At 49.0% G+C, this 71487-nt stretch overlaps 1 protein-coding gene across 2 annotated transcripts; it reads right to left on the bottom strand.

Moving 5' to 3' along the window:
* Positions 1-20605: 20605 nt before the first annotated feature.
* Positions 20606-38932, bottom strand: HTR1D (5-hydroxytryptamine receptor 1D). Of its 2 annotated transcripts, none has more exons than XM_041767055.1 (2): positions 38686-38932; positions 20606-22448 (listed from the first exon to the last, which is right to left on the bottom strand). In XM_041767055.1, the coding sequence occupies exon 2, from the start codon at positions 21856-21858 to the stop codon at positions 20725-20727; it is 1134 nt and encodes a 377-aa protein (XP_041622989.1). In that variant the 5' UTR covers positions 21859-22448; positions 38686-38932; the 3' UTR covers positions 20606-20724. The 2 variants fall into 2 exon arrangements, with proteins under 2 accessions (XP_041622989.1, XP_041622990.1); XM_041767056.1 differs by lacking the exon at positions 38686-38932 and adding an exon at positions 30992-31127.
* Positions 38933-71487: the final 32555 nt, after the last annotated feature.

Here is a 71487-nt window from a genome sequence, read left to right as displayed (position 1 = left end):
GCAAACCATTGGCAGAGAGAACCCAGGATGCACAGCGGAGGTTCTGAAGGCAGAGCATTCTCTCCAAGATCCATGAGCCCATCCATCACATCTTCGTTCATTCACAGCAAAAGGTTTGGCACAGAAAAGCTCAGAATGCAAATCTCAGCTCCATCACTTGCCACTTATGTGACCTTGGGCTTTCAAGTCTCTGCCCCTTAGCCTCTCATCTGAAAAAGTGAAAATAATAATAGTACCTATCTCACACAGTGGCTGTGAGGATTGAATGAAATAACATATGGAATAGCTTTGTTCAGAGCCTAACACTTTTTTCACGCCCTGATACAGTGGCTGCTGCTACTACTTCAACACATCCTCCCAATAAGGCCTGTCCTATGCTGGCCTCTGGGCCAGAAGTAGGGCAAACAGGGAGTCCTCACATCAAGAATCTCATCAGTAAAAGGAATGGGGTAGATTTTCGGTTCTTGGTACTTTCACTGCAAAGCATTTCTGTTGCAAATATTTTTGCCACATAACCCATTGGCCCTCAGGCAACTTTGCCATTAAAGATCAAAATAACTGGTTGACAGTTTGATAGTTTGATAGTTTGGTTTCATCCAACTGGTTTGGTTTCATTTCTCCACTTCTCCATTTCTCCACTTAGTACTCCTATTTTTGTATTATATAGATCATAGTCCTCATAATGGTCTATACAGTGGCACAGAGTTTTGAACCCACATTTCCCAGAGAACATTGGAACAGCTATCAAGGGACATGTGACAAAACCAGACAACAGAGTAGAAGGCTTCCACAGAGCAACAGAAAGCTCAGTTACAAACATGCATCCTAGTGTTTGGAGACTGACACCCCTTTTAAGGAAGGAAGAAATTTTAGTGAAAAAAGAAAAAGTCTGGGGGACCTGGCTGGCTCAGTAGGAGGAGCATGTGACTCTTGAGTTTAAGCCCCACATTGGAGGTAGAGATTACTTACATAAATAAACTTTAAAAAATGAAAAAGAGTAAGGTATGGAACTATAGGTATAGTGGGACCTCGTGGTTATAACTTATATGCTCAGTACAAGCATAAAAGTGGAGAATATAGAGAATGAAATAGGATGCTTTCCCCTTTTTTCTTTCTGATTTGCTTTTCTCTGTGGGTGTGTGCATATAGCAGGAACTTCCAAAAAGACTCTACTAGATTCTAATAGAGAAAAGAGGGGATGAAAACACAGGTCATGGTAATCAGCAGTGGGCATCTGAACCAGCTGTGCATACTGCCATAGAAAGTTCCACAGTTTCCATCTCATTCCAGGAAAAGCCCCTGCCCAGACAAGTCTCATCCTCTCCCCATTCTCCAGCCCTTAGCTACACTCAGACTTCAATGCTACAGCCAAAGGCAAGACTCCTAACAAAACTTCCAGAAGCCAAGGCAAGGACAGGAGGAAAGACTTTAAAGTAGGAAGAATTTTTTTTTTTTTTTTTTTTTTGCTGCCGGTTCTGTGCCCCTCCCAAAGAATAACAATATGTCAGCATCTTTTGTCTACTGTGCCTAAACTTGCACTTTTGTTTTTCCTCATATCTTTCTGCAATTTAAATTTTTTACAAGGAGCATACATTACATGGTCATCACAAAAAATGCAATAAAGATAGGCATAAAAGGAAAGCTAACCAAGCTGAGGTTGGTCCACTTTTGTTGGTCACAAACAATAAAGCAGACGAATGTGGTTGAGGCCAGTGCTAGGTTTCAGAGGAATCATAGAAAGTGAGAGTAGGAAGGGATAAAATCACCCTCAGTTTCTCCTGCCGTTCCCCGCAATGGCATGATTTCTAGTCCCTTCCCATCACAGGCCACCCACCAATCCGTGTATTTCATTCATTCATTCAACAAACATTTATGGATCCTTTACTGTAAACCAAGCATCATACTAGTCACTTTACAGATACTATCTCACGTGGATTAGAGAGGTCATTATTCCCACCTTGCAGATGAGGAAAACAAGGCTCAAGGGAGGTGAATGACTTGCCCAAAGTCTCACATCTAGTGGGATCTAAACCAAGACCTTCACAACTTCAAAGCCCATTTCCTAAAGGATGTGGGCTGAATTCCAAAGCAAATGACTTATGTCCTTGGGCAGCCATTATTGCATGGGTGGCCTTGGCCGAGTCACTGAACTCTTCTCAGCGGCAGTATCGCCATCGCTGAAAGATAAGGGTTTACCCAGATATTTATCTAAGTTACGTGCTTTGTAAGTTATAACACATACTACAAAGGGAAGTGGTTCTCCATCAACTCTTGAGGGACTGCTCACATCTTTAGATCTCTTGGTGCTCTCCCCATTAGCGTTTATCCCCCATTAGTGCGTTTAGGACAGTGATCCTTGCAGGAACTCCATCATTACCCCCACTAGCTTGGGACCTCCTCCAGGACAGAAATGACACTTAGTCATTTATGATCCCTTTCTGCCCCCAGTGCAGCATCTGGCATTGCAGCCCTCCATTCCCTCCCTCTTTTATTTATTTCACAACAAATGGCCAAGAGCCTAACATGTGCCAGACACGGCACAGACTGTAAGACAGCAAAGGGCTCTGCCTTCTTGGAGCATGGCTGATGGGGTAGAGAGACAAAATAACGTTAAACACAATTAGTTCCTTAAAAACAATCACATTAAGCACCACGGAGCATCAGGCTTGGGGAATGTGGAGTGGGAACCAACTAAATCCAGGACACAGGGAAGGCTTCCTAGAGGAGGTGGCCTTGAGGCTCAGAGAGGCTAAGAAATTTGCTCAAGACCACAAAGCTGCTAAGCACAAAAGCTGGGATTTTAACCTAGGAACACCTGACTCCAAAGCTCAAGCTGTGGCCTTCTAGAGAACACTGCCTTTCAATTCCTTCATCTTATTCTTCCCTGGTTCTTATTGGTGAGAAGGGAGTAAGGTCTGGTTAGCACTGGGTGCTCTAAAGCAATGCCCGTCCCCGCTTTGGGGATATGACTCTCCTTTGAGAATCTGGTGATATCTATGAAACCTCTCCCAGGAATTACATGGATATGACACGCCCACAATACCTTGCCTACAATTTCAAGGTATCCGGAAGCCCACGTTTTGAACTCACGCCACGATAGGACCATAGAGTGAATCTCAGAACCTCTGAAAAGAGACTCCAAGATTTCACAGGGACCTCAAACCCCAGACAGACCTCAGAAACTCTATGGGAAGATTCCCAAGATCCAGGAGAAAGATCCTGCAGAGATATTCTCAAGGTCCTACAGGCTGTTAAGGAATGTCAAATCCTCATAAGGCCGGAGTCTGCACTGAGGAACCCATCAGCCTTGGAAAGCTACGGTTCTTAACCCTTTTGGGGTCACTGACACCTTTAAACCTCTGAGCAAAAATGCAATACGGGGTACACGTAGAATCAAGAGGTGCACAGACTTCTGGGGGCCCCCGCATTCAGACCTCCTGTTCTTGAGCTGAACCTCCTGAACCCCTCAAGGACCCGGACCAGGTCCGCAGACTCAAGGTGCGCGCTGCGGAGGCAAAGGGACCCCGCAGGGTCGAATCCGGACCCCGCACTCACCTGCGACACCCTCCGACCTTTCCTCCCCAGCCCAGCCCCAGCGGCGGGGGCTCCTAGTGGGGCGGGGAGGCGGGACTCAGCGTCAGTGCAGCAGCGCCCAGGGGGGAAAGGGAGTCTGCGGGCTGCGGGGAGGGGTGCGGGGCGTGCGGGGTGCGGGGCGTGCAGGGTGCAGGGCGTGCGGGGTGCGGGCTGCGGGGAGGACTGCGGGGCGGGGAGCAGGGAGCAGGGAGCAGGGCAGGGAAGGCGGACTGCGGGGCGGGCTGCGGGGTGGGGCGTGAGGGCTGCGGGGCGGGGAGCGGGGCAGGGCATGCGGGGTGCGGGGCGGGGAGCGGGGCGGGCTGCAGGCTGCGGGGCGGGGCGTGCGGACTGCGGGGCGGGGCGGGGCGTGCGGGGTGCGGGGCGGGGAGCGGGGCGGGCTGCAGGCTGCGGGGCGGGCTGCGGGAGGACTGCGGGGCGGAATGCGGGGCGGGCTGCGGGCTGCGGGGAGAACTGCGGGAAGAACTGCGGGAGGACTGCGGGGCGGGCTGCGGGGAGGACTGCGGGAGGACTGCGGGGCTGCGGGGCAGGGCGTGCGGGGTGCGGGGCGGGCTGCGGGGGGGACTGCGGGAGGACTGCGGGGCGGGCTGCGGGGAGGACTGCGGGAGGACTGCGGGGCGGGCTGCGGGGAGGACTGCGGGAGGACTGCGGGGCTGCGGGGCAGGGCGTGCGGGGTGCGGGGCGGGCTGCGGGCTGCGGGGAGGACTGCGGGAGGACTGCGGTGCGGGCTGCGGTGCGGGCTGCGGGCTGCGGGGAGGACTGCGGGGCGGGCTGCGGGGTCGGGAGCGGGAGCGGGGAGGCGGCGCGCCCGGGAAGCCTGCGGGGGGCAGTGCGGGGCGCGCTCGCGCGGTCCCCCCCCCCCCCCCCGCCAGGGCGTGCCCGCCACCGGCTTCCTGCGGTGGGGCGGGGAGGAGGGAAGGCGCTGAGGGCGCGGGGCCTGGCAGGCGGGTTCCTGGCTTTCTCTCCGCGTTTCCTGAGCAGGAGCGCCGGGGGCTGGGACCCGGCACAGACCTCCTTCCCGGGGAGCGCAGCCAGGAAATCGCGTCCTTGTGAACTCGGTTCCTCCTCGGGCCGGAAGGTGCCGACTGCCGTCCACGGTCGTCCAGCCCTGCCCCACGGCGTGTGGGGTGACCCACTTACCGGGGGCGGAAGAAGCCCAGAGCCGAAACGGCAGACGTGGACCCCGCGGTGCGAGTGCGCTGGCTCCATCCCACGGACGAGAAAGCTGAGGCTTGCAAGGTCCCAATGGCCTGCCCAAGGTCATCGTTAACACATTACTAGGAATGAGAGCGCGGTCTACATTTCACTCTCCCGCAAATGCTCTAAGTATAATTGTGCCATCAGGTCCTCAGGAGTTAGGAAGATAACATGGGCCCTATTCTAGAAATGAGAAAACTGAGAATCAGAGAGGTCAAGTGGCTTCTCCAATGTCACACAGCCAAATGCAACCGAGTTAGAAATTAAACTCCAGTCTCCTGTTTCTGGAGCTCAGAATGGTCATTCCACTGTCCTGCTTCCCAGATGTCCTGCTTTAATGCATTACAGCCTAGTAACCTGAGGGCTAGAACCTTATTTGTTTTGGGTCCCCCCAAAACCCCACCTAGACTTGGCGCAAGGCAGATGCTCAGGGATGACTATGGAGCCCAGCACAGAAGCTCAAACTCAAAACGACTGGTAGGAGGCACCTACCTTGACTCCTAAGAAGAACAAACCTTCAACCAAGTGAAAATTCAGCCTCTGCTTGAATACTTCTATCATGGTGAATTCTCTCTCTCCCATAGTAGCCCATTCTCCTGTTGAACAAATATGTTTGGTCCAAATTATAAACACTGCATTTTGCTCCTGGCTCTCCCTATAAATAAAGGAAGACCGTTTCCTTTCTCGTGGCCACAATCTATGTGGCATGGTATTCTTAGCCATTTTATAAGGATTGATGGTTCAAAAATGTTCAGTTGCCTGTGAACTAGCACAATGTCAGCTGTTCACCAAAGATGTTCACCCTCCATGAATAGAGTTGTTTCAGAAAAAAGCAGCCCAGACTACATTTTCCACACCCCTTACGTAATTAAGTATGCAACTAGTTTTCACCAACGGGATGTGGGCAGAGACGATGCGGGCCATACCCAGGCCAAATCCGAGTCAAGAAATATGTATGCTTTCTCAGAGCTCTACTTTTCCTCTATCATCTGGATAGAGATATCCAGATATCATCTGGATGCCAACACTAGAGTGACCTTGGAAGACACACATACCAAATGTTGTCAGCCTGGGTCTCACTCAGCCTGGTCTCACTTGACTGAATGGAGCACACAGTGAACTAACCTCCAATGTGTTTAAGCACTGAAATTTCAGGATTTCTCTATTACAGCAGTTAACATAATTTAACACTGGGACTAACTTGGGTTCATTGGTCTATACATCACGGAGCACCGTGTTGGTCACACAGAAGATGCTCAAAACATAACCATCTAGCACTGACTGTGTCCAGTTGGCTCAGCTGGTCAGAAATTGTGTCTGTTCATATAATTGATGCATATGTCCTGCCTATTCCCCCAAAGGGTTTTGAGGTGGTTTCCATTGCAGCTTCAAGCCTACTTGATGAATAATTAAAGAGCAAGAATCAATGAGTCATGAAAGCCTGGACCAAAGGCCAGAGAGGAAGAAGGGAAAAAGATGAAAAATTGACTAACTAGAGCAGAAATACTAGGCTAAGATTCCTGAGGATAGCATTGTGGCAGAGCAAAAAAATGAAACAAAACAAAACACAAACCACTGCTCTGAGTTTCCTGGCAGTCCGAGCAAAGAGGGAAACAAGATGAGTTACAAATTGTATGGGAAGTAGCAAACATGTGATCAATGGGTGGCGCAGCGGTTTGGCGCCTGCCTTTACAAAACCTGGGGCCAGACTGTTATTTTGAAGTCCACGTCTACCATACCCTAGTCATGTGAACTTAGGCGTTATTTAACTTCTCATGCTTGTGACTCTTCATCTGAAAAATGGGGATGATATAATGAAACCTCTCTCTTTGGGGTCATTGGGAGAATTAAATTAGTTAAAGCATTTTCAGTTCTTATAACAGGTCTGTCGTGTACTAAATTCTATGTAGGAATCAGCTATTACTATAGTCTGATGGGAAGAATTAGTTTAGTGACTTGGGAGAGACGAATCTTTCTCGGGGAATGTATTAAACAAGGGACACCCTCCCCCCAGCTAATAAGGTGGGCTGTTTTTATGACATCCGCTGGGCCATGGGTCACATGGTTATTTCTCTTATTGGCTTTTGGACCAGACAAGCTTTGGCATCCTACTCACTGGGGAACTCGGGGGACAGGTTGCTTGGGGGTAACCTAGGGCCCTGGTCTCTTTCTGCTGACCTCTCCACAGGACAGGTAAGTGTCACAGCAAAAGCAAAGGGTTTGGTGTTAAACAGACCCAGGTAAGGTAAGTGTCACAGCAAAAGCAAAGGGTTTGGTGTTAAACAGACCCAGGTACATTTGTTAACCTCTCTAGGCCAGTTTCTTCATTCACACAGCAGACACAATAGAAACAGGACCTACCTCAGAGAGTTGCCATAAAGATTACATGAAAGAATTCTACAAAGCACTTTGCCCTAATATGTGTGTATATATATATACATATATATGTATATATATAATATATAATATATAATATATAATATATAAATATAATATATATTTAAATACAGTTTATTTGGCAGGTGAATTGTTACACACTCCTTAGCAGATTCCGACTTCCATGGGCACCATCCTGCTGCCATATTAACTGGTACTATAGGAAGACTGTAGTGCGTGAGCACTCACAAAATAAGGAAGACCCCAAGAAAATAAAACAAGGAATCTTGCCTGAGACCAAGAGAGTCAAGACAGTAACTTTTTTTTAAGGTAATTTCTTTTTATTTTTTAAGACTTTATTTATTTCAGAGAGAGTAAGAGAGAGCACAAGCAGGGGGAGGGGCAGATGGAGAAGGAGAAGCAGGCTCCCCGCTGAGCAGGGAACCCAATGCGGGACTCGATCCCAGAACCCCTGGGATCATGACCTGAGCCAACGCTTAACTGACTAAGCTACCCAGGCACCCCAGGAGAATAACTTTTAGTGCTTCAAAAATTAGAACAGAAATGGTACATTTCTCCCAGAATGTGGCCCCGGCTGATCAAATTATCATTTCTCTGCGTCTGGCTGGAATTCCCTTGGCTCAATGCAGTGTGGTGTGCAGCCCAGGCTGACCCATTTTTGGAGCCACGCTGGCCTGGAAAGGTGCCACAGCACCAGAATGACCACCGTGTCACAGCAACAGACCCTGTTTTTGAGGGGAATTGAGGACTTGAACTTCCCCCTAGGCTTCCCCGTGACGGGTGGCGAGCACTGCGCTGAGCTTCACACACATTACCTTGTCCAGCCCCCATGACAGCTTGATGGGGGGAGCCCTATTCAGAATCACACTTGACATATAAGAAACCTGAGGATCAGAGAAGCAAAATGACCTGCTTATGGTCACACAGCTAAGAAGTGGCAGAGATGTGTCTGACACTATTATGTGTTCTTAACCACTCGTCCACACTGCATCTCCCCTCTAGGAAATACTGCTGGATCTAGGAATCCAGATCCTAGATCTAGGATCTAGGAATCCAGATCCTAGATCTAGGATCTGGGATCTACTGAGGATCTAGGAAATACTGCTGCTAGGACCACCTACTCCTCCTGCCTGGCCTCAGGGCAGCCCCTTACCCTGGGTGAACTAGCTCACGGGCAAGACAGACAAAATTCACTGCGGTGACTCAAGCTGATCAGAAGCTCCGAGTGGACGGAAAATCAGCCCCCGCTGTTCCCTGAGTTCAGCCTGCAGCTCTTACTTGCTCAGCCTCATGGTTGGTCCCTCTGCCTCCAGGCTTCCCCACCTCCATTCCTCCCTTCATCCATAGCCAGAGCGATTGCTCTCCACACTTATCTACCCAAGTCATTCCCCTGATGAATAATCTCCAATATTTCCTGCTGTCCCCAGTTTAAGGTTCAAAGTCAATAGCTTGGGTGAGCTCCCAAGGCCCGGCCTACTCTTCCAACCCTCTTTCCTCTCAGGCATCCTTGCCCTGCGCGCCCCCCTCCCCCGCCCCAGTGGTTCCAAACATTCATGATTGGCAGCCTCAGAGCCTTCACACATAGTTTCCTATGTGATCGGAGATGAACAAATGTGTGGATGAGCTGCCTGCCAGGCCTAAGCTGGGCTGCAAGGCTGTCAGGTGACTTTAGCCTCACCTCTCCAGGTGGCTTCAAAGGCTTCCTGCCATTTGATGGAGGCTTCCTTACTGAGTTTTGGGGTGGGGTGGGGAGAGTTTACACACCATCCACCTGGGAAAGGACCCCTCAGGAAGAGACCACCAGCACCTTCAGCTCAGTGCAGAGGCTTGGAAATGAGGACCTTATCATGCACCCACTCTATGGTCAGAGGCTAAGGTGTCAGGGAGGTGACATGATAAAGCAGCAAAGAGGATCTAGATTTCCCACCATTCTGTGTGATACCTGTGTCCAAGCTTTTAACAGCTGCCCTAAGCTTGAGACAGAATTCACTTCTGTATGTTTATAATGTATACAGTGGCCAGAGTGCTCTCCCAGAGCCAGCACAGGCTTTTCCCACTGCCCACCAGCAAAGGAAAATTTGTTCTGAAAGAGGAAGATACCCACCCACGTTGCATTCCGCGCCTCTCTCTGGGGCCCCTCCGCCACCTGGTGGTCATCTCTGGAATAGACCAGGGTCTCTGAACGCCCCTCTGAGGAAGGAGGTCTCCTGTGGGTCCGCTTAACAGCAGCAACATCCCAAAGGGTGGTATTTTCATCCCAGGCTACATCCTCCTCCGCAGAGCTCACCTGCGCCTCAGGCTCTGAGAAAGGCAGAAGTCGATTCTGTCTCACTGTGGAATCTTGAGTATCACTGCCCCTCTCTGGGCTCAGTTTTCTCATCACTACAAAAGGGACAGGAGGGGCTTGGGCCCTACCAGCTCTGATATTTTAGGATCTATGCCTAAGGTTCACCAAGCTGGGGTGCCTTGGCTCAGTTGGTTAAGCATCTGACTCTTGGTTTCGTCTATGGTCTTGATCTCAGGGTCATGAGATCAAGCCCCACATATGGCTGGACACTCAGTACAGAATTTGCCTGCCTCTCTCCCTCACCCTCTGCCCTTCCCCCGCCCCCCAAAAAATAAATAAACAAAATCTTTATAAAGTTCACCAGGTGACACATGACTCTGGCTCCTGCCTTAGCTCAGCAGGCAGATATAAATTTCTGGAGAGCTGGGAAGTCACTGACTTGTTCACTCTCTATACCAAGTGCTTTGTACATGGAAGATGCTGCATTGGATTTGGAGCTATATTAATAGAAGCACTACATGTTCAGTGAAGGAGGTGATAGTCCTTCTGTCCATGTCGGGAGTCCTGTGTTCCCCCCTCCTTAATCCCTCTAATTGGGATTAGAACTTTGAACCGGACATAGAGAAAATGTAATTTGTCCCTAGGAGAATGAACAAAATAATGGCTGAGGGAGGACCACAAAACCACATTTTATGGGGGACAGTGGAAGAAGTCAGAATATTGACTCTGTTATAAAAAAAAAACAAAACACTTAAGGCACCCAAGTGTCTGCCCTCAAACATCTGAAGAGGGCATCAGGGGAAAAGGAGTAGGTGAACTAGGAATCAGGGGTTACTACTTTAAGGGACAAAATTTTCTTCCCCAAAACCAAGAGAGGCTTTCAGTCTGAGATAAGGAACAGAGCTGCATTTGAATCTCAATCTGTCCTTAAGTAATTTTGTAACCTTGGACAAGTTCCTTCATCACATTAAAACTGGGTTTTCTCCTATGTAAAATGGGTATTATATGGAGCATGCAGGATCAATGAGAATGGAATGATATAAAACATTTTTTAAAATGCCGAGTGCAGGGGTGCCTGGCTGGTTCAGTTGAAGCATCTGACTCTTGGTTTCAGCTCAGGTCATGATCTCAGGGTCGTGAGACGGAGCCTTGAGTCAGCGGGGAGTCTGCTTCAGATTCTCTTCCTCTCCCTTGGCCCCTCCCCTGCTCACTCTCTCTCTGTCTCTGCCTCTCAAATAAATAAATAAATCTACAAAGATCATTTAAGGGATCCCTGGATGGCTCAGCGGGTTAGAACCTGCCTTTGGCCCAGGGCGTGATCCTGGAGTCCCGAGATTGAGTCCCACATCAGGCTCCCTGCATGGAGCCTGCTTCTGCACTCTCTCTCTCTCTCTCTGTCTCTCTCTGTGTCTCTCATGAATAAATAAATAAAGTCTTTAAAATAAAATAAATATTAAAAAAAATAATAAAAAAGAAAAAATAAAAAGATCATTTAAAAATGCCTAGAGCAGGGTGAGTGAGCTACGGTTAATAAAATAGAAAGGTAGGGAGTCCCCTGTCACTGGACAGGTGAGCAGAGGCTTGAGGATGGTTGGTAGGAGTGGTGAGGATTCAAGCAACTGGTACAATGTGGCTCAGGACGGCAGCGCGGGCTGATAGCTAGCAGTTTTGGCCTTTGGGTCGGTCTCATTGACTAGATGTGAATCTTGACTTTGCTATTTACTTGCTGTGATACCTCGGGACGGCTAATTACTTAGCCCTTCCAAGCCTCCATCTCCCCATCTGCAGAATGAGCATCATAGTAGCTTACACTTTACCTAGCTGTTTGGCCGGGGGGGGGGGGGGGGATGTCAAAGAGGTAAAGCAATCAAAAGGTGTGAGCTACTGCTCTGACATTAGCCGTCTGATTGGGGTTGTCCTGGATGAACTTGAAGGTCCTCTTCCATCTGATAGTCTCCCGGTCTGGAATCCCTGGGGTGCCCTGGGGAAGCAGGTAAATCCATTGTTCTAAGACTCCCAGATGCAAAGGACTACTTGCATCTGCTCCCTGCTGGGCATGGTCCCTTCCCTTGCCCCACAAGCCAGCCCTGCCTGGGACAGAGGTGACTGGAATGGCACCTGAGGAAGCTGTGGGGGCGGGGCACAGGATGGGGCACGGGACAGGCGCAGGGGAGGACAGGCAATCTGGCTTTCTAATCTGCTCGTGCACTTTGGTCTCCAGATAAACTATGAGCTCTGTGAGGGAAGCAACTGCCATATAGGGCATAGAAATTAGCCAATAGTGTGGGAGAGGATCAGAGGTTGCCAACTGGTGGCCCAGGGGCCAAATCCAGCTCACAGGTTTGTTTTCTGGTTGGCATAGTAGCACAGTGGTTTGTTTGTTTGTTAATTAGTTGTCAGCCTTCAAAATGAGGAGACTGCACAGAAAATCCAGATTCCTCACTCTGTTAAAACAGCACTAGCACGTTTCTGCACAACACGAGTCAGTTGGAGATGAGTAGTGGCTCACGTTAAGATAGAGCATGTGAGTTCTGGGTCGCCGGAGTCCCCACATCTCCCTATTGTGTCACAGCCAGTCTGCCTTACTCACTTATGAACAACCCCCACAGTCCCCTGGGTTTATGACTCCTGGGAAAGAGCCAAGAGCACCGGCTTTGCAATGTTTTGGGACAATGGGTTGTCCCAGCCGAGTTATGTGACTCATTAGTGCTCCAAACTTCCCTTGCCCATCTGTAAAAGGGGCATAAGGACCCAGACTCCCCACAGGGCTGATCTGAATATTAAATAAGGCTATGTCTGTAAAGTACCCGGAACGTAGTAGGTGCTCAGCAAAATTCTTCCTGAGTAAGCAGTGGTCCGTCTCACTCAAGAACATCCCCTGGTTTTGTTTTGTTTTGTTTTTAATTTTTTTTAAGATTTATTTATTTATTTTTATTTATGATAGACACACACAGAGAGAGAAAGAGGAAGAGACACAGGAGGAGGGAGAAGCAGGCTCCATGCCGGGAGCCCGACGTGGGACTCGATCCCGGGACTCCAGGATCACGCCCCGGGCCAAAGGTAGGCGCCAAACCACTGAGCCACCCAGGGATCCCCCATCCCCTGGTTTTGAATGCTACAGGGCTGGGCACAGTGCCAAGCTACAACCACCCTGGGAGGCTGACATTACTGTTACCCAAATTGTAGAGAGCACAGAGACAGAAAGGAATTAAATGGAAGAGCTGAGATAGGTAGCCCAGGCTGTCTGATTCCCAAACCTTTCTTTTGTTTACTACCTTATGCTGTCCCTCATAGCCACGTGGTGTTTTAACCCTGGCCTCATCCACCAGTGGATTCTAGGGTATAACTATATGGGAATTTTGGCTCCACTGCTTTCTAGAAGCATGACACTAGGCACGTTATTTACTTTCTTCGGACTTCTGGTTCTTTATCTGGAGGATAATAAAAGTACCAACTTTATGTGAGTTAAATGAGTTAATATTCATAAAATGCTTAGGGCAGGATCTGGGACACAGTAGAAACTCAATAAATGCTAGCTATTATTATTAATTGAGCACTGGTTGTGTGCCTGGTACTAAAAATACAGAGATCAAGGAGAGTCCCTGTGGAGCTGAGTCTGATAAGAGATCATGGGCCAGAGTGACATGTGCTGGAAGGAGCCTGGCTGTGAGAGCAAGAGAAGGGTGATGGTTAATTTTATGTGACAACTTGTCTGCACCACAATGCCCAGATATTTGGTCAAACATGATTCTGGATGTTTCTGTGAGGGGGTTTTTGGATGAATGTACATTTAAGTCAATGGACTTTGAATAAAGCAGATTGCTCTCCATAACGTGGGTGGGCCTTGTCCAATCAGTTGAAAGCTTGACTAGAACAAAAGGCTGACCTTCCCTAAGCAACAGGAAATTCTCCAGAAGATGGTCTTCGGACTTCATCTGCAATATTGGCTCTTTCTGGTTTGATAGCAGCCTGCCTTTGGATGAGAAGTGCAACTTATTTTCTGAATCTCCCACCTATTGGTCTCTGCAATTATATGAGCCAATTCTTTGAAATATTTTTCTGTACATATGCACATCATATTGGTTCTGTTGCTCTGCAGAACTCTACTACATGGTTGACGGTAGTATCAGTACCTCTGCCAGAGCAGGCATCCTTATCAGGTTTGGTGCTGCTAGCTCAGAGGAGGTGCCAAGGGCTTTGCCCCTGTCCTCAGTGGATGTAACAGTTCTTCAATGATTGGGATGTATTTACTATTAGGATCCCACAAAGCTGGGAGAGACAGCACTTATAGAGGCTTACAGAATCAGGATTCAAAAACTGCCTAATCTGAGGCGCCTGGGTGGCTCAGTCAGTTAGGTGTCTGCCTTCGGCTCAGGTCATGATCTCGGGGTCCTGAGACGGAGCCCCATGTTAGACTTCCATGCTCAGCGGGGAGCCTGCTTCTCCCTCTGCCACTCTCCCTCTCTTGCTCTCATGTTCTCTCTCTGTTGAATAAAAAAAAAAATCATCTTTTAAAAACTGCTTAACCTGCAGAATATGTAGGAACCTATAAGGAGAAATGTAGCATGGATCATTGAAAATTCCTGCCCTTGGTTTCAATTTCACAGGTATAGAAGCAGGGGTCAGGGGCAGAAGAGTGAAGCCAGCTTAAAAGCACTGGGTGGGTACAAAATTTAATGCTTTTAGGGGTGCCTGGCTGGCTCAGTCGGTAGAGCATGGGACTTTTTTTTTTTTAAGATTTTATTTATTTATTTGAGAGAGAGAGAGAGAGAGAGAGAGCGAGCATGAGCGGGGTGAGGAGCAGAGGAAAAAGCAGGTTCCCTGCTCAGCAGGGAGCCTGATGTGGGGCTCCATCCCAGGACTCCAGGATCATGACCTGAGTGGAAGGCAAACATTTAACCAACTGAGGCACCCAGGCTCCCTGAGCATGGGACTCTTGATCTTAGGGGTCTTGAGTTCAAGCCCCAAATTGGGCAAGGAGCTTATAAAAAAAAAAAAAAAAAAGATTTAGTGCTTTTAGTCTGACCACAAGTACAATATGGGCCAATTCCTTCCTCAGTTATGTTAAAAGAAGAAAGGTTGAGGTGAGGCTGATCGGCCTGGGGAAGCACAGTCCTGGCATCCAGGTTTCAGAAAACAGGATCAAGGGCAGCCGGATGGCTCAGTGGTTTAGCACCACCTTCAGCCTGGGGCCTGATCCTGGAGACCCCGATCAAGTTCCAAGTTAGGCTTCCTGGATGGAGCCTGCTTCTCCCGCTGCCTGTGTCTCTGCCCCCCCCCCCTCTCTGTCTGCCTCTGTCTCTCATTAATAAATAAATAAAAAGTCTTAGAAAAAATAAAACAGGATCAAGCCATATACATAGAAGTTACTAGAAATCAGATTTTGGGGGCGCCTTGGTGGCTGAGTTAGTTAAGCATCCGACTCTTGATTTAGGCTCAGATCATGATCTCAGGGTCTTGAGATGGAGCCTCCCCCCCAAAAAAAATCAGGCTCTGTGTTCAGCAGGGGGTCTGCTTGAGATTGTCTCTCCTTCTCCCTCTGCCCCTCCTTTGCTCCAGTCCATGCAGGCTCTCTCTCTAAAATAAATAAATAAATCTTTAAAAAAAAAAAAAAAGAAAGAAAGAAAGAAAGAAGAAAGAATCAATCAATCAGAGTTGGCCCCATTGGGAAGAACAGTCAATGCTGACCAACGATGGGCTAGGTGTCTCATGGAAACTGATCTCCCCATTACCAGGAACGTTCCAGAAAGTATCCCTTGTTGGTGGTGTAACCAAGATAGAGCTGGGAAGAGAAAGAGCATGCACTTCGGATGGGACACAGTGAGATTCAAATGGTGAGTCACCCTCTCTGAGCCTTCATTTCCTCTGCTGCCACATGGTCCCGCAGACCTCACGGAGTGCTTGCACCACACTGGAAATCCCTGGGTCACTACGTCTCACAGCAGCCAACGAACACAAGCTGTTTATCACACTTGCTGGCCCATCCCCCTGCCCAAGGCCCCAGGCCTGCGCCAACCCCAGAGTGCTTCATGCGGCGGCCCAGCCCACGGAAGGGCAAGGTAGCAGGAGAGAGGTGTGCCTTCCCGTGTCTGTCGGGATGTGTTCAGCAGCAGGAAACAGAGAACTCAGCCAACGGGGCTTAAACCATAGGACTGTCACTGTTCGGTTACCAAGAAATCTGAGACGGGTGGTCCCCAGGATGCTCCAGTCCTCAGTGATGCGATCAAGGAACTGGGGGACTTGCTCTTTCCCCTCCACCATCCTCGGGGCATCCGGGAGGTTTTCCTGCAGAATCACAGTATGGTTACCCAAGCATCCCCTCCTCTGGGGACTTCTCCCAACCAGGAGGATTTTTTTTTCCTTCCCTGTCTCTCTTTCCCTGAAGAAGTATCTTTCTTTTTCAAGCTCCCTGCCGGCTTCCCCTAACATCTTGCACGACCCGACTTGGTCTGGTTTGCTTGGTACTTTTTGTGGGTTGTCCTGATGTTTGCAGGTCCTGGGAACCCCCTCAGTCCTGGGCACATCTGTCCAGTTCAGCTCCCTGCTTGCATCCCATTGGCCAGTGCTGGCTCACATGTCTATCCCTTGACCAATCCCCAGCAAGGGGTATGGAAATACCCCAACTGACCTAAATCAATGAGGATCCACCTCCTGGCGGGGGCAGGGTGCTCTGTCCTTGGAACTGATCTGGGGTTCTGTGGGCAAGAAAGCAGGATTGGCTGGTAGGTGGGCACCCTGCCGTGTTTGCCACACTTGCTTCAATCAGAAAGGAGCAGAGCTGTCTCCTAGCCAAGGCTCTGCTCCCTCTCCTTCACCCTGCCCACTATCATGCTGTGTGTGTGTGTGTGTGTGTGTGTGTGTGACTAAGTGTGAAAGAATTAGGAGCATGACAAGGATGTTGGGGGAGAGGGCGTGGAGGAGAAAGACTTCAAATACAGGCTTCCTCTGCGGTCGTGGGAAACAAGTTTATTTTTAATTTCACCTTCATGTGGCCTAATTAGTGTGCGGTTCTCCAGGCATGATACCCCAAAAGGCAGTTTTCAGGTAATAATGACAAAGATCAGAAAACAGCTGATCTTTCTCCTAAGCTGGCCTCTCCTTGGACTGTCAGTGTGTAGAGACTAGGGAGGAGGGAGTCATCTGAACAAAAGGACAGAGGGGCGGGGCTGAGTGCAGGCTGGGAGGTCAGTCCCAGCCCTGGCTCCTTGGAGACCCCGGGGTCACCCAGTGTCCTCACTCACCTCTTGCATCAGCTACACTCAGGACAGAACTGTTCCAAGTCTGACCTAGGCCTATCTGACACTAAATCTCATGATTTGTGAGGTGCCAGCCCCAGGGCCAGTCACGTTCTCTCAAAATTCTAAAGATGAAGACACTGAGAACCAGTCATTTGTAAACCTGGAAATGGTGTTCGATGCATTCATTCAAACAAATATTTATTGAGTAGGTACTATGTGCCAGGCACTATGGTGTACTGGGTATCAAACAGTGAACATGACACTTAAGATCTCCACCCCGAAAAAAAAAAAAAAAAGATCACCCCGAAGAAGCTAACATTCTAGAGATGGCAGGCAGACAATAAGCAAAACTAACACATACACATTGTTATTAGCAATAAGTATAATAAAAAAAAAATAAAGTCAAGAGAAGGGGATAGAAAATGACTAGGTACATGTGGGCAGAGGTGTTTGCTTTTTTTTTTTTTTAGATCCAGGGTCTACAAACTATAGCCTGTGAGCTGGCACCTATTTCAGTAAATAAAATTTTATTGGAATATAGCCAAGCTTGTTTACTTACATAGTGTCTATGGCTGCCTTCACGCCACAATGGCAGAGATGAGCAATCGGAACAGAGATGATATGATCTACAAAGATGAAAATACTATCTGGCCCTTGAAAAAAGTTTGCCTTCCCAATGAGATACCACCTCACACCCACTAGAGTGGCTATCATCAAAAACCAAATACCCAGTACCAGTGAGGATGTGGACAAACTGGAGCCCTTATGCACTGCTAATAGGAATGTAAAATGGAGCTGCCACTTTGGAGGACAGCCTGGCAGTTCCTTAAAGGATAACCATAGAGGGCAGCCCTGGTGGCTCAGCGGTTTAGCACTGCCTTCAGCCCAGGGTGTGATCCCGGAGACCCAGGATCGAGTCCCACGTCAGGGTCCCTGCATGGAGCTTGCTTCTCCCTCTGCCTGTGTCTCTGTCTCCCTCTCTCTGTGTGTCTCTCATGAATAAATAAGTAAAATCTTTTTTTTTTTTTTTTTTTTTTTTTAAGGATAACCATAGAGTTACCATATGACCCAGCAATTCCATCCCTGGGTGTGTGCCCAAGAGAAATAAAAACATGTGTCTATGCAAAAATTTGTACAAGAACATGCACAGCAGCATTATTTATCATGGGAAAAAGCGGAAACAACCCCTATGTCCATCAATGGATGAATAAGTAAAATGTGGTATAGCCATACAGTTGAATATGAGCTGGCAATAAAAAGAAATAGTGTACATGCTCTGATATGGATGAGCTGTGAAAACACTATGCTAAACAAAAGAAGCCAGTTACAAAAGAGCACAGATTGTATGATTCCATTTGTGTGAAGTGTCCAGAAGAGGCAATCTATAGAGACACACAATAGATTAATGATTGTCTAGGAGCAGGGAGGCTGAAGAGTGTTGGGTAAGGGTTCAGGGATTTCTTTGCGGTGATGAATTGTTGTGATGGTTTTACAGCTCTGAAATACTAAAAGCCATTGACTTGTAAACTTTCAGTGGGTGAATTGTTTGGTGTATGACTTATGTCTCAATAAAGCCATGTTTTAGAAGGTTTATTAATTTTGTTCTAGATGGTCAAGGAAGGCCTCTGAGGAAGTGGCCTTTGAGCTTCTTCTATAATTGGCTCCAAATTCTCAAACAGTAAAGGATGACATCTTACTGACCACTTATGTACCAGACACTTGCAAAGCATTTTATATTTACTACCTCATTAAATCCCCACAAAAATCCTATGGCTTAGATACTGTCAATCTCATTTAACAGATGAAGAAATTGGAGCACAGAGAGGATAGGCGACTTTTCCTAGGTCACATAGCTGATAAATGGCAGAACAAAGATTCAATTCTGGCTGTTTCTGACCTCAAAGCCTATGTCCACTGAGCTAACCACTGAGCTATGCATCCTTGTCCAATTTCTGAACTCCTAATGCTTCCCAGACCAGGAAGATGGCTCAAAGTAAGAGCAGATGGTAAAGAGAGCACAGCCTTAAAAGAAGGGAAGGAAGGACAAGCCAGGTGCAAAGGAGAGACATGAACAACTGAGAGGTGTCTCTGGGCTCAGAGAGGGAACTCACAGGGGGAGTAAGACACTAACATAGAGGTTCCCAAACTTTAGAGAGCTAGAAATCTGCTACAAGAAGTCAGAGAGAGGCTTATTTAAAATTCAGATTCCTGGGCCTCACTGCCAGAGGTCTGATTTAATGGGTCTGAGTTAGGGACCAGGAATCCAGTGTTAACAAGCTCCCTGGTCCCTGGATCTAATGCAGATGGTCCAGGAAGTACACTGTGAGATGTCCAGCAGGAACTTCAAGGTCAACATAAGACTTCTCTGTGTGCCCCTCCCCACCTCCCATTTTGGCATCCCTCTTTTGCCTCCCTTCCTGATATCCCATAGTCCTGGCTCTCATTCTTCTTTCTGTGTCCAGAGACCCACTGAGCATGACAGACCTCCCAGTATTTATTCCTGCGAGGACCACCTGGTGTGTCCTTGCCTACCTTCTTTTGCTCCGCTCCATCTCCCCCAAGAGGCCTCATCCCATCTCCCCCCTTCTCTAGCCTCCCATCCCACAAAGGCTCAGCTTTTGGGAGGCTACTGAAGTGTCTCCTTTTTATGAAATCTTTCCTAACAATCGGAACACTTCATTGCATCTATAAAATGGGGATGAAGAGCAAACAAGAGAACGTGCACGAGGAACACTGTAGGCACTCCACAAATAGTGGCTATTGTTTTTATACAGTAACATACCTACTACTATCCCAATTTTACAGGTGAGGAGAGCGAGGCAAAGAAGCCTTCAAAAAAACTTGCCCAAGGCCCCCAGCCAGAATTCGGTAGTACTTGAATTTGAACTGAGGCATCAGGTGCTCAGCTTTAACCATCATGAGACCAGCTTTCATTGTTATGAGGCTCCAGTGAGAGAAGAGATGCCAGGACTCTAGCACGGGGCCGGGCCTGTGGTGGGTGCTCAGTAAATGCTGGAGACTGAAGTGGATTGAGAGGTTCATCCAGGGAGAGGGGGGGATATTACTCGAAGACCTCACTGACCATGACGTCTCATGCTTTTTATTTGACAAGACTCAACATCTTAATACCTCTGATGAAGAAAAAAACCTCTGATGAGAGGGGATTCCCTGGGTGGCTCAGCAGTTTAGTGCCTGCCTTCAGCCCAGGGTGTGATCCTGGAGTCCTGGAATCGGGTCCTGCATTGGGCTCCCTACATGGAGCCTGCTTCTCCCTCTGCCTGTATCTCTGCCTCTCTCTCTATGTCTCTCATGAATAAATAAACAAAATGTTTAAGAAAAAGATCTCTGATGAGAACAGGATATAAAAAAAAATAATTCATGAAACAAAATTCAGAACAGTCTCCCACCCAAAGCTTGGTGGGTCTAAAGCCTGTCAATCTATATCATTGAGGGTGATTGGAGGTGTTAACTCAGAACATTAAGGTGATGCGGAGACACTGAGGAAGGAGCCAGGGTACGGGGTAGTTGATCTGCGTGCTATTTTCTAATCAAGGTGCCACATGGAACGGAGAGCCCTCCATCCTGACTGCAAATTCTCTTTCAGCTCAATTCATTAACCTCATAGACCCTCCTCCTCTGAGCTCCATACAAAACCTGGGTAGACCAGAAAGCCTCCCATTTGAACCTAGGGTCTCTGCAGAGTCAGTTTCCCCGTCTGAACCAAATCAATGGGGAATCCCATGGATCACATTTCTCCCAACAGGGATGAGCCGTGAAAATAGTATGCAAAGGGAAATCTTCGATCTTGTTCCCCTTCACAAAGTTGCCCCACTTGGAGGGGGGGGCCCCAGAAGTCAAGAAGACAACAGGAAGAACACTCACTGAACAATTCTATTGATGGAACCAAAACCCAAGACATCATCAGGATTGACCCAAATCTCAGGAAAACGAAACAAGACAATTCCAGCTGGGTTACAGGACACACCGGATGACAAGAGTCACCAGCAACTCAGACTAGGAGGCTTTCCGGACGTGGACAACTCTCTGAAACGCTTGCCGAAACTCTTCGTTAAACACAGTGTATATTATTGGATTGATGAGAGAGTTGAGATAGCCTAGCCAGGTGAAGAAGTCAAAGAGGGCTGGGTGGAGCCAGCAGGAGGCCCGGCAGATGGGGAGGACCAGAGATGCAACAAAGAAGGGCAGCCAGCAGACGATAAAGGCCCCCAGGATGATCCCCAGGGTTTTGGTGGCTTTTCTTTCTCGGGCCGCGGAAATCCTCTTGCGCTCCAGGACACCCTCGGCCAGCTTGACTTGCACGTGGTTGAAAAAGAGAGGGGGGCCGGCCGCATGCGAGCGCCCCTCTTGGAGGCTGGGGCTCAGGGAGCAGAGCGAGGACCCCGCGGAGCCCGTGATGAGCTGCGCTGTGGTGAAGCGCTTCCCATACAGCGAAGGCGGATTCAGGATGCGGTTCCGGGCAGCCGCGTAGATGCGGCCATAGAGGATGATGAGCAGCACGGACGGGATGTAGAAGGCCCCGCACGTGGAGTAGATGGTGTAGGAGATCTGAGATGTGTTCACCAGGCAGTCCGACATCTCCTCCTGAGCTTTGGCCTGCCGCCAGAAGAGCGGAGGGATGGAGATGCAGATGGAGATGACCCAGACGGTGGCGATCATGACAGCTGCCCGGCCCGCTGTGCGGCGCTTACTATACTCCAGGGCATCGGTGATGGCCCAGTACCTGTCCAGAGCGATGACACAGAGATGCAGGATGGAGGCCGTGCAGCATGTGATGTCAGAAGACAGCCAGATGTCACACAGGATTTGGCCAAAGCTCCAGGTGCGGGTGGTGGTATAGGCGATGCTGATGGGCATGACCAAGATGGACACTAAGAGGTCAGTCATGGCCAGGGAGCCAATGAGATAGTTAGCCGGGGTGTGGAGCTTCCTGGTGAGGAAGATGGTGGTGAGCACAAAGGCATTCGAGAGGGCTGTGGCCATCGTGATGATGGAGAGGAGCAGAGTGAGAGAGATCTTGAGGGCCTGGAGGGTCTCTGGATCCCAGGCCTCTGGGGTTTCCGTAGCATTCAGGGATCTGTTGGAGGCCTCCTGGAGAAGGCCTTCCAGTGACTGGTTCGGCGGGGACATTCTAGGTGGCTCTCTCTTCCCACAGACTTGGACACACGCAGCTCTCTTTGCAGTTGTCCTGCCTACGGGACGAGGTCATCCTTCTGCTTCATGCTGGTGGGGGGCCCTCCCTCAGAACAGCCCACACTGAGAAGACCTCAAGACTTGACTATTTGAAGAACAGTGAGGTGACAGCTGGTAGTTAAAAGTCTTTCCTAAACCAGATGAATCCCAAGATGTCTCACTATTCTGGACCTTTGCCCAGCAAATGTTCAAGCCCAGGGGACACATGCTGAATTTGTTAGACATCTACCAGGATATCACACCAGCGTGGGCAGTGCTTTGGGATTCTCGCTTTTGGCATTTTTTGGCTCCTTCCAAAGCTTGAGGGATAAATGTGTTTAATGAGAACTTTAGAATTCCCCCCATCCTATTCTGAGAAGAGTCTGGGTTTCAGATTTCCTCTGGGGAACTTTTAAAACTAGGGACAAAAAGAAGTACCGGCAGATTCAGAGAAGCAGTCCAGTCAACAGTTCACCATTTTCCTAGGTTCATCTTGACACATCATGAGGCACTTAATTTTGGTTCCTGTCCCACTGATCATTTCGAGCCTAAACAGACAAAACATTCTGGTTACCAAGACCTGAAGTATGCATGAGCTAGGAGAAGGCAAAACAAACCGATCACTGTGGGTTCATCCAGAAGGGTACATGTTCAGAGCTCTGGGGCTTAAAAAAGAAAAAAGGAAAGAGTTAGGTTCTAGAAGGACAATTTAGATACTCAAGACAAACCGTGAGTTTAAAAGCATACTGCTTAGTGCTGGCAGTGGCGCAGTGAAGCTGGCATGGTCCAAAGTGTCAGGAGAATACAGGGGAGGGCAATGTGTCCCACCCCCACAATTCCCAGAGAGGGCAGAGCTGCTGGAAGCATCACAGGCTTATTATAAATACATGAAATCAGCTTTGTTAATTATGAATCAGAAACCATCATTCTATTTGTTCAGCAACAATGAAAACAAAATAACTCCATGCACAGAAAAAAAGAAAAAAAACAAAAGGGTCACCAGGAAAGATACCAATTTTTTTACAATATATTTCTCTAGGAATTGGGGAGGGGGAGGTGACTTTTCTTTTATTCCTAAAAATTTTCCAGATTTCCTAGAATGAGCATGCATGATTCTTAAACACAAAAGCAAAACCAAAAACACCTTTTGGTTGGCAGAGAAGTTAATTGCAAAAATCAAAACCCCAGACATTTTTCATGATGAAAGTTCAAATCCAGAAAAATATATTCGGTTTTCGAAATGGAAACTGGTAATTTCATCACACACACAAAAAAACCCAAACCCTTGAAGGCTCATTTTCTCCTCTGTATGCCCCTGACCTTGAATCTGGGTTTTAGTATTTGAGACATGGGCAAGCCAAGGGGTTCTTGGAGCTTGGGGCCCCTGGTACAGATGATTGGGGTAAGGTAAACCAGAGGGCACTCTGTGTCAGGCCCATCTCTGGAAGACCCGATGAAGTCTCTGGGGCTCAAAGGCAGCTCCTGGAGTATGGGGTTGACAAGAAGAGTACCAAGACCCCTAGCCCCATCCACACCCCTACCAATTCTTCCCCTGGCTCGTATGGAATACTACAACTCCACCAGGAGTCCCTATGATTCATTTGATTTCTTCCAGGTTCCACCATGAGAGCATTCAAAGCCTGACAGGGAAAATAGACATAGCTTCAAGGACCCTGGGACGGAACTGGCCAGGCAGATTTATATATACACACTTTTAAAATGTGATTATGTATGAATTTGTTTCATAGTTTGTACGTTTTCCAACTCAATATATTTTGAACTTTGTCCCATCAGTCATAACATCATTCTTAAGGGCCGCATTTTGCCTCAATGGGTGGCTACATTAAGAAGAATGGTTTCAGGGATGCCTGGATGGCTCAGCAGTTGAGCATCTGCCTTCGGCTCAGGGCATGATCCCAGGATCCAGGATCAAGTCCCACATCAGGCTCCCTGCGGGGAGTCTGCTTCTCCCTTTGCCTATGTCTTTGCCTCCCTCTCTCTGTCTCTCATGAATGAATAAATAAATCTTAAAAAAAAAAGAGGGGTTTCAATAGTCAAGGTCAAGGAGGTCTATAGTCAAGGAGGGACTCCTGATGGCTCTCCTGATGGCTGGAAAGGCAAGAGCAAAGGTCCAGAGAGCCAGGGTTGGGTAGCAGAGAAGGCTCAAGAGGTGGCTGGCACCAGAGGTGGGAGGCAGGTGGGTACAGGGGAGGCTCGGATGAACAATCTGGGTTCCAATCCCTATTCTCTCCCCACCCTCCTGTATGACCTCCTGTATGACCTTGGACAAGTCCCTTACCCCTTTCTGAGTCTCAGATTTTGTCATCAAAACAGTGGCCCCCTACCTATCTCCCAGGGCTGCGGTGGAGCTTCCATTGCTCCTGGCAAGGCCAGCCTTTGAAACCCAGTAAAAACTGAGCGATGTCAAGACTCATTACCATCTGACTCCCTGTCCCTACAGCTTGACACTTGACTCAGATTTGTCAGAAAAGTTCAGTCTGTGTTTGTTGATTGACTGATTTTTAAATCACTAAGAACCTAAACTACTGCAATGCAATAGTTTCTCTTCCACTCCTCAAACCGTGGGGACTTCATCTTCAAAAAACATCTTCTAGGGCATCTGGGTGGCTCTTGAGCATCTGCCTTTGGCTCAGGTTGTGATCCCAGGGTCCTGGGATCAAGTCTTATATTGGGCTCCCTGCATGGAGCCTGCTTCTCCCTCTGCCTGTGTTTCTGCTTCTCTCTCTGTCGCTCATGAATAATAATAATAATTTAAAAATCTTCAAAAAATTTAAATAAATAAAAAAAAATCTTCCTAGGGGAGGAGAGGCAGTCTCAGTTTAAGAAAAACAATCTGTTTTTTAAAAATATTTTTATTTATTTATTCATGAGAGACACAGAGAGAGAGAGAGAGGCAGAGACACAGGCAGAGGGAGAAGCATGCTCCATGCAGGGGGCCTGACATGGGACTTGATCCCGGGTCTCCAGAATCACGTCCTGGACTGAAGGCGGCACTAAACCACTGAGTCACCAAGGCTGCCCTGTTTTGTTTTTTTAATGTAGGCCCTACTCCAGCATGGAGCCCAGTGTGGGGCTTGAGCTCACAACCCTGAAATTGAGATCTGAGCTGAGATCGAAAGTCAGACGCCTAACCCACTGAGCCACCCAGGTGCCCCAAGAAAACCAATCTTAATCTGCACAAAAAGACATTGCCAAAGTTTAAAGGATATTATTATTATGTATTTCACAGAGCTCTTGCTGTGTTCACAGGGCCTACAAGTCCTGGGGCCAAGTCACCCACTGTGACGTGGGCAATCTGGCCCCTACCTTACATATGAGCAGAGAGGGGACATCACCTGCCCAAAGTCACCCAGCTGGAAGTGGAAAAACTGGGTCCAGAGCCACTTCTGAAATCTCTGTTCTCCTCCACACTGCATTGAACAGGGAGAAGAGCCTCAAGGCACATGTGCTTCTAGGAGTGAAACTGGTTTGGGGCCTCACAGTGATCTGTGAAAATGAGGCCCTCTCTGACCCTCTCACTCCACCTCAAAGGCCTCTGGCTGAAGTTCTCCTATCACTTGAGTTCACATTGGAAATGTGAAGTTGGGTTGGACTGTGTGGAGCTTTCTTCCTTCTAGACAGACTAGGTGCAGTCATTTCTCATGCAGGGCTTATGCTTGCCTCATAGACCCATACGGCTGCCCCCTTGGGTTCCAGGCATTCCAATGACCTCACTCAGTGAAAGGCGTGGGCTCAGAAAGGCCTGGGAGGTTGGTGGGTGACATCTTGGGAAGGACAGGGTGGCTTGCCTTGGTCAGGAATGCGGGGCTGGAATTTTGAGGGAAGCCACATGATTCTGAATCCATCCCCCTTCTCCTGCCTGCTGTCCTTCCCCACCCTCAATGAAGTTGGGGGGATTTCCCATAATCCAGCTACCTTTGGAGACAAAGACTAGAGCTCTATAAGCAACTCCCTCCCCTATCACCCTTCAAACAATAAAACAAAAATAGAAATGAACACAACAGTGAGATACCATATTCACCCAGCAGACAGTAAAACATCTTAAATCTGACCATTGTCACGTCATCCAGTAGGGTGTGGACCAGCAGGAATTGTCGCCTACCACTAGCAGAGCGTAAATCGGAGGAATCTCCTTAGCAAACAATCTGATGTTATCTCTTAAAGCTAAAGATGCAATGATTACCTCATAGCCCAGTCATTTTGCTCCCCGGTATACATCACAGGGAAACTCTACTCTGTGTTCATCAGCAGAGAGGAACGAGCACGGTCACGGTGGCATTGTCAGAAACAAACAACTAGAAACCACCCAAATGTCCAAACACAACACAGTTGAAGCAAACCTGAGTAAGCCAAAGCTGCTTGCATCAAAGTGGGTACTTCTCACAAACAACACTTACTATCAGAGTCAGAAGCACGTAGGAAGAAATAAAATATTTATTTAAAAAAATTTTTTTTAAATAAAATGTTTAGAGATATAAATATATATTGGCAAACCCATAAGGAAAAGCAAGGAAACATTAAGTATAAAATCCAGGATTGTAGTCACCTCCGGAGGGGAAAGAACACAGGAATTAGATTGTGGAGGGGTTTTAACCGTATCAGTGATGATGTATTTTTTAAGGTGGTGAGAGGTACATGGATGTTTATTATTCTTTGAACTGTGCGTATATTACATATACACTATTTTGTAGGGTATGGTATATTTGCAATTATTTTTGCTTAAAAAATCAATTTTGTACATTAAAAAAAAAAAAAAAAAAGAGGGTAGCCCCGGTGGCGCAGCAGTTTAGCACCGCCTGCAGCCCAGGGTGTGATCCTGGAGACCCCGAATCAAGTCCCACGTCGGGCTCCCTGCATGGAGCTTGCTTCTCCCTCTCCCTGTGCCTCTGCCTCTCTCTCTCATGATTAAATAAATAAAATCTTTAAAAAAAAAAACCATACTACCAGCAATAACACTGATATGTTTGGATACAGCAATACTAGTTGATACATTTGAATCCAGAAGATTTGGGTTCTGGTCCCAGATCTGTCACGGACCAGCAGATAACTGAGGACAAGTCATAACTTCTCTTTGACCCTCAGTTTCTTCTCTGATAAAATGGGAATATAACTTGCTGCCCCCAAAGGATGTTTAGTCCTTCCAATAAGATCATGTATGTGATGTGCACTAATTGTAGAGACCTGGACAAATGTAATGAGGATATAGAGATGGCAGGCCGTGGCTAAAAGCATACAATTAAAAAAAAAAAAAAAAGATGTGGGACGCCTGGGTGGCTCAGCGGTTTGGCGCCTGCATTCTGCCCAGGGCATGATCCTGGGGTCCTGGGATCGAGTCCCACATCGGGCTCCCTGCTTCTCCCTCTGCCTGTGTCTCTGCCTTTCTCTGTGTGTCTCTCATGAATAAATAAATAAAATCTTTAAAAATAAATAAAAAATTTTAAACAGGATTTATTTATTTGAGAGAGAGAGGGAGATAAAGACAGCAAGTATGAGCAAGGGGAGGGGCAGAGGGAGAGGGAGATAGAATATTCAAGCAGACTCCCTGCTGAGCATGGAGCCCAATGCCAGGACCCTGAGATCATGGCCTGAGCCAAAATCAAGAGCCAGACACTTAACTGAATGAGCCTCCCAGGCACCCCCAAAAACATACATTTTAAGTCAGGGAGGATCAAGTTCCAATTCCTGTTGCTCTACTTTCTTGCTGTGGCCACTGGGCAAGTCATTTAAGCTCTCTGGACCTACACAGCCTCAGTGATGGACATGATAATCCATACCCTACAGAAGCTTGGGGAGAACTGGTAAGAATATGGATCTAAATACCTGACATAGTAAATGATGACTTTTCTGGTTTCTCTATGATGTGTCCAATCAAATTCAAGTCTGTAGGCAACAAAGTCTCTTCTGTCCGCTGTCTAACCCCCATCACTGTCCATTTTATTATTTTATTTTTTTAAAGATTTATTTATTTATTCATTCAGAGAGAGCGAGAGAGGCAGAGACACAGGGAGAGGGAGAAGCAGGCTCCATGCAGGAAGCCCGATGTGGGACTCGATCCCGGGTCTCCAGGATCACACGCCGGGCTGCAGGCGGCGCTAAACCGCTGCGCCACCGGGGCTGCCCCACTGTCCATTTTAGTGAGTGATGTCTGCCACTGTAAGAACTACCAGCCATGCCCACCATACTCCCAGGAGCCATCGAGGCAGGAGCAAGGACTCCCCTCAGCCTAGTAGTGTCTCCCCTAGAGTCTAGACCACATAGACCCGAGCCACACCATACACCCCCAGCTTTAGCATCTCTGCAGCAAGATGGAGGGGAAAAAGCAGATTCTCGATCTCAATTCTGAGCATAGCTAATTGGACCAGGGTGGATGCATGACCCCAAAGAAGCCAACCAGATTCTCTCCTGGGAATTTAGCAAGGTGGCTGTGAGCAGCTGGGTAGATTGACGATGGAGGAGGAGCAACCTGCAAGCCAAGGATTCTGAGGCTGAAGTCTCGCCATGGCCATGACCAAAGCCAGGGCAAGTTTGGGGGCAGCCAAAAAGCCAGTTGGTAAATAAGAAAACAGGTCTGCAGAGAGAGGCAGGAGAAGGGAGCAGACAGAGAAAAGAGCAGAGAGACAGGGGTCTGCAGAGAGAGGCAGGAGAAGGGAGCAGACAGAGAAAAGAGCAGAGAGACAGGGGAGCCACTCCACCAAGAGAGGAGTAAGGAACCTTCTAGACCACATGGCACTCCTTCCTATTTTGGGATGTCCATGAGCAACCTCTGTACCCAGGAAAACGAATTTATACCAGCTCCTCCTTTTTTCCTAGTGGAGCCAGTTCAAATGGACTGAGAAACAGTCTAACAGGTCCTGAAGAGTGGTAATAAGACAGGATTTCCAGTTCTTTTCCCCCAAACAATCCCCACTGTGGGGTGGAGGCCAGTCATTTCACCTCCTGGGTTTTTCTTCTTCATCTGTAAATTGGGGTAATAGCACCTTTCTCCCAGAACTGCTCTGTGTATTCAGTGGGAAGGATCCATCCCTGGACAGTGGCTGGTCCACAGAAGGGGCTCTTTGCAGCCCTCTTAACAAGTGCTTCCTACACAGGGCTCATTTGGTTTACAGAAAGGTCAGTCACCTCCTCTTCCTGAAGGATCTTTTTTAACAGAGTCATAAAACATTGCCAGAAACCAAGAGGATATATGGGTTTAATGTATCCTCAGAAGCCAGTCTCATCCTTTTAGAAGAAGAAGAAGAAAAAAAAAAAAACCCAAGGCCCTGTGATAAAGATTTGCTGCAGTAGGATTAAAACAAACAAACAAACAAACAAAACAAAACAAAAACAAACAAACAAAAAAATAACAGAGAAATTCCTGTCTGTTCTTTCTCTAGAAGCTGTTTGGTACGGCTGAGTGAGCCCTGGATGGGGAAATCATTCTCTACAAATCTAAAGAGTGCTTTGTATTTTACAAAGTACATCCACAGCTGTTATCCATCTCCTCTCTAAGGCAGGGGACCTCCCTCAGCCTCAGTTTCCTCCTCTGTAGAATCAGGGTATCAAGTTTATCTTTTGGGGGTGTCATGAACATGAAATAATATATGTGGAAAAAACTAGAAAAGTGTTAACATGTGTGTGTGTGTGTATCTGAGTGCAAGGCTTGACCTATAATTAATATCTTAAGCGAATCCATCTTTCACCTGTTTCTCTAATTATAAAATCTGAGAGGGGATCCCTGGGTGGCTCAGTGGTCGAGCATCTGCCTTCAGCCCAGGGCTCACGCTAGAGTCCGGGGATCGAGTCCCACGTCGGGCTCCCCACAGGGAGCCTGCTTCTCCCTCTGACTGTGTCTCTGCTTCTCTCTGTGTGTCTCTCATGAATAAATAAGATCTTAAAAAATAAAAGAGAGAATACCAAAAAAAAAAAAAAAATCTGGGAAATACAGAAAATAAAAAATAGACCTCTGACCAAAACCTCCTACTCCCAGCTCTATAACCAACAAACACCTGCATGTATGTCCACCAAAACACTTGTGCAACAATTGTTCATACAGGCATTGTTTAACCACCACAAACTGAAAACTATCCAGACATCACAGTAGAATGTGTAAATGAATTGTGGCATGTTCGTAAGTAGAATATTATACATCGGTGAGAAGGAACACCAGCTCCCGCTACACATGACCACATGGAAGAGGCAGTCATATGACACACCATGTGTGACTCAAATGTCATAAAGTTCAAGAACGGTCAATACTGACCTATACTGATGGAAGTCATACTAGGGTGTTGCCCTTGAGGGGAGGGGGGTACAGTGACTGGAAGGGAGCTTGACAGCAGCTTCTGGGTGAAGGTCATGTTCTATTTCTTGAGCTGGGCGTGTTCGCCTTGGGAGAGTTCATCAGGCTGTATGCTTGTGTTTGGGGCCCTTTTGTTCTTGTGAACAGTCTACCCAAAGGAGGAGTGGTTAAGTGCCTCAGGGCCTAAGAACCTTTATCACCAGTTCTACTGGTCAAAGGGAAACCCTGGGCTTGTCACTTGACCTCAGAGCTGTTTCCTCATGTGGGAAATGGGGAGGAGGGGCGCGCCCGGCTGGCTCAGTCGGTGGAGTGTGCGACTCTTCATCTTGGGGTCGTGAGTTCGAGCCCCGCACTGGGTGTAGAGATTGCTTAAAAATAAGATCTGGGGTGCCTGGGTGGTTGAGTCAGGGGAGCATGCGACTCTTGGGTCTTGGGGTGTGAGCTTGAGCCCCACAGTGAATGTAGAAATTACTTAAAAATAAAATTTGGGGGGAAAAAAAGAAAGAAAATGTGGACAGTAACAGCACCGACCTCAAGCTGCTGTCATGTTTAAGTGAGCTGCACAGAAAGCCCAGCCGCAGTCAACAATCCATCGGTTACAGTTAGTTATAATTAACAGTCCCTGCCTGGCAAACCTGATTTAGAAGGAACACGTTAAACGACGCGGTCCGATCCAATCGGCTGAGATTGTCGATACCCAGCGGGGTGGGTGTCTCGTCTGAGACCACACCGCAGGTTCAGCACCCGCGCTCAGCTCAGGTGCTTTGACTACCCCGTGCTGCCTCCACTTACCCCTGTCAAAAGGAGGGGTGTATTTCCTTGTCCTCTGAGTCTGGGCTCAGCATGAACTAGCTATGGTCAACAGCACGAGACAGAAGCGACAGGGAGCCACTTCCAGATTTAGTCCTCAAGGGCCTGTGCGGGTTGCTTGCGCTCCGCCACTGCCACTGCCACATGCATGGGCGAGCCCGCTGGTCTCTAGGGGGGCAAAGACACAGGGAGCAGAGCCCTCACTCCAGCCGACTGCCCCGGCCAAAGCCATGTCACTCCCTTACAATCCTCCAGTGGCTCCCATGGCACCTGGGATCCAGTCCCAGCTTGGTCTAAGGGAGCCTCGTGAACTGGTCTTTATTTACATTTCCAGCATCGTCTCCTGACCCCACTGGCTGCGACCTTCGCACTCCAGCAACAGATCTGCCAGTTTCCCTGCCAGCACCCTGCTGCCATGAGCTCCAATGCTGCTTTCTGCTCTGAACCTCTGTCCCTGTTTGTGTCCTCTGCCTGGAAAGAATCCCCCACTCGGCCCTCCGGTTGGTTGCCTAATCCAAGTCACACTTCAGCACTAAGCTCTGGCACGTCCCCAGGAAGCCTTCCCTAACCTTCCCCCAGCTCCACTTCGATTAGATACCCTGCTTCTGGATGCCTACCACCACAGCTCTTACCACGCTGGACTGTCTCTATCACTGGACCTTGAGTGCAGGGACCACGTCTTATTTAACCCCGAGAGCCCTGACACTTGGCCCAGAGCAAGAGATCAGCACCTGGTTATGAAAGTCTCCCGGAACTGCTGAGGATGGGCTCTGAGAACAAAGCCTGGCCTGAGAAGCGGGAGCTTTGATCTTTTGCTTGGTTCTGCCATGAACTCTCCGTGGCCTCAGGTAAGTCAGTTCCTGCTCTGGGCCTCGGTTTCTCCATCCTGAAACTGCAAAGTTTGGACCAGATCAGAGATTTTCTGGCTGTGAGAATCTCCTGGGGGAGCTTTAAAAACATACAAATATTGTTTAAAAAATACAAATGTCCAGACCTCAGCCCCCAAGGGGTAGAGCTCAGGCACCGTAAATTTTCAAAGCTCCCTACATGCTTCCAGGGGAATGAGAACCCCTGGCCTGGCTGATCCCTGGTTATCTTTATCACTGACAATCTGATTATCTTTAAACAAAAATCCAAGACAGGTGGAGCCTGTTTTCCAGACCTTTGCAACAGCTAGGGAAGTCTGAGAATGCAACCCCTTCCTTCTTACAGCTTTGCACTGAGTTATTATCAGCCTTCAGTAGGGAAGGGACCACCTTGAATGACCAAATAAACGTGTTGCATAAAGGCTCTTGCCATTGTGGTTGACAACTCCCTGGATTTTCTCCCATGCTTGTGGGAAAGAGGGCAGAGGGGTTTTAAACTCTCCCCATGTGGGGCACCTGGGCGTCTACCTTTGGCTCAGGTCGTGATCCCAGGGTCCTGGGATCGAGTCCCACAACAGGCTTCCTGCAGGGAGCCTACTCCCCCATTGCCTATGTCTCTGCCTCTGTGTGTCTCTCATGAATAAATAAATAAAATCTTTTTAAAAAATTTTTTAAAAACCTCTCACCATGTACTTCTAATACCACTGCCTGGGGGCAGAGTTAGTATTCCCATTTTACAGATGATAAAACTGAGATCCAGAGAGGTGAAATGACTAGCCCAAGGCCACACAGGTAATACGTGACACAGTTGGGATTGAGAGCCAGTGCTGAGAAACCCTGGCATAGCCACTCCATGGCCACATATGGCCATTGAGGGCTTTAAATGTGGCCACAGAGATGTGCTGGAGTGTAAAACACACTGTTTCAAAGAGTTTTAAAAAGAATGTAAAATATCTAATAATTTTTTATATCAGTTACTTGATAATATTTTGGGTATCCTGTAAATAAAATATAAGTAAAACTTACTTCACTTTTTTTTCTTTTCTTTTTTTTATTTTTATTTTTTTACATAGCTACCTCTAAATTTTCTAAATCTGAAATTACCTTTGTGGCTTGCTTTCTATTTCTATTGGATGACGATGCTCTGGAACCAGTGGTTCTCAACAGGGGTGAGGTCGCCCCCTACGGGTCACTTTGGGGACTCTGTCCTCGGGGAACTCCGGCCATCCAGGGGCAGGCTTGGGACACAGTGCAGGGCGCTATATGCACACAGGGGCTGGAACGGCAGTGGTAGCAAAGCAACAGGAGGTGCTATTATGAACTTACTATGTGTGCCAGGCACTATTTTAAACATTTCTCCTTTATCAACTCATTTTAAGGCTGATCCCAACCTCTGAAGTCAATTCTACTGGCATTATTTCCATTTCCCAGGGCAGAGAACTGCAGCTCAGAGACGCGGCTTGTCTAAGGCCCTGCAGACCTAGGAGAGGAGCCCGCTTGCTCGCCTCCCCTGCCACACCGCTCCGGAAAGGTGAGTCAGTTCCTTTCCTCACTGCACAAATACCCCACACGAGCCTGCACACACTCACAAATCCTTTGCGGGGGACCTGTTCTGTGCCAGGCTCCATCACTCCCACCTGAAGGGGCCTCTGCCCCCCTCCAGCCCCCCACCCCGGGAGCATGCAGGAGCTCTCCCTCCAGCCGACACAGCATGCAATCCTCCACCTGCCTTCTCCGCACAGCCCAGAGGGAGGGCAGGGCAGCCACTCACCATAGCACACCTCACACTGGGATGAGCACACGGGCTACCTACGGATCTTATGAACGTGCAGGTTCTGATTCCGTGGGACCAGAAGGGGACCTGAGATTCAGCATTCTTCCCAGATGATGTGGCTGCTCCATGCACCACAATGAGCTGTGCAAGGGACAGTAGTAATGTCAGCTCTAGGACTTAAGAAGGACCTGAGTGTGGGACACCTGGGTGGCTCACTGGTTGGGCGTCTGCCTTCAGCTCAGGGCATGATCCTGGAGTCCCAGGATTGAGTCCCACATCGGGCTCCCTGCATGGAGCCTGCTTCTCCCTCTGCCTGTGTCTCTGCCTCTCTCCCTGTGTCTCTCATGAATGAATAAATAAATAAAATCTTAAAAAAAAAAAAAAGGAAGGTCAGAGCGGGAAAGACTCAGGAATCCTTTAGTCCAACTCAGATGGTGATGATGGGGAGAGAGGCCCAGAGAGGACAAGACACTTGCCCAAGGGCACACAGTGAGTTACAGGCAGAGACCAAGTCTTCAGACTCCCATCAATGCTCCCCCTGCTGCCTCTCGTTTGCAGCAGGAACTTGAGACTAGGGACGGAAGTACCAGGGGCTCTCGTGCCTGTTCCACACCAAATGTTTTGGCATCAAACGTCCCTGTCACCTCAGCCTCAGTTGCCCTACCAGGGGAGTAATTGTCGGAGCAGGCTGGCGGGGCAGACCTCACTCTGCCAGAAGCCTTTAGGGCTGCATCCCCAGGTCCTGGAGCTCACCCTGCTGCCCTCACACCCTCCACTCCCCCGTGCTGCACATCTGGGTCCCCAGAGGGCACTTGAGCTGATGGAATGAAACCACTTTCAGGGCAAGCGAGAGGCACCTTCTCCAGGCTGGATAAACAAGGTAGGAACAACAGGAATTCATTTCCTAAAAACGAAACACTGGGTTTTTCAGTGCTTACAGGAGCTAAACCTGCTGTTCGCCATCTGCTCGCCGTGCTGGGAGGCACAATCCAGCTGTGTGACAAGCATAAGCTTTCGAGTCAGGTAGGCTGAATTTGCTTCCCAGCTCTGCCACTTACCAGCTCGGTGACTTGGGGCAAGTTTCTCAACCTCTCTGAGCCCGTTTCTTCATCTATTCGATAGCGGCTCACTTAAAGCCTTACCACGTGTTGGTGTAAGCAACACGCGTATAGACCCTGCCCCTGGGAAGACTTCCGGCGCCCCCAGGGGAAGCCCTCCTGGCACCTGGGCCCACACAATGAGGAGGATGACATCGGAGCATGAAGGGGGCAGTGGGAACGTAGGAGAGACAGATAATCTGCTGCGACCCTGAGACCCCTTCTGAAAGTGGCCCTGAAGCAGAATGCTGGAGGACAAATGCCATCAGCCAGTGCAGAGGAGTTGGGGCCGATGACACCGATTCCACAGACTGAAGACTCCTTGGAGAACTTTTCCTTCCCTGCGCCCCGACTCCTCTTTCTTCTCTTCCTGTTGCTTACACCCTCCAGAGAATGCCAGGTCCAGCCCGTTCCCCACCTCGTCCGCACTCAGCACAAGACCCCACCCCCAGCGTGGCTGAGGCTCCTCCTGCAAGAACACTGTAGTTCTCTCACTGCTCGGAGCCTGCGCACAGGCCAGTCCCCCTATCTGAAACACCCTTCCTCTCACCTCCTCCACCTTCTCTGGAGGTTTCTCTGGACCCCCGAGATGGAACTGATCACTCCCTCCTCCCCACCCACTCGGCTCACTTACTGATTGCCTGTCTCCCCCGTGGGCTGGATTTTTGGAAGAGGAGGGAGTAGTATACACATGTCATAAAGCCCAGCACCCTCTGTGTGGGGTACCCCTCATTCACCCCATCCACCCATCCAACTGCAACTTCACTCCCAGGATCCAATTCAACTGTCCCCTCTTTGCTGAAATCTGTCCACTCCTTCCTGCACTCATGGCAGTTGGGGAGGTCCCAAACTCAATACGACCACCATCTTCCTCATCCACTCCAGCCCTCCCTGTTTTCTTCTTGGCAGGCATGATTCTGTTCCCAGTCACCCCTTCCCCAGCATTTGGCATCCTCTCTCTCCCCTCTCTTCCCCAGCATTTAACCACTAACTTCTCTTTTTATGCAAGAGCAGCTGAGGCTCAGAACGGGAATGCAACCTGCTCAAGGTCACACAGCACATACATGGCCAGACCCAGGGTCTTGCTCTGAACAGCCCAGACTTCCTCCCTAGACTGCCCTCTTCTTGTTCCCTACAGGTCCTGTCTCCTCTCCTCTGACTTCCCTACACACATTTGGGGCATTTCCAACTTGGTTCAGGCTGACTTCCCTCTGCCTGGAAGAGGGATCTTTCCCCTTCACACACTCTGTTCTCTGAGGCCCTTCTCAAAAGCCACCTCCTCCGGGAAGTCCTTTCCGGCCAACCAGATGCAGAACCTCCCTCCTTTAATCTCTCTCCTGACTCCAGGCTCATCTGTGCCTCTCACTGTCTGTGCCTGGAAGCTCTTTGAAGAGCTGTTTCCCCCGCACTCAGTGACCATGGCACAGCAGGCTTGCAACCAGTACAGACAAACTCCTTTCTAAGGCTCCGATGAGCCCTGGAGAAATAACAGCATTTGCTCTCTCCAGTTTGAAACTCTCCAATGGCTCCCATATCAGAACACAATCTGAAGTCCTCACCATAGCCTACAAAGCCCTACACCGTCTGTCCCCCAAGCCACCTTTCTGACTCCTACCAGCTGCCCACCCCACGCTTAACTATCACCTCCTTGGCAGAGCTTTGACCAGCCTATATAATAAAGCAAGCTCTCATTCTCTATCCTATCACCCTGCTTTATGCTCATTTTAGCACTTAACTCTATCTGATATTTTCTGCTCATCTACTGCTTGTCTCTCCCTACCCGGTCCCAAAACACACCTTCCGTCTAGCTCATCGTTATATCCCCAGTGTCCGGAACAATGCAGGGCTGACAATACCTAGATGGATCTACAGGCTGGAGAGGGATCTGAGCTGGAGACAAACCTTTATGAGTCACATGCACAGAGGTGGTAACTAAAGCCAACGGGGTGGATGAGATCACCCAGGGAGAGTGTCTAATACGAGCAGAGCAGAAGGCCTGGGGCAGCAGAGCAGCGAATGGCTGCAGAAAGGAGGATAAAGGGCAGCCCGGGTGGCACAGCGGTTTAGCGCCGCCTGCAGCCCGGGCTGTGATCCTGGAGACCCGGGATTGAGTCCCACGTTGGGCTCCCTGCATGGAGCCTGCTTCTCCCTCTGCCCCCCCCCCCGCCCCCAACTCTGAATTAAAAAAAAAAAAAAGGATAAACCTGCAAAAAACAAGAGATAAGGAGGGAAAATATGACAGTGTTAAATTGCAAGAGCCAGAAGAGAGAGTGTCCAGAGGACAGGAGTGGTCAGCAGTGTCATCTGCTGCTGAGAAAGTTAAAGACTGAAGCATGTCCGCAGAATTCAGCTTGCTGGAGGACACTGGTGACCTTGGCAGACCCTGTGCCAGCTGCAATGAGAGGAACCACTCTGGTCTCAGAACTCCCAGCTCTGGGAATGTATTTCTGGTCACAGCCCCCTCACTTCGCCGAGAACTGTCATCCATCTGCGGCCTAGGAGAGAAGGGATGACCCGGTACGCTCACTCTCATGATCCGTCATGTACCTGACAAACTCTGAGAAGGCACCTTTGTATTTCTGGGCCTGTACTAGGCACCATGGGGAGGAGAGGCCCTCCCAGTCATGTCCTGCTGGCCAGCCCCTCCCTTCTAGGCCACCCTCTAGGTCCTGGCTTCCAGGATGCCTCCACGATAAAGACCACCCATTTCTCCCCACTCGCTGGACAGGACCAAAGGCTGGAGAAGCCTCAGCTGCCCCAGTGACCCTGCTCACTGCTGTCGGTAAAGGGTCCCTCCATGTCTCTGTGAGGAAGGCTAAGACCCTGGCCGGTGGCTGTGTAGTCCAGAGATGCGCACAGACCCATGGCGTGTGCTCAATTAGAAAACACTGGGCGCCAATTCCAAGAAAGAGATTGAGAGGTGACTCCAACTAACCAGAACGATGGTTACCACTAATGACAGCTGTTGCTTGTGGCCAGGTGCTGTGCTGAGCAATGACCACCTTGGATTTGTACCGCAAGCCTGCAAGGCTGCATTCTTAACCCACTTCACATAGGAGAAAACCACTGCTGGAGAGGTTAGGGCTTTCCCAAGGTCAGTCAGGAGCTGGTAAGTAGCCAAGCCCGGCTTTGCTGTGCAGCCGATCTGATGGAGAGCACCTGCTCTCAATGTTTGAACTTGCCCAGAGCTGGTGAGGCAGGGGGCTTTAGTCTTACATTCCCTTACAAGCAATGCGACTTTGGGCAGGATCTTTTCTCCACTCTCCCCATCTGCGCCAAAGCAGATTTCCTAGCGCCCTTCCAGTTCTGACATTACCTGATCAGCTGGGATTTGCACAGAACTTTACAGTTGTTGTTTTTTTTTTTAAGGCATCCTTACAGCATCTTACTTATTCCCACGGATCTTGTAGGGTGGGAGAAGTATCCCCTCCGCTTGGTAGATGAGCCAACCCAAGTTCGAAGAGACGCAGTGACCTGCCCAAGGTCACAAAGCAAGTCCGGGCCGCAGGCTTCGGGTCTGGAAACCCGAGCTCCACCCTGGCGGCTCTCTCAGCCCCCCTCGGGATGGGGCCCGCCCCGCGCTGCGCGCGCCCCGACCGGGCCGGCAGGGGGCAGCGCCCCGCTTCGCTCCGCCGCCCGGGGCCACGCGGGGGCGTCGCAGCCCCCCGCCCTCCGGAGGTCGCCCCGGGACGCGACCCCCGCCCTCCGGAGGGGGGCGCCCGGGACCCCGCCGCCGTCTGCAGGCGCCGCCTGGGCTGCCGCTCCGAGCTCCGCGGTGGGCTGGTCCTCCGGGGCCCCCTTCCCAGGCGCGCGCGCCTCCCGTCCGAAGGCGCCGAGGGGGCCGCCCCGGGTCACCGAGGCCCCGAGGCGCGGCGCCCCCTCCCCGCCCCAGCGCCCTCGGGCCCGTCGCCGCGGCCGCACTGGGCCCCGAAGGCTTACCTGCTCCGGGCCGCGAGGTGCGCAGCCGGGCCCGCCCCCGGGGTCCTGCTTCCTCGCGCGGCGCCGCGTGTCTCCGCCGCCCCGGGGGCTCGGCCCGGCCCGCGCCCTGCGGCTCCCGCTCGGCGCTCCCCTTCCCGCGCGCGCCGCTCCTCCTCGCCGCCCTCCCGCAGCTCCTCCCCCGCGAGCCTCGCTCCCCACTCGGCCCCCCCAGTCCCGGCCGCGCGGGGGACTCCGAGCCCAGCCCCGGTCTCCCCGCGCACGCACCTGCAGGAGAGCAGGTGCGCTGGGTCCGCAGCGAGGGCGGGGGGCGGGGGGAGGGGGCCACGCCCAGCCCAGCCCGAGACCCGGGGCGGAAGCCCGGCCTCCTGCGTCCGTCCGTCCGTCCGTCCTGCTCTCGAGTATTCATCCCTAGTTGGATTTTTTTTTTTTCGTTTAACAAATATCTGTTGATCTGTGTATCAGGCGCGTTCTAGGCCCTGGGGACATGGTGCACAGAAGGGATGTGGACCCAAGGGAGCTTACGTGGATGCAATAAGTAAAACATATAAAATACTTGCAGAAGTAAACGGTGTGGGAGAAAATAGAGCACGGAAAGGGAAGAGAGGAGGCGGCCCCGCTGGGAAAGCGGCGTCTGAGCAGAGGCAGGGAAGAGGGCAGAGTGTGGGGAACCCGCGATCCCAGCGAGGGACCCCCACGCCCGCTGGTCCCAGAGAACCAGGCCTCGAGAAGACCCGAGCACGAAGCAACTTGGAGAACCGTGCACGGCCGCGGCCCCGCGCTGGGCATGGCCTGTGCGCAGGCTCCACGCCGCTCAGGCGGAGCGGGCCTTCCAGGTGCTTACGGGCTTTTCGTCCACTTGTGCTTTATGTATTTTGAAGCCTTGTTATTAGGTCCATCCAGCATCATTAGGATTGTCACGTCTTCTTGACGAATGGGCCCTTTTATCCTTATGAATGAAGTGTCTCTCTGTCCCTGACGGCAGTTTCATGGTGAAGTCCCCTTAGCTGGGTGACAGAGAGGCCAGCAGTACTCTCCCTGGTTTCTTTACAGCCCACAGGACTGACAGCTGGCCCACCAACCCTCAGCAGCGACTCCAGACTTTCTTTTTTAGCGTCCTTCTGTGTCCTTCTGTGTCCTTCTGTGTCCACAAATTTCCTACCCACCTGGTCCTCCCCTCTCTTCTCCACACCTCACCCTCCTGGTTTACCATTTGATCATTGGCCAGGGGCCTCCATCTCTCTCCATCTCTCTCTCTTTTTTGGAAGGCTGTGATCAATGACCATTAATAATGCAAAGGTTCTTTTCGTCGTTGTGCAAATCCCAGGCCAGTAAATCACGGGCAGATAGATAGGAGCTATGGGCAGCCACACCTCCTCATCCTCAGTCTACTCAGGTCCTGGGCTCTTTTCCCGAATAGGAAATAGGAAGATGGAACAATGCCATATGTAGGCATTTCCCAAAATAGGTGCTGCTGCCGCTGCTGCCACCCCGGGTCGAATAGTCCTAGAGGAGGAAGGGGACCTGTCTACACAACAGCACAACAGAAGCAGTTGCACTGCCTGCAGGGTCCCGGCCTGTGGCCCTACTGTTGGGAAACCCACACGGAGTAAATGCACCTGGTGGGTATCCTCAATGAAAAGACCTGGACAGCCTCAAAAGCTGCCCTGACCAGGGATGAGAAACAGAGAAGAGAGAGCAGCAAACCGTGTGTGACATCTCGCCATGCTCCAACGAACTGATGGCATTTAACCACAAAAGCGGCCCACGATGGTAAATGCCTTTGCAAAGTTGGTCTAAGAAAAAGTTGGGTCTACTGGAGAGGGTCACTTCAGCCTCTCGGCCCTCACCCTGGGCCAGAGGATGTGTTAGGTAAGCACATTCTCCACTTTCGGGAAGCTTACAGTCCAGGAGAGAGAAAGGAGCCGCAGGCAGTTAAGCCCAGCACGGTGTGGGGGAGGGGAGGGCGCTTGGAGGGGGAAGGGCGCCCTGCACTGCACGCACTGAGCCGGCAAGGGTGCGAGCAGGCATCCGAGCAAAGAAGGGGGAAGGAGAGCAAAGAATTTCCCGGTAGAAAGAACAGCATAGGCCAAGGCATAGCCGCTAAGGGAAGAACTTGTCGGTGGATTTCGCTGGAGTAGAGAGAAGGGGTCAGGATGCGGCTGGAGGTCAGGAAGGAGCCAGCTGGTGAAGAGCCTTGAATGGCAAGTGAAGGGCCACCCCACTCCCCACCCCCAGCTTTATCCTGAGAGCCATGGGAGCCCAGGAAGGGCTCTGAGTGAGGAAGTGGCGTGATCAGCCAGTGGCAGGTTGGTGGTCTCTGTACCCTGAACTCTGCTACCGGGATGGGCATCATCGACCACTCTGTCACAGTCCCCATCAGTCCCCATCTGTCGCTGCCCCCATCCTCCGTGCTTCACTGGAGCAGGCTTCCTGAAACACGCGGATTCCTTGCCGGACGTCTCCAGTGCCTGCCACCCCTCCCAAAGAGGTCCCAACCCCTGCACCCCATCCTGCCATTCCCCGCTCTTCCCCGGCCGTTCCCCCCTGTATGTCCTACCTTCTGTGACCTGGCTCTTGCTTTTCCTTCTGTTTGCAAAGTTCTGATCCCCATTTCCGTGAGTCAGAATCCCTCTCGTTTCCAGAATCTTTCATACCTCCTTGACTTACCATGACTCATCCTCTCAAGGCCCAGCTCTGAGACCCCCTTCTGCGCAGGGCTCCTCCTGGACAAAAGTGGCGGTCGCCTCCTTGCAGGTCTGATGGCAGAGTGGGGGTTAAAAGAGTTGTCTCAGTGACCAGACTGAGTTTAAATCCTGATTTTACAGCTCAGTAGCTGTGCAACCCCGGACCAGTGACCTTAATTCCATGAGCCTCAGTTGGCCCATGTGTAAAATGATCACAATAATAGTACTCACGTCATGGGGTTATGATGAGGACTGACCTACAACCAGGAACCTACATACAGCACATACTGTAGTGCACAGCACACGGTAAACCCTCCACCGGTGGTCCCTATCACTGTAATTGTAGTTGGGGTGCCATACCTTTCAGAGTTACTTTGTGCCCATTTCCCCCCCAACATGATGAGTTGGGAAGGGGGGGAGTTATTCACCTAAGTATGCCCCGTGCCTTGCACTGGGTCTGGAACATCCTAGGCGTTCAACCAAAGATGGATGGAGGGATGGATGGATGGATGGATGGAAGGATGGATGGATGGATGGATGGATGGAAGGATGGATGGATGGATAAATTAATGAACGAAGCCACCCTGCTCCCATAGAGTGTCCTCTGGTTGAGAGGTGGGAGCCAGGCTTGCCCTTTTCTGAACAGGGTTGAATGAATCGTGTGTCAGAGGACTAGTGTCTGGGGCAAGCTTTGTCATCAGACAGTCCGTGGTTTGCAATTTCTTCAGGAGACAGCTGTCTAGACAGAGGGGACATCTACACCGGGGAGGATCAGGGACTGCATGGGAATCAGAATCCAGGCGAGGGCTTTTCAGGGAACCGGGAGCCCAGCCTTCTCCCTGCTTTCTTCCTTCCTCGCCTGCTGCTGCTCCCAGTAGTGGAAATTAGTTCACAGCTTTGGCCCGGGGACAATAGAGCGGGTTCCTGGCCAGGTAGAGTGACAAGAGCAAAGGGAAGGATGGACGATCCATCAAGGAGAGGAACCAATATTTAGTGAGTAGTTTTTATGTGCCAAGAACTATGCTAAGTACTTCACGTGCATTATTCTCTCCATAACCCTGTGAGGAAAGGACTACGGGATCGCCACTAGCTGAAGGAAAAGACACAGAAGTTAAGTGACTTTCTCTTGCAAGTGTAGTGACAGGATGGGACTTCAGTTATATCCGACTCCGCAAACCCATGCTTCTCACCATGAATCACGTGTTTAGTGAACAAATATTTTGAGCACCGGCTCTTTGCACAGCGCCATGGTAAGTGGTGCTGGGACAGCAAGGATAATCCAGATGCGATTTCTACTCTCAAGCAGTTTATAACCTGAGGACAGAGGCGAAGCCTTCCTCCTCTTTTTATTCCCAGTATATCCCAGTGCCTGGCAGTGTAGTGAATGTTGGATACAGCAGGGATTGTCGGAGCTGGAAGGGCCTTTGGAGTTCAAGTATATTGATCCTGTCAATTTACAGCTGAGACCTCCAAGGAGCAACTAACTGGAGAGTACGGTTCGGAGCTTTGGGCTCTGGAGGCAGGCCGCTCGGTGTGAAGCTCAGCTCTACCACTTACTGGCTGTGTGACTTTGGGTTGGTCACTTCACTTCTCTGTGCTTTAGTTTCTTTGAGAAAGGGGGGATAAAATTGCAAGAATTAAGCAGGATCATTCATATGTGGGGTTTCGCATAACACTTAACATGTAACCCCACAACACATTTTGGTCTGATTGTGATTTTTTTTTTAAGATTTTATTTATTTATTCATGAGAGACACACACACACAGAGGCAGAAACACAGGCAGTGGGAGAAGCAGGCTCCACTCAGGGAGCCCGATGTGGGACTCGATCCCAGGACTCCAGGATCACGCCCTGGGCCGAAGGCAGGGGTCAAACCGTTGAGCCACCCAGGGATCTCCTGGTCTGATTGTGATTAACTAGTCACACAGTGAGTTAGTAACAGATCTGGACTAGACCTTGCTCTCCCTGATTACTTCCTGACTCATAGTTCAGTGCTCTTTCCAGCGTCCCATGGTCCCTGTGTCCATCAGAGTGTGGTCAAGGAAGAATGGGAGTCACCTAGGAAGGGGGGGTACACGTAACCAGGTGCCTGTCCTTGGGGACAAGCGCCCAGATGTCCCTGAGCCCGTATCTCAGTGCCTCCCACCACTCGTCCTCCCTGTCTTTGCTGCTTCCCTCACCCCCCTGTCCCCCCTCACTCTTAACTGGAACACAGCACCGAGACTCCTGATAACATCCCCGGACCTCCCATGGCAATTTCCTCTGGAAGCAGCCAACAGGAAATTCCCTGGAGCAGTGAGGAATGGATGTCCCGAGGGCGGCAGTGATACCATCTCCAGCAGGGAGAAGACAGGTCCCACAGGAGAGGCTGCTCTGTTTGTTTTCCTCGGGCTTGACTTCTAACCAGAGAATTTAATTAAGAGCTCGATGGCTTCACCCAGGGAATAGAAATCCAAGGGGACAGCAGGGCTGAGGCTGGTGGCCACCAGGAAGGGAGGGAGGCACCTCGCTTGACTCAGATCTCTGAAGGCTTTAAGCTGCAGCACCGAAGTTCAACTCACAGAGGATTTGGGTCTGACCCCAAGGCGAGAATCTTTCCCTCTGGGAACCTGAGAAGTTTTAGATTCTGCGGTACAAATGGAAAGATGTTGAAACCAGCCGAGGAATTAGGCAAAGTTTGATGTTCCGGATTCTTGGTGCTGCTGGGGATTAGTGGCAAGCCTGTGGGCCTGAGTTCAAATTCTAACACTTTACCTCCCTGAGCTTCAGAATCCTCATCTGGGGCAACTTGGGTGGCTCAGTGGTTTAGCGCCCGCCTTCAGCCCAGAGTGTGACCCTGGAGACCCAGGATCAAGTCCCGCATCGGGCTCCCTGCGTGGAGCCTGCTTCTCCCTCTGCCTGTGTCTCTGCCTCTCGATCTCTGTATCTCTCATGAATAAATAAATAAAATATCAAAAAAAAAAAAGAATCCTGATCTGGAAAACAGGGACAACTCCACCGACTCATTCATACAGTTCACCTATAATGAGAATATCTTTCTTGCAGAGTTGGGGGCAGGAATAAAAGAGACGGGACGTGGAAAATAGAAGGGAGACAACATGTTGGGGAGAAGAGAGCGTGGCCTTGGGGTTGGGCTTAGGAGAACATTCTAGCTCTGCCCCTCCCTGGGTGGTGAACCTGGGCAGGTGGGGCTCTTCTCTGAGCCACAGTTTTTCTTGTCTGTGGAATGGGGGTGTTAGTGCCTGACGGCATCGTGGTGAGGATGCAATGAATCAAGACATGGAAATGCCTCGCACTGTGCTGGCCCCCTGGGCGCCCATTAAACGTTCACTGAGTGTGAACACCCCTCACCCTCTTGGTCACCACCAGCTCCCTGGGATCTTTCATGGGTGGAAGGGGTTTCTGAGGGGAGATTGTCTGGCCTAACTTCCTACCCCCTGCTCTCTGAGGCATGGAGGGGCGGCGCAGGAGAGTTAGTCATCTGTGAAGGGGAGGACGCATTTTCCTCCGCCAGGCAGACCTAGACTGGGGTTGGGGCCAGATTAGTCATCTTCGTAAAATCCACTTATCAGTTCTGTTTAAAAAAAAAAAAAAGGCAGTGCGGGGGTGCGCCTGGCTGGCTCAGTTGGGGGGAGCACGCGACTCTTGATGTCCGGGTCATGAGCTCGAGCCCCATGCTTGGTGTAGAGGTGACCTTTTAAAAAGAAATAAACTAAAAAAATAAAGCGCAATATTCCACTTAGTCAACTCTGATCGATCATTTCAGCCGAAAGGGTTTGTGACTTGTGAGTGGGGCTACGTGCCCCCTCCGCAGAGGCATTGAATTTCTGGAATCTCGGTTTAAGCCCAGTCAAAGCCATGGAGAAAGGTCTTGTTTCTGCCCCCCATGGCCGGGAGGAAGCCTCTAACCCAATATCCGGGCCCCGGGCAGTCTTAGGAACCTCCTGGGGTAAACGGAGTCAGGGAAAAACACAGCAACATGAAGCTGGGTGTAAGTTCTGTGCACCAGGCTTTTAGTTCTTGCCAGGCACCTGAGGCTGGGACCCATCATCTCTCTGGCTGTTTCCTGTCGCCCTCAGGTCACTCAGCTCGCCTCTGGCTGCCTCCTCCTCCAGGGAGCCTACCCCCAGCTCCCCCCCACCCCTTGGTCATGCTTCAGCCCCTGCCCTGTTGTTTTTCAACACTGCCCGATGTTTTTTCAACACTTACCTGACACTTTTATTTCCCATCCATCTCCCGCACTGTCCTCTATCCTGGTTGCCACTCTACCCCAGGACCTAGATAGATGCCGACACATGCTAGACGCACAGTAGAGATTCCTTGAATGAATAAAATGATGTAAAACGAGGAATACCCTTGAGGGTATTCCTTACCCTCAAGGACTGTGGTGAGGATTTCAGGGTGTCTACATTCCACCGGTCTGCTTTTTGCAGCTCCGTGACCTTAGGCAGGTTACTTCCTCGCTCATCTGTAAAATGGGCACAGTGAAAGTATCTGCCTGTGTTGTGAGGAGCACACGAAGGGAGGACTATCTTTAGCAAGTGCATAGAGATGGGTGCATAGCAAGTGCTCAGCAAAAATCAAGTATTTGAGCAGATAGTAGTTGATTGAACGGTTTACTCCATATTTGGTTTGTATGGGAAGAAAACTCCAGCACTGGTGTATAGGGTGGATGAAGACAAGGGTCTGCAGTGGGCTGTGGGGTGGATAAGGGGAGGAAAATTTGGACTATTTCTCAGAGGCACATTAGGTTCTCAGTGGACCCGTCCCAGACTCAGGGAGAGACACAGAGAGCATCTCAGGCAACCCTGCTGCCCTCCTCGGAGCTCACAGAGCGCTCCAGGACGGCACTCCTCTGAACATTTCAATCAACACGAGAAGGGGCTGAGGCCAGAGAAGCAGAGGAGGCCAGGGTGATGACAAGGCACCCAGCGCAGTGCTTAAATAATTCCTTAACTTTGAGGAGGGAATTATCATCCTGGACAACAGGAGGCTCAGAGGGCTGAGAATGCCCCTTCCCGAGGAAGAAAAAAGCCACCTCTTAAGAGCCCTGGCACTGCGAGGACCACTTTCCATATGGGACTCCCAAGGTAATCCTGAGTTCTTTACTTACTATTCCCATTTTTTCAGGCAAGGAGACAGCACAGAGATGGCAGTCACTTGCCCAGGGTCTCACAGCTACTAGATGACAGAGCAAGGCTTCCACAGGAGGCAGCAGGTGGGGCCCACCTCGCTGGACTCGGCCACAGTGTTTCTCCAGCTACAGAGTAGGACTCCGAACATCTCTTACAGACTGGAGGGGACAGATGAGGTCATAATTCACAGGCAAGACTTGTGAAAAGTAGGAAATGAGGGATTGCCTCCCTGTCTTTCTTCCCACTGTGTCCCTAAAGTCCGCCAGCCCCTTGGTCCTCAAGGGTCTTTCCCCTCTGTGCGTGTGTGTGTAATTCTTGTTGCAGAGAGGAGTCGGTAATTCGGGGTTCTTTCTCAATATGAATGGAACCAAGAGAAGTAGGGTTGATGCTGTAAACCTACACATACACCAATCTCACGATTACTGGCCCCTCATGCTACTGGGCCCACTGGGACCCAACTAAGTTGAAAGGTAGGATTTAATTCTAAAATGTGGTTTCCAAATAATGGTAATAATTCATAGATGCTGCTTCAATTCAACCTTCAGGTACCGTGGAAAGAGCAGCTTTCATCTCTCCAAAGACAAGGCAGTTTGACAGTCTCTGAAATTCAAGGGAACTTTCTAGCATGGATAATTAATTGACAGGCCCATCTGAGATTCCTAAGCATCCTTTTAAAATCCCAAGTGTTCCCTTGGGACACCCAGCTGGCTCAGTCCCTGGAGCGTGTGACTCTTGATCTTGGGGTTGTGAGTTCGAGCTCCACACTGGGTGTAGAGATGACGTACAAATAAAATATCAGGTGTTGGGATCCCTGGGTGGCGCAGCGGTTTAGCACCTGCCTTTGGCCCAGGGCGCGATCCTGGAGACCTGTGATTGAATCCCACATCGGGCTCCCGGTGCATGGAGCCTGCTTCTCCCTCTGCCTGTGTCTCTGCCCCTCCCTCTCTCTGTGACTATCATACATTAAAAAAAAAAAAAATCAGGTATTCCCTTCAAAACATAACCTCCAAATTCCATGTAGAAATAAACTTAAGGGGATCCCTGGGTGGCTCAGCGGTTTGGCGCCTGCCTTTGGCCCAGGGCATGATCCTGGAGTCCCAGGATCGAGTCCCGCATCGGGCTCCCGGCATGGAGCCTGCTTCTCCCTCCTCCTGTGTCTCTGCCTCTCTCTCTCTCTCATTCTATGTCTACCATAAATAAATAAATCTTTAAAAAAAAAAAAAGAAATAAACTTTAATTCTCGAAAGACAATGTTGGGAAATTAGAGTTGATTTTCACTGACTGGAGAAATTGGAGCAGATTGATCATATCCAGGGTGTGGGGGGAATGGGGCCCCTGGAAGAAGCGCTTCCTGGGATAGTCTTATTTGGAACAACTTGACAGCAGCTATCCAAAGCTTAAGTGAGGATGCCTTTTCCCAATGCCATTGCTAAATATCATCTTACAAAAATATTCTCCCACATGCACACAGATGTGTGTTTATCACAGTGGGAAAAATGCAGATGACCCAAAGCCTTTGCAATTCCTTGTGGTTAAATCAATGATATTATGCCTACATTATGAGCTTCTCTAAAGCAGTTAAAAATAACTTGGTAGATTTCTGCGTATTGACATCATAAACTCTCTGGGCGAGAAAAGCTTCCGTGAAAAAAAGCAAGTTATAGAAGAGCCTGTGCGGTACGATCCCATTCCTATACCCCAAACTACATTTGTGTACATTTACAACTCTAAAAATGCACATAAATGCTAGAAAAGTAGCTGTGAAGGAATCACAGCAAGCTGTTCACAGTGGCCGACGAGGGAGGGAGGAGGATGGCGTGAGCACAAACGACTTTCATCTTTTACTCTCTTACAGGTATTGTTGGCATTCGTAACCATGTGCTTTTATTTACGTAAAATATACTTACATGAACGTATGAAAATAAAAGAAAAAATTAACTATTAGGCTTTTGAGCAAGCTACTTCTTTACATCAGCAAACTTCATGCCCCACATTTTATAAGAGAGGTTACTAAGGTAACTTCCAATCCTAAAATTCTCCCCCCCAAAAAAAATTATTTTTCCGATAAAAACAAATAATACTTCTAAACAAAAGGTTTTCCAGCCTGGCTTGAGTCAGGAGCATCTGTGAATCTTGTCAAGCATCTCCAGGGATTCTGACTCTGTAAGGCTCCTCTCAAACCGCTGCAGTTATTTTATTTTTACTTAATTAATTAATTAACATGATACCTATGATACCCAAAGGATCAGGAAGGGAAAGAGATCTTCTCAAAGTCACAAGGAGGTCCTCCCCCATTCCTGGCGATTGCTGTCCTCTGCCCCAGGCCCTGGGCAAAAGAATGCTGTCCCTTTCTTACCCCTCAGCACCCGGCCCTTACCCACCCCACCCCCTCGCCCCCGTTGGACCAGCTGTGAATGCCACATAATTCAACCTCGGATATTCTAAAGCAGCTCCAAAGACATTTCCTCCATGTGGAGGAAGAGTGTCCTTTGAGGAAGATGCTAAATTGCCTTAATTATGATTCTTTCGAAAGCACAACGTGCCCATCTGCTTTCATGGTGGGGGGTGTCGACACATGCTGAGCACAAATACAAATCAACCCCAATGCAAACACAATTAGCAGGTCCGAGCAGCCCTGTAATCCAGAAAAAGGGGGGAGAGCAGTGCCCTTGGGTGGGCAGCAGACTGGCTCAGCTCCAGGGCTGCTCTAGCATCAGGGTTCCAGGTGGAGCGGGGGACAAGCCGGTATGGACTCTGGACAGTGGGAGGGGAATGGGGGTGGAGGGCACAGTGCAGCTCCCCGGAGAGGCCGGAGGCGTGAGGAGCCCTGACTGGGGCAGTGCGGACCCTGTGCAACTGAATAAACATGAGAAGCAGAAGGGACTCCGGGATGTCATCATGGCAAGAGCATACCTGCTGCATCAGAAGGCTCTGGATTCAAAGCTTGAACCTGCCACTTACTGGCTATGTGACCTTGGACGAGATAGATAGCCCTCTCTGGGACTTCTTCTGTAAGATGAGGACAGTAATACCTACTTCATAGGTTGAAGTGAGGAGGAGTGGGGTGATCTGTGCAGCTCATAAGGCCAGGCATGAGTAATTGCTGGAGAGTTGGTTCTCATTTCTTTTCTTTTTTTTTTTTTTTTAATTTTTATTTATTTATGATAGTCACAGAGAGAGAGGGGGGGGGCAGAGACACAGGCAGATGGAGAAGCAGGCTCCATGCACTGGGAGCCCGACGTGGGATTCAATCCCGGGTCTCCAGGATCGCGCCCTGGGCCAAAGGCAGGCGCCAAACCGCTGCGCCACCCAGGGATCCCGGTTCTCATTTCTTTTCTCATTATTATTCACTCACCCTTTCCTGAAAGTCTGACCCCCTCATTCTTTCTCAGGCAGGAAGGATGCAGAGAGAGGATGAAACAATGTCTAGAAAGAACAGCGACTTCACCTGTGTCACTGAAGGAAATCTGCACCACCTTGGAGGCAGTCCCTTCACCCCCTGGGACTCAGCTTTCCTGGTTAGAACACAAGGTCTTTTTTTTCCTTTTTTCTTTTTGTTTTCTTTCTTTTTTTTTTTTAAATAAACTCTACCCTCAATGTGGGGCTCAAACTCACAACCCCAAGTTCAAGAGTCACATGTTCTACTGACTGAGCCAGACAGGTGACCTTATAACACAAGGTCTTAAGGACATTTCCTCCCTGGCCACCTAGTATTTGGTGCATGATGATGGTACCAGGCTGCTTACAGAGCTTTTCCTGATGGGATGGCTGCAGGGGAGTAGAAATCTCCAGACACTTGCTCATCACTGGAAGAGTCTGACTGGGGCTATTAGGGAGTAGGCTGATGATGAGAATAGTTCTCTGGCAAAGAAAGGACAACTTGTCCAGCTTTTTCCCATATAGAAATTGATGGGACTGTCGATGATAACAGCAGCTTCTGGTTTGTTTAAGATTTTATTCATTTATTTGAGAGTGACAGCAGGCACACATGCACAAGTCGGGGGTGGGGCAGAGGCAGAGGGAGAAGCAGGCTCCCCGCTGGGCAGGGAGCCCTATGTGGGACTTGATCCCAGAACCCCAGGGTCAGGACCTGAGCCAAAGGCAGACACTTAACTGACTGAGCCACCCAGTTTCTGTTTTTTGACTATTCTGGGCCAGGCACTATGTGGGGCATTATACATTTATACAATCTTTCACTCTTGTAACACTGCTGGAAAGAAATGACCCCATTTCAAAGATGAGGAAACAGATTTAGAGAGCTGAGATCAAGGCAGAGATGGGATTTGAACCCAGGAAGCTTTGGCCTCAGATCTCTATGCTTCATGCTGCACTACCAGTTGGGAACTATTTGAAATGAGAAATAAAGGTGCAGATTTCCTCCTATGTGTTAAGCAACAGGCTGGACCTATGGTTATTTCATTTAAAAATTACAATAGTCTTGTAACATAGCCATTAATGTTCCTGTTTTATAGACAGATAGACTGAGGTTTATCGAGGCTAAAAATGGGATTCAACACAGAAGGGCTAGCTTAGGGGCTCCTAGCCGGTTTTTGTGCTATGGCCCCTTTGGCAATCTGATGAAACGTATGGACTCCTCTTCAGAACATGATTTTAATGCATAAAAGAAAAAATATAGGATTGCAAAAGGAAAGAAGTTATAATGAAACACAGTTGTCACAATATCTTTTTTTAAAACCATGATATAATAAAAGTGTGTCTTTATTAACACACTAAATAACAAGACCTGGCAGCTGGTCTAATAACCATCCTAATTTCAAAGTCATAATGATCATAAGCAATATTTCAAGATATCTGTAATAACCATAATGTAATACCAAAATATCTATGATTTTTATTGGAAACGAAGCCACAGGAATTGCTAGTAATATATGGTTTACTGCCTTCATTCATAACTAAAATGATTCTAATTTTCAGACAGAAGATAGTGAAAACGGGCAGCCCGGGGAGGCTCAAGTGGTTTAGCACTACCTTCAGCCCAAGGTGTGATCCTGGAGCCCAGGGATCGAGTCCCACGTCAGGCTCCCTGCATGGAGCCTGCTCCTCCCTCTGCCTGTGTCTCTACCTCTCTCTCTCTCTCTCTCTTTCTCTCATGAATTAAAAAAAAAAATCTTAAAAAAAAAAAGATAGTGAAACACAGATATAATTTTCCCCTATTTGAGTCCCTGTCCTGCCTGAATTCTGTCCATGGAGCTTATGGGGGGCCCCAAGTTAACACCCCCTGCCTAGACTGTAGCTGTGCCCACTAGATTGAGCTGTACCAGAAATCAGACATTGTTGTGCTTTGGTAACTTACCAATGACTTGTTTCACTGGAGACCAAAAGTTCAACCAAGTGTGTGATGCTCTCCAACTCCATTATGCACACTTAGGGGAAAATGCCTTTTGTTTGAATGACCCACCCAAGGGAACAGGACAACTAAGAGACACATGATCCTGAGGCATGGTGGTCCCACCCACGCAGACCAGTCCTTTCTGGTTCTTGGTGGCTTCCGTGGGTGGCTTGAGTGCATGAAAACATGCAACCCCAGATTTTTCACACCATCTTAGGTTTTTTTTTTAATATTTTATTTATTTATTCATGAGAGACACACACAGAGAGAGGCAGAGACACAGGCAGAGGGAGAAGCAGGCTCCATGCAGGGAGTCCAAGGTGGGACTTGATCCCAGGTCTCCAGGATCACGCCCTGGACCGAAGGCGGCGCTAAACTGCTGAGCCACCCAGGCTGCCCCCATATTAGGTTTTTTTTTATCTTAGTCTTGGCTCTGTTTTCAATAGATAAGATTTCTTCTTTCTTAAAAAGAAGACTTCGTTCAATTAAGATTAAAGCCTACCATGTGCCAAGGAGTGTCGCAAGCACTGAGAATGCATTTATTCATTCAATTTATATTTGTTGAGTATATTGTGAGTCTAGACTCTTTTGAGCTAAGCAAAAAAAAAAAAGCAAAACGAAAACGAGGTCTGTTGGTTCATGTAGCTGAAAAAGTCTAAGATTAGCACCACTTCAGGTATAGCTGGATCCAGACTCTATTTTCCACTATATCAGGTTCATCTCTGACAGGCTCTCCATAAAGCAGCCACTAGCAACTTCAGATGATTGTCTCACCTGCTTAGCTACGGCAGGTAGTAGAAAAAAGAAAAAAGTGCCTCTTTCTCAAGAATTTCAGAAACAGGGCAGCCCTTTAGCGCCGCCTGCAGCCAAGGTGTGATCCTGGAGACCTGGGATCGAGTCCCAGGTCAGGCTCCCTGCATAGGGCCTGCTTCTCCCTCTGCCTGTGTCTCTGCATCTCTCTCTCTCTGTGTCTCTCATGAATAAATAAATAAAATCTTAAAAAAAAAAAAAAAAGAGTTTCAGAAACAGTCCTGAAAGTGGCCTCTGTGATCAAGGTGGGTCACATATTTGTCTCTGAACCAATTCCTAAGGCAAAATGGATGGAACATGCCTGAATTATGGCTGGACCCAGTCCTACCTGAACCACAAGGCTTGGGGCGTGGACGCCCCTAGAGAAGATCAGGTCACTGACACGGATGCTGGGGAAAGGGCAACAGATGCCCTCTGTTTCGATAGCCTCTTATTCAGGCTTGGTGAGGGAGGTCCCTGCCCTAAATAGTACGAGATGTCTGAACACATGACCCTGACACAGGACAGATATACTTAAATAGAAAGTTATTACTTGGACATACTCTCGTAGCCCTAGGGGGAGACACAGCCCCCCCAGGGCCACACAGGGGTTGCACTCAGGAACAGGCCAAACCAGCAGGGGCTGTGGGAGGTGGACTTTGTCGTAAACCAGAAAGCGAGGTGACCCCTGGTTCCCTCGGCAGGATGTGATCGGCTTGTTTGAATAATTTCTCAGGCTGGTGGGGACTTGCAATCAATTAATTCGGTTGAGGACAGTTAGGACAGTGTTCTGGCTAATAGGGGAGCTAGCAGGGTGGGGGGCCTATTGTGCTGGGTGGGGGGCTCTGGAGCAGGGGAACAGGTGTCTGAAGCACTGTGAGGCTCAAAGATGTCGGGGCAGCACGTTAGACCTTGTAACACTTTAGACCTTGTAACACACTCTCTACAGGGCCTACTACACGCCAGGTGTGCTCTTCAGCGTGGGAGCCCCTGGGACGACGGGAGGTCTCTCAGACATCTGCTGCTCCTGACTTTGAACTGGGCTGGAGTCTCTGGCTTCATTAGGGGTTTCTTTTTGGGATTAAAAATGTTCCGGATTTAAGGGATCCCTGGGTGGCTCAGCAGTTTAGCGCCTGCCTTTGGCCCAGGGTGAGATCCTGGAGTCCTGGGATCGAGTCCCGCGTCGGGTTCCCGGCACAGAGCCTGCTTCTCCCTCCTCCTGTGTCTCTGCCTCTCTCTCTCTGTGTGTGTCTCTCTATATATGTCTATCATGAATAAATAAATAAATAAATCTTAAAAAAAAAAAAGTTCGGATTTAAAGGCACCTGGGTGGCTTAGTCAGTTAGGCATCTGCCCTTGTCTTGGGTCATGATCCCAGGGTCCTGGGATCGTGCCCTGTGTTGGGCTCGCTGCTGTGTGGGGAGTCTGCTTCTCCCTCTCCCTCTTCTCCTGCTTGTGTCCTCTCTCTCAAATAAATAAATTCTTTTTTTAAAGAAAGCATCTTATTCTTGATTTCAGCTCAGGTCAGCATCTCAGGGTGGTGAGATCAAGCCTTGCATTGGGCTCTGCGCTCAGTGTGGAGTCTGAGATTCTCTCTCTCTCCCTCTGCCTCTGTCCCTCCCCTCGCCTCCCTCTCTTAAAAAAAAAAATTCTGGATTTAGATAGTGGCAATGGTTAACCACCTTTGTGAATATACTTTTAAAAAAAGCACTGAACTATACACTTTTAAAGAGTAAATTTTATGATCTGCGAATTATATTTCTTTTTATTAAAATATTTTATTTATTTATTCATGAAAGACACAGAGAGAGAGGCAGAGACACAGGCAGAGGGAGAAGCAGGCACCCACCCCGCGGGGAGCCTGACATGGGACTAAATCCCAGATCCCGGGATCACGCCCTGAGCCAAAGGCAGATGCACAACCGCTGAGCCACCCAGGCAGGCATCCCTGCAAACTGTATTTCAATAAAAAAGAAAAAAACTGACTTCCAAAAGATGTTATACAAATTAAATGAGATAATGTAGAACAAAGCATAACCAAGAGAAGAGTATAGCACCTAACACAGAGTAGGTGATTTTACCACCAGCACCACCACCACCAGCTGGGTGTGGGGAGCATTTGAGACAAAGCAGCCTAAAAAGATTTCATGTATCGATTGACCTCTGTAATTCTCTCTTCCACAATACCTAGAATAGTAAAGCATCTGGCAGGCAAGCAAAATCAGCATTCACGCTGAAATTATACTGTCCAAATTTAAAACATTTATCTTTTAAGATAAAAATAAATTTCTTTTCCTTAAAATATTATTATGCTTGGCAGATTTGACTGCACAAAAAATAAACTATTCTCCATGGCGTGTGACACTATGCACAAAGTCAAAATAACAAATTAGGGGGAACTATTTCTACACTAAACAAAGGATTGATACCCAAGAAGTAGCTAGAGGGAAGACAAAGAGCTCACTAGAAAAATGGGCTCAGGACAGACGAGTCATAGACGGTGACGGCAAATGGCCAAAATGCCTTGTGAAAAGACCCCCAGCCTCACAGAGCAGTCAAGGAAATGCACATTCAGAACCAGAAGTGATATTTTCCCTCATTAGACTGGGGGTAAAAAATGTAAGCAATTAATAAGATAATAAAATAAAAATAAGCGTGAACCCACAAATTGCTACAACTTTCGGAAAAATAATCTGGGACTATTTATTAAAATTTAAAGCATATCCTCTTCTTGAAATTTTTATTTATTTGCGAAGGACAGAGAGGGAGAACAAGTGGTGGGGAGGGGCAGAGGGAGAGGGAGAGGAAGAGAGAAACAGACTCCCCGCTGAGCAGAGAGCAGGACTTGGGACTCTAAGGTCCCTAAGATCATGACCCCAGCCAAAGGCGGAAGCACAACCGACTGAGCCTCCCAGTCACCTCGCATATCCACCTTTTTTGACGCAGCAATTCTGCTTCTAGGAATCGGTCTGATGGAAATAAAGCATAAAGGTGGGTGTTTCACAGAAGCACTCTTCATACCAGCAGAAGCAACCAGCTGGAAGCAACCTAAAGGCCCATCGGAGAGAGAAGGGCTGAATAAATCAGTCCACATCCCACAGGATGTTATTAACCTAGACTGTTACTAACCACTGCAAAGAGTGAAAATGTTGCATATGGATAGGAGTGACCTCTAGACGTGGTATTAAGTAAAAAAGGCAGGATGCGGAACAGTATATGCGGTATGGTTTGTACATATACTCATATACTGTTACGTAAAATGCGTATACACCTTTGCTTAGCCGTGCTTCGCGGAGCTCCGGAGGATACACAAGAAAGGCAATGCTGGCCGCTTCGGGGGAGCTGACCGGGTGCCTGGAGGAGAGGGGTGGGAGGGAAATCATCTTCGAATGCTCCTGTGTACCGTTGGAATTTTGGCCCATGCGAATGCATTATTTATTAACATTTATTTTTTAAAATTTTATTTATTTATTTGAGGGAGAGAGTGAGCTAGAGAGAGACCACAAAGCAGGGGGAGAGGCAGAGGGAGAGAGAGAAGCAGACTGCTGAGCCCGGAGCCTGACATGGGGCTCGATCCCAGGACCCCCGGCTCATGACCCGAGCTGAAGGCAGGTGCTTAACCAACTGAGCTACCCAGGTGCCCCATTTATTAACATTTTAGATCAATTAAAAGAGTACACAGATCTAAATATATTTGAAGTGTCCACAATATATTGTGTTTTGGGTTGGTTTTTTTTTTTTAAGATCTTATTTATTTATTTGACAGGAAATGAGAGAGCACAAGCAGGGGGAGCAGCAGACGGAGAGGGAGAAACAGTCTCTCCCCGGTGCATGGAGCCGGATGTGGGGCTCCACGTAGGGCTCAATGCAGGGCTCAATCCCAGGACCCTGGGATCAGGACCCGACCTGAAGGCAGACACCCAACTGACTAAGCCACCCAGGCAGCCCCACAATGTACTGCTGAATGAAAAAATATGTTCCAGAACAATAAAGAATGACTTTTTTGTAGAAAAAGAATAAGGAAGGAAGGAAGGAAGGAAGGAAGGGAGGGAGGAAGGGAGGGAAGGAAGGAGAAAAGGAAGGTCTCTAACTATACACACATACATACATGCACATGTATTTATTTAGGCATTAAGAAATTTTTTTCTTTGCACATGACCATGCATAGCTTCCCTAATTAAAAAATAAATTGCCATTGCCTTTTTTTTTTTTTTTTTTTTTTGGTCACAATGCTTCATTCATTTTGAGCTGAGGACTCTGATCTGGAACTGGAAGATTTCCACATAAACTCTTGGTGTCTGAGCCACGGTGGGAAAAGCTTCTCCCGCCGGGTTGAGTGTGTCCCTGCAGGACAGGCTTTGCTTTCCTCGTCCTCAGGAGTTGCAGGTTCTGCGTTTTTAACCCCCCGGGCTCGGCCCTCCCCTCTGCCCCGTGGAGGAAACACGCGTGGGGGCGGGGACCCAAGCAGGCTGAGAGCAGAGGCTTCGGGGGGCCTGAGCCACCCTGCGTCCTCCCGGCGCCTGGCCACGCAGAGGCGGTTCCAGCGGCCCAAGGCTGACAGCAGCCCCGGGTCCTGACACTCGCATTTTCATGATCGCTGCAGGAGTGAGGTGGTGACTTTATTCTCTGGTGACATCCCTATCACACTTTTTTTTCAGTAACTGAGTTTCAATATAATTGCTTTCCTTTGTAAACATATGCACTTATCACATGCATTAAAACAATTTCCTTTTTTTTAATTTTTTAATTCAATCAATTAACATATACTGTATTATTGGTTTCAGAGGTGGGGAGTCAGTGATTCATCGGTCTTACACAACACCCAGTGCTCATCCATCAGTGCCCTCCTGAATGGCCATCCCCCAGTTACCCTGTCCCCACCCCAGTTACCCTCCAGCCACCCTCTATTTCCTATGATTAAGAGTCTCCTGGGACGCCTGGTGGCTCAGCGGTTGAGCATCGGCCTTCGGCTCAGGGCGTGATCCTGGAGTCCTGGGATCGAGTCCTACATGGCGCTCCGCTCAGGGAGCCTGCCTCTTCCTCTGCCTGTGTCTCTACCTCTCTCTATGTCTCTCATGAATAAATAAAATCTTAAAAAAAAAAAAAAAAAGAGTCTCATGGTTTGTCTCCCTCTCTGATTTCGTCTTGTTTTATTTTCTCCTTCCTTCCCCCATGATCCTCTTTTTAATTTCTTAAACCTATGACACTACTCTCTCCTAGTGTGAAGGGCTGGGCCAAATCGCAAATGGTTCATCCCAGTGGGATTTCCGGGTTTTTCCTGGTTTCCACCCACCTGCTGGCTCTCCCAGCAGGTTAATTTACTAGTTAAGAGCTCCAGGGTCGGGGCCCCTGGGTGGCTCAGTCGGTTGAGTGTCTGCCTTTGGATCAGGTTGTGATCCTGGGGTCCTGGGATTGACCTCCCAGTTCAGCAGGGAGTCTGCTTCTCCTGCTTCCTCTGCTGTTCCCTCAGCTTGTGCTTGCATGCTCTCACTCTGTCAAATAAATAAACAAACAAATAAATATATATATATATATATATTTTTTTATGATACTCACACAGAGAGAGAAAGGCAGAAACACAGGCAGAGGGAGAAGCAGGCTCCATGCACTAGGAGCCCGACGTGGGATTCGATCCCGGGTCTCAAGGATCGTGCCCTGGGCCAAAGGCAGGCGCCAAACCGCTGCGCCACCCAGGGATCCCTAAATAAATATCTTAAAAAAAAAAAAAAAAAAGAACTCCAGGGTCTAGCAGACCTGGTCTTCAAATTCACCTCCTCCACACTCTACCTGTGGGGTTCTGGACAGGTGACTCATCCTTTTCAACCTCAGTGTCCCCATCTGCAAATAGGGATGAGGGTGATAAAGCTCCTCTCCATGAAGAGGCTGTGAGAGGAAGTGATGCTGACATGTGGGAGATATAACAGCAAAGCCACTGGCCTTAGGCACACTGGGGTTACAGCAAGGGGGTGACACTGTGGGGTTACAACAAGGGGGGGTGACAGTGTGGGGTTATAGCAAGGGCGTGACACTGTGGAGTTACAGCAAGGGGGGTGACATCGTGGGAGGGGATACAGCTTGCCTCTGGCTCTAATTGTGCTGTGACCAGTGGTGTGACCTCACGGTGTGGCTGGCCAAGGACAGTGCACAGCTGCTTCGTGGGGGGACTTTGTGGGCGCAAGGGAAAGGGTGTGCAGAGTGGTCTCTTTGGCGGGTAACCCCACGGGCCACTTCAGCCAGAACCGCAGGCGGACTGTCCCCACCTCGAAGCCCTCACGGGTGGGAGGGAGGGGCTGTCTCAGCAATGGCTGGGAGGCTCAGTTTACAAAAATAACCCTCCCAGCCCCTCATGGGGCAGAGGCAGCACCCCACCCCCGGCTGGCTCCTGCTCCTCACACCTCAAGTGTGATTAGACAGGCACAGTCATTAATTATTTCAGAAATAACCAAGGCAGCACTTGTCACCCCCGCAGCTGAGGCTGCAAATGCCCAGTTGGGTTTAATTACGTTTTGGGGAAAAAGTTGCATCCATCCCTCCCAGACCCATTCGGCTGAGGGCTCAGTGGTGGGTCGGGCGGGTGAGGGGACAGTGCCTCGTTGTGGCCTCTGCTCCAGGACACCGAGCCCTGGGAAGGGCTGTGATGGCTGGGGACAGCAGCCAGGCCCCTCACATCGTGGCCGTGTGACCTTGAGCAAGGTCATCCAGGTTGACTCTATTTCCTCATCATAGGCTATTGGTCAGGAATTTGGAAGCGTCATTCTGTGGAAACAGCGAGAATATCTGCAAGAAGGCCCAGGGGAGTCCAATGGCTGCTTGGGGCCACACAGTGGTCACTGGCAAATGGGCCTCTCAAGGGTCCCAACCCAGCTTTGTCACCTCCATGCCCTTCTTCACAGAGCCTCCCATGGTTCTGTCCTTTTTTTCCAGGCCCATTTCGAGAGGCCACGTATGCTTGGTGGCTGCTCTCTTCCTGCCAGCATGGAAACTGGCCCATGCCCAGCTGATGGGGTCCCCTGAGTCTTTCCCCTCCAGCACTTTAGGCCTTCTTGTCAGAGCAGGCCTGATGGTGGTGCAGCCGAGCAATGAGCAGATGCACCAGATGAACCCTAACCCTGGGGAAGGGAAGGATCCTCTTTTTACCCTGGAGCCCCTCAGAATCCTGGGAATTTCTACTCTGAATTCTGACCATTCCCAGCACTCCCATAGTATGATGTTTTCCAAATTCCTGACCAATATGTCCACAGCAGGTTTGAATAGAGCCTTCCACATCCTGATTGACAGCCAACAGTGGCCTGATAGCTAGGCTCTAGAACCTTCCTGCCTGGGTTCAGATCCCCACTCTATCACTTACAAGTTGTGTGACCTTGAGTAAGTTACTTGCCCGACCTGTGACTCGGTTTGTCTGTATGAAAAATGGGGATACTGACATATCAATGTAATGGGGTTGTTGTAAGTTTAATTGAGATCATGTATGTCAGTGGTTAGCTTCGTGCAGGCCCATAATAAGTGCTTGATGTTGGTTGGGCTTCCAATTCTTGGTTTTGACTCAGGTCTTGATCTCAGGGTCGTGGGATCAAGCTCCAAGTTGGGCTCCACAATTACTGGAATCTGCTTTTCTCTTTCTCTCTCTGCTCCTCCCCATGCACGCACTCTGTCTCTCAAATGAATAGATAAATCTTCAAAAAAATAAAAAATTTTTTTTACTTCCTTCAGTAATTTCTAAAACCAATGTGAGGCTCAGACTGATGACCCTGAAGTCAAAGGTCACATGCTCTAATCACTGAAACAGCCAGACACCCCAGGATTCTAATTCTTTTCTTTTTTTTTTTAAGATTTATTTATTTGAGAGAGAGGGCATGCATGCACAAGGGGAGAGGGGCAGAAGGAGTGGGAGAGGGAGACAATCTCAAGCAGACTCCCCACTGAGTGCAGAGTCCAAGGGGGGACCGGATCCCAGGACCTGGAGATCCTGCCCTGAGCCAAAATCCAGAATTGGTCACTTAACCAACTGAGCCATCAGGCGCCCTCCCAGGATTCTAATTCTTGATCTTCACGCTTTGGAGTTTTGGGATTTGTGTTCTGAATGATATTTTAGTACTTGATTTTAGCCTCATACTTCTCATCTTCTGAACACAGAATCACACATTGCTAGACTTGTCCTTTTTAGCACTTAATTATGTAATTTTTCATTGAATGTTTGCCTCCCTCACTAGGCTATAAAATCCACAAGGGAAGGGACTCTGTTTTCTTTGATTATCTCCAACTACCCACTGAAGAGCATGGGGCCTGGTGCCCATTAGTGAATATCTGTCAACTGACAGATGATTCGAAAGCTTAGCAGAAGGTGTGGTCAGTGAATAGAGAAGTTTTGCTTTTTCATTTTTTTTTAAGATTTTATTTTTAAGTAATCTCCACGTCCTGTGTGGGGCTCGAACTCACCACCCTGAGGCCAAGAGTCCCCATGCTCCACTGACTGAGCCAGCCAGATGCCCCGAGGAGCCTTGCTTTTTAACAAGATCAGTGAAACGCTAGCAAAATGTTAATGTTCTGTATAACAGTATCTTAAAATATACACCATTAGAGGAAGAATTAGATTAATGCAAGTAGCCAGGTATCACTAACCCTTCACTGTTATTTATTACTGCTAGATTTGGGGCTCTGGCTAGAAGAGAAAAATATCTTCAACTCACTCTTCATCTCTTAACCATCTAAAGCTTCCTGGGGTGTGCGTTTATTTCCCTCTGTGGGGCTCACAAACACTGTAAGTAGCTCAGACAGGTGGTTTTTCTTACTGGTCCGTGGTCCTCATCGTGTGAACATTCCATACTTTCAGGTGGGTGTGCAAATTAGCGTTACTGTTTCCCTTTCTCTCTTTACACCTATCCACCCTGCTCCCACCATCTCAATCCACACACAGAAGACAAAACGAGACAAGAAAGCTCCAAGTTATGCAGTCTCTGCGCTCACCAGCAGGATGACCTTTCTGATTTATCTGTTTTCCTGAGCAGGAAAAGACTCCTCTTCATTCTGTTAGCCTTTCCTTAGTTGTTTTTCCTCTTCTATTCAGAGAAAAACTGCTTCTAGCATCTCCCCTTCCCTCCTGACCAATTACTTAGCTGGGCAGACCATAAAATAAAGTTTACATTAAACTGTACCCATGGCAACCTCACGCACCGGATCTCTGGTTCTAAAGCAATCATATCTCTTTTCCAGTGACAAATCAGAGCTTGCCAAGAAAGTAACTTTTTCTTTAAAGGACACACACAGGGGATCCCTGGGTGGCTCAGCGGTTTGGCCCCTGCCTTCCGCCCAGGATGTGATCCTGGGGTCCCGGGATCGAGTCCCACATCGCGCTCCCTGCATGGAGCCTGCTTCTCCCTCTGCCTCAGTCTCTGCCTTGCTCTCTTTCTCTCTCTCTCTGTGTCTCTCATGAATAAATAAATACAATTTTAAAAAAATAAATAAAGGATACACACAGAACTTAACGCTGTTTGTAAAGAGAGATAAAGTGGCTGTACAAGATAGAGGTCCCTGGATAGAGCATGAGGTGATTTTCTGGAAAAAAAAATCCTCCGTAAGTCATGGTTATTTACATTGTGCTAAAGTACATTTTAAGTCTGCATAAGAAAACTTGTTGAGGGGCGCCTGGGTGGCTCAGTGGTTGAGCATCTGCCTTTGGCTCAGACTGTGATCCCTGGGTCACGGGATCGAGACCCACATCAGGCTTCCCACATGGAGCCTGCTTCTCCCTCTGCCTGTACCTCTGCCTCTCTCTGTGTGTCTTTTATAAATAAGTAAACAAATAAATAAATAATTCTTAAATAAAAAAAGAAAGAAAGCTTGTTGAATTATAAATATCAAGGAGAGCGCTCATGTTTGGAGACCCCTTACGTGGTAGACATCGGACTAAGTGCTTTGCATACCTGAATTGCCTCCTTCAGTTCTATCCTCATTACATCCTGCTGAGATTTTTGCCCACAGATTGTCATTGGATCCATCAGGTATCTGCTGCCATGGAAAATGTTTCGGCCCCCAAATTAACTAGTTGGAATTGAAGCTTTCATACACATACTTCCTAATGAGAACAACAGCTGCCGTTTACTGTGCCATGCTCATTGCTAGGAGATTTGGCCACATCCTCTCAGTTCATCATTAGAACAAGCTTAGCAGGTGGTGTTATCCCTCTATTATAGATGGAGAAACTGAGGCTCAGGAAGGGAAAGCAACTTGTCCACACAGCTAGGATATTACAAAGCTGGGATTTTAAATATATATATATATTATTTTTTAAATTTATTTGAGAGAGAGAGTATGAGCAGAGAGAAGGAGAAGCAGACTCCCTGATGGGGAGGGAGCCCGACGTGGGGACTTGATCCCAGGACCCTGGGATCATGACCTGAGCCAAAAGCAGATGCTTAACCAACTGACCCACCCAGGCGCCCCCAAAGTTGAAATTTGAACCCAGATGGGTTTAGTTCCAAAGCATGTGCTCTTATCACATGGCCTCCCAGAAATGCTTCCAGCCAGAGAGAATAACATCACTCTTGAGAAGACACAGGCTTCCAGGTTGGTATGAATATCCTGGGTAGATTCTGTACCAGGGTGGGGAATCCTAGGGCATGGGCTTTGGGAGGGAGGAAGAGGAAGCAGTCACTCCTCCCCACTCCTTGAAATTGCTGAGCTTTAGTTGATTCCTACCAACTGGAATGTGGTCTTCTTCCCCTACCCCCTTAACTTCTCCCCCTGGCCATCTCCCGACTCACCCTCCAACTCTCAATGTAAAAGCCTCCTCCTCTGTGAAGCCTCCCTGATTTCACAGACAGATTTTAGTCTGACAAATCTGGCTCAGAGCTGTGGAATCTTGCAGATTGCTTTACCTCTCTAAGCCTCAATTTGCTCATCTGAAAAAGGGGGGCCTCACAGGGTCATTGTGAGGTTTCGATGTGATAACATATAATAAACCACATAGCAGCGTTCTTGACCATAGTAAATGCTCAGTAAATGTCAGCTCCAAATATTGACCTCCCATAGTATTTTATTTCCATTTCCAATATTGCAATGATGTTGCTTGTAACTTGTATGTCTCCCCAGTAGTCGATTAGGCCTTGAGGTCAAGACTCTCATTTTGTCCTCTGCCTCCCTGGCACCAGTGAATATTTGTTCACTGAATGTATGAAAGGTTACCTGGGACCATCTTCCAGAGCACTGGGCTCCTGGGAGCCATACCCTGCAAGAACTAGGGTGCTTCCTTGCATTTGCTTTTCATTTTTTAAAAAAGATTTTATTTATTCATCCATGAGAGACACAGAAAGAGAGAGGCAGAGACAGAGGCAGAGGGAGAATCAGGCTCTATCCAGGGAGCCCGATGCGGGACTCAATCCTGGGACTTCGGGATCACGACCTGAGCCAAAGGCAGATGCTCAACCCTGAGCCACCCAGGCGTCCCTACATTTGCTTTTCAAATGTAAACACCTTTGAGAAAGGCCACTGACCAGTCAGCCCAGAGCTGGGCTTAGGTGACATGCAGCTGAGAAGCGCCACAATCAAGGGGTCTGGGGAGGGAACATGTATGTCCTGGGGGTAGGAAGATGGAAACACAATTTTGCCAAGTGCCAGGCTAGACTGGGTCACTGTGAACAACCTCATGGTTCTTCAAATCTATTTTTGGAAGAAAGAGTATATAAAAATAAATAAAATAATAGAAACCTTATAGGCCACACAAGTCATGTGTGTTTCTGGTTCTCTATCCACTGATACAAGTTCCAAGACTGGTCATTAGGGCAGAAAGAAAAAAAAGGACTTCAGGCTGTGGGCAAATGTGTGTGTAGGGGGGAGGTGGGTAGGGATGGGGGAATTAGGGAACTCTTCTGTGACAGCAGACAAGGCCACCCTGAAAGGCTGTAGGTCCTTTTGGCCCAGCCTCCCTCCTCCTGTGTTATTCACCACTGTGACCACCCAAGGAAATTGAAGAAAGAGCCTCTTCCAGCCTCTGACCTGCCCAGGCTCATGACAGCTTTCAGGCAGTGGCTCTTCGGGGAGCATCCAAGGGGTAGCTGAGTCTGAAAAGAGAAACAGAAGAAGAGGAATCATTTCTGGGAAGAAGAACTGGGATCACAGGTAAAATGCTCAGCTGTGCTCCCTGCCAGACTCCGAGTCTGGATGTACACAAATCACAGCCTGTCACTGTAGCTCCTGCCTGGCTTCAATGGGTCATTGACACAAAATTGGAAAATATGGGGAACCAGCAAGAATGTGGAAATCACCTGGTTCTGATCAACATTTCTGCCAGCACTCACTGTGCGCCCAACCCGGGGGGATACAAAGGAGAATGATGATCATTGGTACTAAATGTGTGCTTACTTTGGGACGCCTGGGTGGCTCAGCGGTTGAGCGCTTGTCTGCCTTTGGCCCAGGGCGTGATCCCAGGGTCAGGGGATCGAGTCCTGCGTCGGGCTCCCAGCAAGGAGCCTGCTTCTCTCTCTGCCTCTGTCTCTGCCTCTCTGATGAATAAATAAATAAAATATTTTAAAAATAAAAATAAAATAAATGCATGCTTACCTTACGTCAGGTGCACTTTACAGATAGTAGTTAACTGTCACAATCACGCTAGATACATGCTATTATTACTGCCATTTTACAGGTGAGGAAACTGAGGCAGGCAAGTCATGGTAAGTAACTTGCCCAAGGCCACAAAGATAGTGGACGGCAGAGCCTGGATTTAATACCATCATGTCACCATGGCTGTCCTTTGGGTGTCCACAGTCCGATGCATTTGTGTGGATGACAGACAAGAAAACAGACCATTTCAAGGATACAGGAGAGGGGCCGCTAGCCTCACCGTGAGAGCTAAGAAAAGGTTTTCTGGAAGAGATGGGTAAGCTGAGATTTGAGATTAGAGGAGAGAGGCTGGAAAGGAGATCCAAGTAGAGGGAACAGCATGCAGGGAGGAGCGGTCTCTTGTTCACGGTCCTGCAGGAAGCCGGTAGCACAGGCAGGCCTAGAACCCGGGTCCCAGGCCCTATACCTATGCCGCCCTGCCCATTAGGATGCTCAGCGACAGCAAGCCCAATCCGAGAGAACTGTAGCACTGCTGTCATGGCCTGTAGACCTCAGAAGAACAGAATGGTGACACTTCAGCTGGGAGTGTCATGGAGATTTGCACAGACTCACTGTGGACGCAGACAAGGTGGTAGAGGGCAATGATTAGGCATCCTGGCACAGATGAAGGGCCCTACCATCAGCCCCCATAGCACCGCACTCCACCCCCAGCCCCCACTGACTCCCCTTTCTCGCTCCTCCTACCCTGTGGCAGGTTGAAAAGCTGCCAAAGGCATGTCCGTATCCTAATTCCCAGAACCTCTGCATGTAACCTTGCTTTGAAAAAGGGTATTTGCAAATGTAATTAAGTTTAGGATTTTGAGACTGACGAGATTATCCGGGATTATCCCAGTGGGCGCTAAGTGCAATCACAAGTGACCTTATAAGAGACAGAGGCAGAAGAGCAGTGTTCTACTCAGTAACTGAAACATGGAAAAAACCCAAGTGTCCACAGATGGAGGAATGGACGAGCAGAGTGCGAGGTATACATACAGTGATTCAGCCTTAAAACGCTGAGAAATTCTGACACCTGCTGCAACAGGGAAGCAAGCTGAGGACATCATGCTAAGTGAATTAAGCCAATCACCAAAAGATAAATCCTGCGTGGCTGGCTCCACTTCTATGAGGTACCTCGAGCTGTCAACATCATAGAGACAGAAGGTAGAATGGGGGGTGCCGGGGGCAAAAGGGAGTTATTATTTAATCGGTATGGTTTTGGTTTGAGAAGATGAGGAGGCATGGAGATGGCTGGTGATGTTGGCTGCACAACTTTATGAACATAGTTCACCACACACTTACACGTGGTTAAAGTTTCTTTTATGTGTATTTTTCCCCAATTAAAAGATTGGGGGGAAAGGGATCCATAAGCAAGATATAAAGCAACAGAATTAACAACAAAGTCATAAGGGGCACCTGGCTGGCTCAGTCTGCAGAGTGTGTGACTTGTGATCTCAGGGTTGTGAGTTCGAGCCCCATGTTGGGCACACAGCCTACTTTAAAAAACAAACAAATGAAAAATCAATAAAGTCATAAGTCACCAGTACCAACGTAAATAGAAAGGCTGAGGGAGATTAACGGAGCAGAGAGGAAGCTGGAGGCCAGGAGCCTTCTCCCCTGGCGCCTCCTGAGGGCACTGGGCCTGCTGACACCTTCCAGCCTCTAGGACTGTGAGGGATTGAGCTCACTTGTAGCCCATCAAGTCTGTTGGATCTTGACGTGCCTGCAGTCACACAGGCACACAGGTAAGTCACCTCACCTCTGTGAGCCTGTTTCATCATCCATTAAGTGGAAATAATAAAAGCACTTCCTTCAGAACAATCCTGAAAGACCACAGAGCACAGAAGCTGAGAACATGGGCTCAGGAGCCAGACGACTTGGTTAAGAGCCCAGCTCCCCTATGCATGAACTGTTTGACTCTGACAACCCTGCCTCCACTTCTCCATCTGGAATATGGGGATAATATCATGCCCGCCACATAGAGTTGGAAGGATTGAAAGAGATAGTTTACATCAAATGTCTAGGATCGAGCCTGACACACAGGAAGTTCTCTATAAATGATATTCATCATTAGATATTACTATAGGGCTGTTGGGAGCGCTACATGAGATAATGCACAAAAGCAATCAATCAATACCAAACAAACAAACAAAAAGCAATCAGTACCACGTTGGGGTGCAGTAAGTGTCCTTTAAATGGCATATGTTGGGATGCCTGGGTGGCTCACTTGATTAAGTGTCTGCCTTCAGGTCACGTTGTGATCCCAGGGTCCTGGGATCAAGCCCCGCATTGAACTCCCTGCTTAGCAGGGAGTCTGCTTCTCCCTCTCCCTCTGCCCCTCCCTCCCACTTGTGCTCTGTCTCTCGAATAAATAAATAAATTAAAATTTTTAAAATAAATAAATAAGTGGCATGTGTTGTTCCTGTTGTCACTTCTCACTGAGGGGCTGCAGAGGACGGGGCTGCCATTCCTGGGCTGCACAGGTTCCCTGGCCAGGCTGACATTCTCCCCAGCACCTGTAGGCCTCTCACTTAACTCCCTGAGAGCTCAACTTTCTAGAGCAGCGTCTGATGCCCATTATAGATCGACTTCTCCTAAGCCACCCAAATGCATTTACCAGTTGTCAGCCACTTATCAGCAATTAAGCTTCCATTTTAGATGTCAAGACAGAAATACATTTCGCTGTTGAGTGGGGAGGCGTTCAGATGGCCTGTCAGGCACAAGTTCTTAATGTTCTTTTCAGTTTGGCAAAGACTTTCATAGACTTATACACTGTTAAAACCAGAAGGACCCTAGAGAGGTCCATTTTATGTAGTGGAAACTGAGGCCCAGGAGATTATGGTGAACCAGTGGTAGAGACTGAGGGAGAACCATGCTGCATTTTTGGGGGGTAAGGATTCAGCATTTGAGAGAGAGAGAGAGATTGAGCACAAGCACGGGGAAGGGCAGAGGGAGAGAATCCTTGAGCAGACTCCCCACTGAGCAAAGAGCCCAGGTCTCAGGTCTCCAGGTGGGGCTCGATCGTATGACCTTGAGGATCATGATCTGAGCAGAAACCAAGAGTCCAATGCTTAACTGACTGAGCCACCCAGGTGCTCCTGCATATTTGTTTTTCAAGCTTAAAAAAATAACAAAGTCCACCATACACACAAAGGAAGTGTATATAATGTATCTTACTGCTTATTTTTTAAAGATTTTATTTTTAAGTATCTCTATACCCAATGTGGGGCTTGAACTCACAACCCCAAGATCAAGTGTCACACTCTCTACTGAACCAGCCAGTCCCTGAACCTACCATCTAGTTTCAGAAATACAGTATCTGTGAAGCCCCTACTGCTCATCTATTTAAATGGGGAGTCTGCAAGGGGTGCCTGGGTGGCTCAGTTGGTTGAGCCCTTGACTCTTGATTTTGGCTCAGGTGATGATCTCAGGGTCCTGGGATGGAGCTCTGCACCCAGCTCCCCATTCTACATGAGTCTGTTTGTCTCACTCTCCCTCTGCCCCTTCCCTAACCTGCTCTCTCTCTCTAAAATCAATCAATCAATCAATCAATGTGGGTCTGGAGAGGAGTCAACTGCCCATAGAACACAGAGGGGATCCATCAAAATAAGGGTGATTCCTAGTAAGACACTTGTGAAGGTAATTCTGGGTCCTCTGCTCTACGGGAGCCCAGACACTAAGCTTGAACACGCCATCATCGTCTTCAGAAAGAGACATTTTCCCTGGTGGCACTTTTAGCAAACGATTTAGCCCCTCAATATCATCCACATTTCCCATTTTGGGGGAGCTGGTAGTGGTTCCCCCAACTCAAGAGGCCACCACATTTGATTCCCATCAGTAGGAAGAGCGAACAGGACCACCTCCATGACAGGTACTGTTCCCTGCGGGCGGGGTGGGGGGGTGTCTCCGTTGTTCTGGGCAAGGGAGCTAAGTGGTTCACATGGATTTCCTCAGTGTTCACAGGGATTTTAAGAGGAATCACCATTAATGAGCTTTTCAAATGAGGAAACTGAGGCTCAAAGAGATTAAAAAGTCTTGAATGAATGAGGCTGGGGTTAGAGTTGGGATTTGAACCAGGGTTGGCCAACTCCAGAAGGGTCTGAGTTTTGCAGAGCCTGATGGCTTAGGTTGTCCTGGGGGTGAAGGAAGTAAAAGGTTTTCCTTGATCGTCTTAGAGTCCCTGGTGGGATCTGACAAAGATTAATGGAAGAGCATGCAAGCTTATTTAATACAAGTCTTAGATGACACGGGAGCCTTCACAGGGAAAGACCAGAAGGAACAGCCAGGGCCGAGCCTGTGTGTGACAGGTTGGATGAAGAGTGGGCAGTCTTGCAGAAATATGACAGGTTAAGGGGTATGAGGTGACAATATGTAACTGCAGGGCCAGCTCAAAATAATCAACATGTCAAAATGCTATATTTGGGGTAGCCTGTCCTGAGCCCCATCAGGGGATCATCTTTCAGGACCAAAAAACCATTTTTTTTTTTTTTTAAGATTTATCTATTCATGAAAGACACAGAGAGAGACAGGCAGAGACATAGGCAGAGGGTGTAGCAGGCTCCCCGCCGGACACCCAATGTGGGACTTAATCCCGGATCCAGGGATCATGCTGAGCCACCCAGTCGTCCCCAAGGACCAAAAAATTAAAAACAAATTTGGGGAGGAAAGCCTTAAAGGAGACAGTAAGTGGTCTGTCTGAACTAATCTCAGTTAAAATATCTCATTTCTGCAAATTTTACAAAATGCTCACTCTGTGAACACCTTCTGAGAGCCTCTCCCTGGCCCTTGGAAGGAGCTAAAACAAATGAGGGGCTCTGAGGCCTCGGGTTCGTTAGCCGCTGGGTAAATCCACTGGGGCCTTCCCCGGGGGCAGTGTTCTCGAGGACTCATCAAGCCCCAAATGTCAAGAGTGCCCCAGCTGAGAACAGCTGTGCCAGAGTAAGGGCACCTGGAGGAAGATAGCAAACTCCTCCAGCCCTGGGGAAGGTGGAAGGGGAAGCAGGGACTGGAATCAGCTCTGAGGAATCCGCTCTGAGCATTACCAGTGTGACCCAAGTGGCCAGAGAGGGCGTCCTGCACCCACACTCCTGGGCTCCCCAACCTGGCCCTTCTCTCTCTGGGCCATCCCTGCCCAGTGCAGAGGCTGAGCCCTGGCCCTGGGCCTGGGGAGGGGGCTGCAGGTGCTTCTGCTGCAGCTGAGGGTCCAGGGTGGCAGAGAAGCTGAAAGCAAGCTCCCCTCACCCATGGAATAGGGGTCCCCCTGCGGATCACGCCTCTCTCATCTCCCCAAGAGATTGGCACTCTCCTATCACCCTGGTGTTCATCCGATGCGCTGTGAAACAGTAGCTCTGTTCTCGGTCTTATAATGCCAAAGGTGCCTTTACCCCTCCTTGCCTTGAATTGCATTGCTCGGTGTCCTGAACTTAGGAAACAGGAAAAGGTGCCCTGTCTAAGCTTCCCCCCTCACCTGGAGCAGGGAGAGGAAGATGTTCCAAGGTGCCTTCCTCTGTGCATCGTCTCCCACGCACTTCTTCTGCAATGAAGCTTTCTATTCAGTCTCTGCTGCACTTGGGATGAATGAAGCATGGAACCCCCAAACTCTTAGGCCTTCCCTTGTGTCCTTCTGCAGGAGGTGGCTGAGGGATGTCAGAAACATTGAAAGCCACGGCTCCTCTCCCTTGAGGGAAGCTTACAGTGACTTAGGGAAGGAGAACATGTGAAAGATCCAGTACACCTCTGACTTCTATCAACGGGTGCAAATTAATCTAATTCCCAAGTCACTGCCAAAGCCACAATCAAGATGGCAATGACGTACTTGGCCTAGTTAAGTGGTAAAGATGATACCTCCTTGATCTGCACATTTGGAATTGCCCGGATGGGGAATTATCCAGATAATTTTTTCCCCTCCAGTTGAAAAAATTGTGCTAAAATACACATAACAAAATTTAGCACACTAAGTGTACAGCTCAGAGGAATTAAATACATTTATAATGTTGTGCAACCACCACCACCGTCCAGCTCCATAACTTTTCATCTTGTAAAACTGAAACTCTGCCCCATTAAATAATAATCCCCTTGTCTCCCCTTCCCCCCAGCCCCTGGCAACCTCATTCTACTTTCTGTCTCTTTGAATCCAACTACTCTACCTCTTGTAAGTGGAATCATACAATATTTATCTTTGGGCTTGCCTTATTTCACCTAGTATAACATGCCCAGCTTCCCACCATGTTGTAGCAGGTGTTATAATGTCCT

Source organism: Vulpes lagopus, chromosome 8, assembly GCF_018345385.1.
Source record: "Vulpes lagopus strain Blue_001 chromosome 8, ASM1834538v1, whole genome shotgun sequence".
Classification (NCBI taxonomy): Eukaryota; Metazoa; Chordata; class Mammalia; order Carnivora; family Canidae; genus Vulpes; species Vulpes lagopus.
The sequence above is the reverse complement of the archived record's forward strand: the minus strand, read 5'-3'. Positions and strand labels throughout refer to the sequence as shown.

Excerpts from the sequence above, each read along its gene's own strand:
- HTR1D (XM_041767055.1), bottom strand. The coding sequence starts at position 21,858 with ATGTCCCCGCCGAACCAGTCACTGGAAGGCCTTCTCCAGGAGGCCTCC.